Raw genomic sequence first — 70417 nt, forward strand, 5'->3', positions numbered from 1 at the left:
CTTTTGAGGTCGTTTTTAGTTCATTCGAAATCTCTTCTTTTATAGCACATTAGCAACATCATATATCGCACACTGGCAACATTGCGCAACATCAATGCTTTCATCAGCATAAAAAGGCGAATTTACCGAATTGTAGATGCCTGCTTATTGGTGTAAGAATTGGTCAAACACAATTTGTACATAAAAATACCTAATATAAATATTTTAAACGTAAATATTTGCCTCAAACACATCAGGGATCTTGCGCCCCCTTAACAACGTCTTGCGCCCTACAGTTTGAGAAACACTGCGTTTGTTGATACATGTACTTAATTTTTACATACTAGGTATATGAATTAATGTTTAAACAGCAACAGAAAACTCAATGGCTTCAATTGAGGACCTCGTATATTATTCAATTCAAGGAAGAATACCTGCCTTTCCTTGTTCAATACGGAAAAGTAGCCAACAGATACGCCTACAGTATTTCAATATGCACTTTGTAATTCATAGAATACAAATTAGTTGCATTACTAAAAAACGCCTATGAAATGAATTTTATATCAAGACGAGAGGTAGTGAAATTAAACCGTCTCCTTAATTAATTTATCTTACACCCACCTACTTCCTTGCACTTTCTATCACAATCTTTGTCTTTTGCTGAAAGGTTCATTTTCCAGTTTCCACCACACTGCACAATGAAAGTTGACAATAAACTTGCAACTCAAATGTAATTAAACTCCCTATTTAAACAGAGGGCGTGTGTCAAGTGTAAAAAAATACTTACTGTGTTAATACACCTTCTTAGCAAGCACGTTTGCATACCGCCTGTATTCAATTATGCATTGCAAACTAGATAGTATTAAAATGTATAGACTGAACTTTTCTGTAAATGCATCAAAATGAATCATCGGCCCCACACGAATGCAAATATCCCAGTGAGTAATGAGCGACTCAAAATTGTATACAAAACGAACATGCGTGAGAATTGTATTTAGGCACAGAAGTGTAGGTCAAGTGAGTGAAATATGCGATTTTGAAATACCCACAATGTTAGCTAACTTAAAGAGCCTAAATTTGCTGGGTTTACGAAACACGTTTGTCAATTTTTATACGACAAATTCGTCTTCAAGTACTAACTTCTCCTTTCGACTGAATGTGCCCGATTCCAAACGAAAGGGAAAAGGTGAAAGTCTATTACTTTCGTCAATTAACAACGAACAATGACCTTCGCTTATTTAGTGTAATTGCAAGAATACAAACTGTGTGTGTATGTCAGTATTCTGCTCAATGTCAGAGCTTCACCCCTAAATTTCTCGGTGGAGAGGTTTATGGTGTGTCACCGATTTTTTACGTCTTTCTTTGTTAGAAGTAGGTATAGAACCTCTCGACCCTGACACTTGAGCAGTCAACACCGCCATTAACGAGCCGATATCGGGATTGAGTAATTAAATTATTGCAAGAAGTTAATGGTTACGCACTGTTAAATCGTTAAGCTTCACCACATGAAGCAGTTTCTGAATGTGTAACAGTTAACATTTAATTAATGTCGATTTCAAAAAGATGACCTCTAGGTTACTGGTTTAGTTAAAAATTTAATAGGGAGAATTAACGCAAATTCCTGGCCGACTTTCGTCATTTTGTACTAATTGTTTTGTAACGATTTCGTTGTTAAGAGAAAATTGGCGAGAAACTTCACCAAAAACTGTCCGCAAAGATTTCCGTGCGTCGAACTTCCGGCATTAGCATTACTTTTGACTGCAACCTCTTTGCTGCAACTAAATAATGTGTGGTGAGATTTTTTGTTAACTTCTATCCGAATTTTTTGGTGGAACAAATTCTCAAGTTTTACTCTTACAGGGATTTTGTAATAAAAGTAAATAGATCGTTGAACTCGCAGGACAACATTAAAAGCCAAAAACCACAAGAATCTTTAATAATTAATCTGCCGAGACAACCCTGTTTAGAAGATGTCTTCGTTTCCATGAAAAATAACTACAATTTCGAAATTAATCACATCCCTAGCAACCGCTGTCAATTTTTGATTTTTCGAAATATGTTAACTGCAAGCGTCTGTTGCTATTTATAAGTTACATTTTTACGTTAAGTATTAAGTTTCTACGTCAATTTAGCCCCGCCGTTACTGTTTTTGTTTAAAACGAGTTTGTGGCAATCGTTTTATGATGCCTTTACAGAATTATTCATTAAGTCTTAAGGTGGGTTCATAGCTCTCCGTTCATCCGTTGCGTTGATCCGTCAAACGGATAGTACGTTTTGTTAAGGTTCATAGCAATCCGTCCACATTGTACATTTGCAAGTATAACCATAACCTAAATTTTATTTTGTACTGTACCCTTCGTGATTTTCAGTATGTGAAAATGGTACGAAAGTAAGAACACATTGCTATCTGATTATTACCGTGAAGAACGAATAGGCGAACGCTGTTAACATACCAAACATAACCTCACTCTTGTTAAAAACGGACCAACGGAAACGTAAATGTTCAACTTCAACCAACTTTTCCGTCGTAAACGGACGACGTACGATTTAAAAATTTGCTGTCTTCTGATTGGCTAACGGACAAACGGAAACGTATGAACGGAGAGCTATGAACTTACCTTTAGGTGTCAAATTACCCCCGTTACTTTCGAATTCGAATTTTGGGCTGCAACAAAAGTATCGGCAAGTACTCTTGCACTTTGTGATCAAATCCTACTACGGTCTTTCGTCACTGTTTGAATACTAGCTACTCTTGAACCAATAGGTTTGTTAAGATGAAATGGTAAACGTCCGGACGGAGCGACTTCTCACAGCTTTTTCGAAGGGGTAATCTCTCGTCTGGAAAGTTTCATTTAACAGAGAATAGGAATTCAACGAGGAAATATTTATATTGGCTGCATTCTGAGCACCTTCAGAAGATTTTGGGGAGGTTTTCTTTCCCGGGATCTGGATTCTGGATTACTAGTCCTAATAGACAGACATTCTCATTAAACAACGCAAATTAAGTGTTTCAGCAATAGATTTTGTGACTTAATTTAAATATTTTTATATTTGAGCGAATAAGAGCTTCCTTTCAACGAAGATGGTCTGTGTGTAAATGAAAGAAGAAGGACCCATATATAACATTTTCTCTAAGTATTTTACCTTATTTTAAGAAACAAAACTGTGCCTTTGTTTTTAATAATGTCATTTATTGAAGACAATACAAATTATCTACTCCATCTCTAAACACTCAATTTGTTTATTACGACTTTTTGGCTTCTTTTCAGTACTATAAGTGGATAAAATATCCAACCCTTTTTTGAAACATCCTGTATATGGAGACATTGACATTATCTAACATTTTCATATAATTTTTTTTTTTAATTTTGCCTTTATTTTTAAGTATTTTATTTTTGAAGAGGCGGGGTTTTAGCCAAGGCTGCTCTATCAACCCAACCCATTTGGTTATTTACAAATATCCATGCCCGAACCCGGATTCGAACCAGAGACCCTTAGTACCGCAGTGGAGCTTCTACTCAACTGCGCCACACGGGCCGGCATACAATGCCATTACAGTGTGCACCTTTTAAAACCTTTGAGGTTTTGTGTGTTAAGAGATGCCGTTTCAGGACATGGTGGTGATCTGTTGCAAAATCACACTGTGCACATTTTAAATATTTTGAAGACTTGTGTGTTAAGAGACGTCGTTTCAGAATATGTTGATGATTATTTTAACCTAAAAATTAGCCTGTGTGTCTTCTTTGATTCACTGTTTTGGTATGTCACTTCATTTATAAAGGTAATTTGAATATTATTTGCTTCTAGAATAAATATTTCTATACCTTCCCGTGATTTAGTATTTGAATCATTGCCAAAAATAAACAAATTCGCAGGATTACAGCGAAACTTTTTTTTGTTATCCATTACTGCTGCATATGTTTGATGTTAAGCTATACAAAATTTAGAGGTTATGTTGACGTTCCATCCCGTTCGTTATTATTTGCTCCAGTGATCACCTGACCTTTTCCACCGTACGCTTTGCTATACTTCTGAAACGGAAAATCGAACCCAACTGAAATCGCGTATATCCTATACCTATCACTTTTTAATTTGAGGGTCGGTAAGACTGAAAGCATTTGATTTGACGATAGTTGTCATTTACTTTTATAATATTTTTTTTTCGATATTTTAACGTCTATGCTGTGATTCATCAGTCCAGCCGTTTTTGAGTTATGTTATGTATTGGATTAAGGGGGGGGGGGCGTTTTTAAGAATCCAGTGGTGGGGAGGTTCTGTTGTTTATTTGACGACCAGCAGACTAAATCTGTTCTTCACTTCGTTTGTCTGCAACCAGTCGCCACTACGAGCAGAACTTCACAACAGTAGTGTATTACATTAGATCAACTTCCCCACTTCCTGCAAACAACACGTTTATTTTCGATTATTTACACTTTAAGGTAATTAAGATTTCTTTAATTTATTGTTTCAATCGATCGCTTGTTGCGTGGTACTCAGGCCCTGTGTGCCTATTTTTATTTCACCCTAATTCATTGATATTGTCTAATAAATTTGTTTCATCGGTAAATGTATGTTTTGTTTAATCGAGCTCAAATTACGACCTACATAGAGTTCACATGCTAAACTGTGGAGTAGTATGTTTTCGTAAGTTTATAGGCGCGGTCGGTGTGAGTACTCCCAAACAATATCTAATTTTCGAAATAGTTTAGGAATCTCCTTTTGAAGAATTTTTAATAACTCTGAAACTTCTGAAATGCACCAGAAGAATTAACAAACAATCATTGAAAATGCTCGTTCTCTGTAGAATTTTTCAAGAATCAATAAGAAATTTTATACAGTGATATTCCTGTAAAAGTAGGCTTAGGGATTTGCTATGTCTACTTTTACATGATAAAAAGTTTCCTGAAAGACGCCTAATTTTATGCAACCAAAGTAACTACATACAACAAATGAGGATCTGCCTGTCATATTAATTAATTTGAATATTATCGCTTTGACTTCCCTATTCTAATTTCGGTACGTGTGCGATGTATTCAACTAAAGAAAAAGTTGATATTTCCAATTGGTACAGTGTCGATGACAGTTAAAGGAGCTTAAGCGATTTATTTTCTGTGAAGCTAAAGCAACAATACAATATTCAAATTAATAATTAATATGACAGCCAGATCTTTATTTGTTTCAAGAAGTTATTTTGGTTGCTTAAAATTAGGCGTCTTTCAGGAGACTTTTTATCATGTAAAAGTAGACAGGAAATTCCTATAGGAAATCCCTATGTCTACTTCTACATGAATATACTGTATAAAATTGAGTCTCTAAAGCTACTTTAAAATGTAAAGGAAAAAATCTGAAGAATTTCTTAGAGATCACGGAAGGACCTCTGGATAAGCTCTGAACAATCCCTGAAACAAAATATTTGAACGATAGCTAAAAACTCAAAAAAAATTTTGTGAAGAATGTTTGAAGCGAGTCTCTACAGAATCTTTAGTGGTTGAGACAGAAGATTTCAGAGAAAACATTTAACCATTATTTTAAAGATTTCTGGAGAATCTTTAAAAATAATACTGGAAAAGCATTTAAGCACTTGAATTGTTTGTAAATGCCCATGGATTCATGGAGAATTTGTGTTGTTTTTGTATCCATGGTAACTAATCTGTCTTATTAATCTATGTTTCTTACTGAGTTCATAATTAATTCTTTGTAAAATTCTGAACTAAGCATATGACAACTGTATTGATTGGTAAGGTTTATTACTCATTCAAAATTACTTGTGGTAGTCGTACGTATCACAATAAAATCTTTATAATTATGCTTGTGGTGTCTGATTTTGATGGATGTAGTAAGTACGCATAGTAATTTTAATATCATTTACATTCCTAACAAACCAATAAAACGTACTATTGAATTTTGGTACAATAAAGTCCTAGTGTATGACACATGCCTACAGTGGTTAGATATGAATCATCATAACTGTTTCAGTCAACGTGCTTTTGTCATTGTTGTGTTAATAACTAATTATTTAGGGTAATCTACCAATAATGCAGAATAATTTATTGCACGTCCAAAAACCCAAATCCTACAAGAAGCAGCAACATCTATTTTACATGAAACCCGGTTTCGACGAAAGTAGGTACTTACACCTTTTAGTCGATTTTGGCTAAGTTCTATTAATTCTAATATTATTTAATAAAAAGTCTATGGATCCGTGTGAATGATGACACCGTACTTTCCTTCTTAAATTCATACTTCATACGAGTATACAATAAGGATCAGGATCTTTTCAAATTTAGTCTATTGCAGAAATGAAAGTAGCGAAATAACAGGAAGCATGAGATAATCCTCTCTAAAAGGGTGGCTTGGTGTTTCCTAGGAAAATGAGAGTTTTAGGACTGACATGGTCTTTCCCAGAAAGAAGGTACACCGCAAATTTCTGCGAAAATTAAAGAATGGTAGGTACCTACCTACATAGGATTAGCATATTGTCGAAGAGTCATTTACACGACGATCTGGGGTTTCACTTGTGTGGGACACTTCCCGTTTCTACGAAAACTTGATTTAGTTACCAATCGTATTATCCGACGCTTGAGGAACTTAGGGACGAATACAATACATTGTAAAATGCAAACGCACGCTTTATAAGAAGTACAGCTCCTTTTTATTTCATTATAAAATCATTAAAATCAAAGTTTTAAAACACAAACTCTTCAAATTACAGTATCTACTCTTCTAGTACTGAAAGATCGACAAATTATACACTGTGTTGTCCATGTTTCGATGTTCACTAATGGTATCTCGTTAAAAGAAAAGAACATCGATTACCTTAATAATGTTTGCATAATTTTGAGGTGATTTCAAATATTACTTTAAATTTAATCTCACTTTTTTGCAATATTGCCATCTATTAAAAAACAAAAACTTACATCAAATTTTTTTAATTACTTATAATTTTTTAGTGCATTTCTGTACTTTTTGTACTTTCTTGGATAAATGACTTAAATTTGAATTGATGCATTTTTTGCTGCGAATTTTTTTATACAAAGAAATAGACGACTTTGTACATTGTGCGGAAAAGTGTTTAGGATCGAAAATGCTTTTAGAACATTAAATTAGGGTCACAATCAAAACAATGTGGGAAAAGTAAGTATACGGGATTTAACATGGCAACATTAACTTACCAAGGTCCAAAATTTTTAAAACGGAGAGTTTCCACCCTCTATATACTATGCTAATGCACACATTTTTGTGTAGCTATATATTTTGATCTTTGTTTTTGAAATTGTCATGCAATCGATGCATCAGGCGTATGGAAAATACCGTTAACCTTTGTTGTTTTCAAATCTCAATTTATGTTATGTTTATGGTTACATGGTCTTAACCAAGTTAAAATTATAAATTTTGGTAATTCGTTTAAATATGTGGAAGTTATCGAATTGTTTGATGCATGTACTGACTTGTTGTTTGTAGACTAACATTTTCGCTGTGAATGAACAATGAGGTGGTTACGGGGGTGGCAAATAACTGTAACCACATTAGTTACGACATCTAATGCTGGGGCTGACCTCGACTCTCAACTGTAGGCTTGAATTCCCTGGACGAGAGGCAAGTTACCTGTCCCGGGGGCGAGATCCTGCCACCAAAAGCTCTTAGATTTAGAATCTATGTGCGATTCATGAATTATCATATCGTTGTTAATGTTGAATTTGTCCTCCAAGGCCATGTAATTTTCCATCAGAAGGCTTCTATTGCACCCAAGATGAACCACCTGTTGTACAGCTACCTTCTTTTGATACCTGCTTGTACTCTAACCCGTTCTTTGTCTTGCAACTTGCTTTTAACCTGCAATTTAAGCATTTTAAGTTATTTAAGTTTTTGGAAATGAAAGAATAAAATAATGGTAAATGAACTGAAATCCAAACGTAACCTAAGATCCCGAGAACGAAATACCGCAGAGTCTTAGGGTTTTCAACATTAGGTTCGTATTATTGAGTTATTCATGCATCGATGAATAATTAAAATGCCTTCATCCTTCATAGTACGCCCACAAAATGTGTTAAGAGACGGAATGGTTTTCCATTAAAAGGTCTAACAACAAGTTATTCTTGTGTCACTTAGCCTGAAAGCTACTGATATATCTCGCACAGACGCAATTCTTTTTTCAGTTCTGCAACCAATTTATTACAATTGAACTATAACTGTGGATTCTTCTCCTTTACATGCAATGAAACTTTTTCGGCAAAACCTTCGATTGTATTTTTTTTCCTTTTTCGATTTCTTGAATATAATATTTCTGTCTGCCTCTATCACATGGAGAGAGCGCATGCGCACTCTCTGTACGTGTGAAAGAGAAGGACGCAGATGACGTACGATTTTCTTGAGAGGAAATAAAATTATAAAATGCTCCATTTTCGTTTTTTCTCGTTCGAGTTCTTTCGCTTTCCTCCTTTTGCGTTTTCACTGTGTTCCTGTAGGTATATAAACTGTACCTACTCTGTATATATGTGTGTAAATGCGTGTTGCTAAGTGTTCGAGGTTCGTTAATTTTGTTTGCTCCGACGAGCTAAAATAATTTTGAGTAAAAGACGCGAAAGTGAAACATTTATATTAGGTTTAATATCAAACTTTCCAAGAAATTCGTGGAATGGTTTCAGTTTGCCATATAAAGCAGTAATAATTAAACATCAAATGGACAGGGCATTGGAGCGAATTTTCTAGAGCGATATCAAGGCGCCGTTAAACGATTCATCACCGGTGATAAGGAATGAAAGCGGATTTCTTTCTGTGAAATATGATGAACCGAGCTTTTCGTTTTCTATATAATCAAATTGAATTATGTTCAGTTTTAGTCTTACCATCGATGCCAAAGTGATTAATAGAAAATCCGGGCTCGTGTGTTATACATTTACGTGTTATAAATGTTGAGTACCAATAAGTGATAAATGATAATTGATTATAATTGATGCATCCGTATATCAAACGTATCTGAAACATGACCTATAATTATTACCGATTTGTAACTCCGTGAGGATTCCTCTGTATAGCTTGCAGATTTGCAATGCCCTCTGTTGGTCTCTACCCTTGACTAGTCTAGTCTCGATGCCTCATTGGGTGCGCACAAATCAAGTGGCTCGCTGCGCATATGCCTCTATCACAGGTTAGGTACTTACCTAAGTTGTGCCTCGGTGCTCATGGTCTGCAGCACGGCATACGAGGCACAACCCACAGCTTCGGCTTGTCTCGTTCGCGCTCGTGCTCAGATGTGTACTCGCTTTTAAGAACACAAATTGTAATGAAGGATTAAACTCACTCATCAACACACCGCTCCTTTCTATTCATATCTATTCGTACGTAGTGAGTACCTACTAATTACTCAGATTTTTCAAACAAAAGATGATATCTAAACAGTTTTATAACACAGACACAATTCACACCAGAAATCGATTAGGTCAAACTTTGAAATAACAGTGTTTATATGAGATGTAAGTGAGTCGAATTCGTTTCTCATAAAAATTATGAATTATTTGCAGTAGAAATCTGGTCTGTCATCTTTGTTGTTCAAGCAAACCCAAACAATAATATATGATATTCCATTTTATTTATATCCTTTCAATACATTTTGAAAAATATATTTATAATGGAATGATTTTTAATGTATTTATGGCGTAACAGAGATCCCATTTCAGGACATGGTGGCGTTGTGTTGCAAAATCACACTGTGCACATTTTAAATATTTGGAAGTTTTGTGAGTTAACATATGCCCACTTAACTTTTGCTTTGTAGTTCGTTGTATAATCACACTGTACACATTTTAAATCATTTGAAAATTTGTGGTAGAATAATATGTTGAAGATTTTTTGCAAAATTACAATTCACTTGAAATATTTTGAAGTATTGCATGTTTTTAAGCGGCAAGTGTTTATTGATCATTATTACACACTAAGCGATTTATAGTTAATCGAAATCGCGAATAACCTATACCTGTCACTTTTTAATTTTATAGTTTTTAATTTGACGGGTGGGTAAGATTGAAAACATTGGATTTGACGATTGTTATTTTTAGTTTTGTAATAATTTTTTGTTTATATTGTTTTCGTGCTTTTTTTTTTAATAGTTATTCTGCGATTCGGGTCGGAGACGAATCCAATCAAACATCATGCAAATCGGTCCAGCCGTTTTTGAGTTATAAGTGATGTAACATACACGACTTTGTTTTATATATATAGATTAGGTAATTGTATTTAGGTCATGAAAAAATTTTATTTCCTTTTGATACACCTTTACACTTGTTTTCAATTTCAACAATGGAAATCGTTTTTGGTTTTTTAATCTGAAGGTTATTCGAATACGGCTCGTATAATGTCCATAATATTTTGAATGACACTGCCAATAAATAAGATAGGAATTTCAAACATTACAGAAATTGCGCAGAAGACCGAAATAGAACATAAACACTAGTTTAGGTATCGAAGCGATTAACCTTTTAAAGTATAAATAATTAATTTGAAAAAATGGTAATCTGGTTTGAATTTATACGACACGTGTTAAGTTTGCTCACTGTATCGACAATTCCAAATCATTTCTGTATAAACGCGCAACTTTCTATGCATCGCATGTGAAAGTAAAAATAAATCCAACACATAAAAGGAAACCCTCTTTTTTAATGCTCAGAATGTCTTTAAAATTAAATAACATGGTGTAATCGTTGCTTGGAGAAAGTTGTAAGAAACCAAATCCCGGTGATCGTTAGCGAGTGCAAGGAACTTGAAAAGTCTTTTCATGGACTATCTTCTTATTAATTACGTTTATCTAGATCATTGCCAACAATGACAAACTAATCTGTTAGAACAAGCGACACCGCAAATTGGTGAAATTGAAGACATTGTTTATAAACGACATAACAATGTGATGCGTTTCTTATCAACAGGTAAATTGTACTGGCCCGTTAACTTTCACTGAATGCTTTGGTAGGAAACTAATCTCACGCATGTTACTCAACTAATTAAGAGATTTAACGCCGAACCGGTTCCTGGTATTGATTGAAGGGATAGGCCGAGACGATGCACAATTTTTTGATTTATAAATACCTACTCGTAACAGATATGGTGCTCAAAATCTCGATTAGTGTCGCTGTATATTTTTCTTGTATTTGGATCACTTTAACAAAAAAGCTTGAACAGTTTTTGACTTTTGACCCTTTTTTATCGATTGTAAAAATATAAATCGATGGCCACAAACTAAACTGAAATGATGCTTGGGTGATGAGCAACATTTCAATACAAACGCTAAATTTGTTGTGGTCTGCAAAATTTTGAATGTTGTTGAGGTACACACACTTTTATGGTTACAGACGTCTCAACCCCCTCACCTTCATTCAAAAGGAAATTCCATTACGGCCACAAACAGCAATAAACAAAAATTAACCGTAAATTTAAGGGCATAGGCTCGGGGATAGATAGGTAATAATCCACGCAAAACGTAAGAGCAATAATTAGTTAACAAAGTTGCTCATCTTGGGACCGAATCTAACGCTGAAACCTGAAGAGATTGTAGAAACAATAACAAAAAACCCAAAAACTACAAAGCATCGCAAAAACTCAATGCAAAAAATCGGGAGGTTTTGCAGGATTGAATTGCACACATTTTTGCAAAATGAAGAATTTCAATTTTCTGAAACATCCTATAAACTCAAATACAATTGAAGAAGTCAAAGATCGGAATTCCAAGAATCCGAAAGAATTCGAAGAAAATTTAAAATTCCATGAATCTAAAGAATCTTGAAGAACATGTAGATTTGAAGAAAGTAAGGAATTTGATGATTCCCGAGGCATTAAAGTATGCGAAGAATATTTAAAAATAAACTGTAAAATATAAGAATCCGATATATTTGAAGAGTTTGTAAAAACAAAAAAAAAGGCACCATTTTAGGCGTTGGAAGAACCCAAGGCAAAAAATATGAGGGTTTTTAAAGATTTCCTTTCACAGTATTTGAAATGTTTGAATATTTTAAAAGTGAAGTACAATAAATATTGAAGAATTCAAAAGTCGAAGAACTCGAAGAAAATATATGGAAAATTGGAAGGATTTGAAGAAATGGAATAAGGAACATCGCACCCTTCTGCAAAATTGGAATAATTTAAAGAAAATGAAGCATCCAAGTAGTTTTAAAGATCTGAAGAACCTCGTCGATATAAACGAATTAATGAATGTGAAAAAGTGCAATAATTCGAACAACGGGAGAATCTTTCAAAGAGTTTAAACGCCCCCAACCTCCGGTTAAAAAATCGTTTTAATAATCCCTAAGGTATTCTATAGATTTTAAAAATATTTACCAGAAAGGTAACGATTCTTTATCGGACGCAATTTGCGAGAGCATTCTGGACATTTTGAGATAAGGCTAGTTAATTTTTCGTCGTCCATGTTGGCTTCCCTTGAACATAAAGCCGTCGACTGAAGAATGCGCGCCGTTGCGGCCCCATTTTAAACGGAGAGGAACGGTAAGCCAACTTTTACCAAACTATTTCTGCCTAACACCATATCCGATCTCAAACCACATTCAACCTTTCAACCCCAAACACGTTTCCCCCCACCTTATATAAGATTGGTTTTCAATTTCTTACGCATATCTCCCTTCCCTTTTCTTGCCACCGCAACCTTAGTTTGGGCTTCGTCCATACAAAAAATGTGAGTTATACTATACCAGTATACAGTCTTGCTACAGTCAATTTCTGGCAATACATCTAACCTATATCGTTTTTTGGAAATAAGTGTACTGAAGATTATCATAGGAACCAAGAATTAACAAACTAGCGTCTAATTTTAACGATAATAAGTAGGTATGCCTGACACGAAGACATACAGATGTGTAAAAGCAAGCGACATTGTTTTTATTGTTGTCAGCTTTGTTGTTAGATCAACATTATTGTTGTTTTGGTTAAATTTAATATAGGTATATTGAGGAAATCTAAGCTTTAATTTTAGATTTAAGGTGTTTATTTTTTTGTCAAGTGTGTTTAGAACCCAGTTAATTTAGAGTCTTTTGTATATAATTTGGACAAACCGAGTGAAGTATAAATTTTGTAGATAAAGCGCACTTTTTTTAACCGAAATAGCTTTTGTTTTGACACCATCAATGGATATATTTCTTGCAGAGGTCTCAATCGCCCTTTGTGAGTACCCTCTTCCGCCAACCCGTTCGTGAGGTGTAAGGGAATATATCCGTTCACGATAAGAGGCCGAGGGGGAGGGCCTTCTCTGTCCGTCCGTCCGTCCGAGGCCTTAACTACTCCTACAGTGTTCAAGATATTTAGTTCATTTTTTTCATATAGTAGCTTTATAGCTCTGGCAGCTGAAACAAAAAAAATTTTGACGATCACTGTGGTGGGCATCAATGTCATCTTTCTTATTTATATATATAGTTTTTTTTTAATTTTAACCACAGATGCTTCTTTTTGAATTTTAAAATTTTAAACATAGATTCTTTTAGTAAAGGTCAACGTATTGCATATTTTAAACATGAGGTGTGCGCATGCGCAGACTGAGCAATGCTAAGTTGAGAATATTTATGCCTCAACCTATCTTCCTTTGCACACATAAATAAACCGTTATATGGCCTTTTGCGAAGTACGGATCAATTCATGGAAAATGCGTTTACTCGCCCTAAGGCGAAAATCATTTTTTTATATTTCTGATTTAATCTAATTTAAAATTATCTACAAGATAAAAAATATTCATTTTTATTATTTCGTTGATAAAAATAATTCACCTTTTTTTTATTACTGATACTCGCTTTTAACATGATTTTAATTATTTTAAAGATGGGAGCCTCGTAAAAAAAATTGTCGTTTGGCCGCCATATTGAATTTCATCCCGAAAAACAAAAAAATGGTTAAACTAACTTACCTATTTGAAAAATATTGTTATTTTAAACTTTTAGGTTTAAATTAAAGACCTGTAAATATTTAGAACATATATTGCAGAAATTGGATTATTATACAGGGTGATTAAAAAATATAACATTTAGCTACGCACTTAAAAGAAACAAAATATTAATATTTATTCATCACCCGTGTCGCTGTCTTCCACTGCTGAATCATTGACAATGAATGGTTCATCGGCTTCTCGTTCTTCTACCTCTTCGTTATTTTGGTGTTGAAGAATCATTTGGGCAACCCTGGGTAATGCAGGTTCTGTATACATAACAGGCCGCAATCTGGTCTCTTCTGACTTCCACCCAAAGCATATTCGAAACGGCCTGCAGGATTTTCACGAAAATTCGTAAAATCGTTGAGTACGTCGACGACATGAAGATAAGTAAAAACGAAGCAAATCGTTCGACCGGTTTTCCCCCCGCGCCACCCCCCTTTTCGTGTTTTTCCCCATAAAACCCCCTCCGGAGGACCAAAGGTAAGTGTCGCGCGGAAGCCGCCGCGGCCCGGGGGGTACCGAGGACGGCCGCGTCGAATCGCGTACGGTGAAATTTTTTATCGCCCTCCGGCGGGGGGGCTGCCGTAAGACGTGAAAAAAAACGCGAAAAAACACCTTTTCGGACCTGGAGGAGAAGTTATTCGACCTACGGGCTCGGTACTTTCGGAATCCGTAGCCGTTAGGGGTGCCCACTTTTACAATTTTTTTCGATCCGCCTCGACCACCGAGGGAGGTGGGAGCGGGACGCGAACTTTGCCCCGGAGGTCGTTTTTCGACCCGAGCGGACGAAGGAGAAGAGTTACGAAAAAACTTCACGTTGCGCGCCGCTGGCCGACCTCGTCGCGCGAAAGAATAGTGCTGCGGGCGAGGCGCGCGACGCGAAGCGGAGCGCCTGTGAATTTTTTTATAAAAAGTTCGCTTTTTGGGGGTAAAACAGTTTTTCCCCCGGGAAAAATAGGAAACCGAGTCGAGCGACGGCGGAGGTGTCGAAACGGGCGCGGGACGTCGAGACGCTTCCGACGCGCCGTCGCTCGAACTCGCACCCTGCCCCCGCCCTCCCCCGCTACGTGGAGGTAAAGTCCGTGGGTCGCAGCGGGGGAACGAGGGCCGGATCGAGTTGCGGTTTTCCGTCTCGGACTCGCGGTTCGAGGGCGCTTCCGAGGTGTCGGGTCGGGGTTCGATCGCGGACCGTCGAGGCACGTGGAGGGGACGAGGAGGAGGGAGTTACCTTTTTTGGGCACTTTTTCGCCAATCGTTCGCAAACGTGACCGTAAAATTTTTTTAAATTCTTAAATCTCGAGAGCGTCCGACGACACGCCCTCTCGTAATTTTTTCGTGAAGCCCTAATTTTTAGGAGGGGGGCGGCGGGGGGGTCGAATAAAGAAAAAATGCGTTTCGCGAAATTTAATATGACGAACTGGTCGCGGGACAGACCTGAAATAATTAGAATAATTACAATAAACTAAATTAGGTAAATAAAATCACAGGGAAGTACTTGCAAGCAAGTAGTCTAAAGGGTTTCGTAGGTCAATATGGTTAATTATACTTATTGGAACCGTTTAAAATCATTTGGATTGTATATCGGTTTATTATTGGAAGTAATTACTGATATTGACTCAACAACCTGACAAAACAAATTTCCAGTCTAAGTATTTCTGGTGTTCGTTGGTACAACTTAATATGGCGGCCGAACGACAATATTTTGGAAATGGCTCCCGTCGTAAATTTAATCTTTAATACCTAATGAACTAATTACAACAATAAAAAAAAGGTCCACTATCAAAAACGCACGGTATGTGATGTATCGACTGGACTATTGATAAAATAAAATAATTATTTTTATCATAATGATAATTTTAAATCATTTCATGTCAAAATTGTATATCTCGGGTTTTTGAACATGAGAATAAAGAATTAAAACTGCATTCTCAAGCCCAGAACAAAACTGAAACACAATACTCGTATATGCAGCCATGATAATGTTCATAACTTCCAAAAATTGGAAGCAAAGACTAGCTGGACCAATGTTAACTCTTTTAAAGGAACGTTGCACTATTACTTGGCTCGGTTTGTCCGACGTCGCCTTTTTCTTCACCTTCGCGTTAATCGTTATTCAAACTATTCTTTCCGTTTTTTCAGACATGAGGACGCAATGTTCTAGATTCTATTCTGTATTTTCAGAATTCCAAGAGGGAGTCGTTTTACATGCTTTTATATACGGGGGGTCAATTTTAAAACTTGTAGTCGGCCATATTTTCCAAACGAAAGAAGATATTCAAAGTCGCGAAAAACCGTTTCGGGGGTATCGAGGGGAACCAGAATGACGTTATGAGTGACAACCCCCCAGCCCCCCCCCCCAATCTTCAAAATGGCAACCCCATACTTGTGACACGTCGTTGGAAAGCTACTGAAAAATGCTTTCCAGTGGTACCAATAAAGTCAATATTCATTAAAGACATTAACAAAAAATTAATAATGAACAAAAAGAAAGCTAAATGTTGACATTGAGGGATTTATGGCAAATTGGCCAAGAACTTCAACCTGAGCTGCTTCATTAAGCAATCTTGGTTGCTTTCTTTTTTTAATGATAACAGATCCCGTTTCTTCGAATTTAGCGACCAAATCTTGAACATAGGCATGGCTTAATTTTTATTTTTTTTTTTGTTAATTATTAAATTTTTGTTAAATTGTCTTAATGAATATTGACTTTATTGGTACCACTGGAAAGCAGTAGCTTTCCAACGATGTGTCACAAGTATGGGGTTGCCATTTAGGATTTTTGAAGAGGGGGGCTGGGGGTTAAGGGAGTGGGGGGTTGTCACTTATAACGTCATTCTGGTTCTCCCTCGATACCCCCGAAACGGTTTTTCACGATTTTCAATATCTTTAGTTTGGAAAATATGGCCGACTGCAAGTTTTAAAATTGACACCCTGTATTTCTTCACAAATACTTGAATTGATGATCAATCAAATAATATGGTCATAAGTACCCAAATTATACAAAATCTGTTTAGATTTATTTCACATTTTGGAGCTAGGCCATTTGAAATGCCGCTTACGTTCACAATAAAAAAAAACTACATTCATTCAGAGATGAATGCTAAGAATTGGTGAAATACGTCATGACGTGAATTTAAAATTACTCGTTTTATAATTCGGAGATTCCCCGTGCCGTGCCGCGTATACGGTCCTTGACGTCACAATCGAACTCTTCGTCATAGCAAAACTCACGCAAATACATGGAAGCTGTCGTTACGTCACAGCGCAAAATGAGTGTAAATTGTAAAAAAATTAGTTCCTATAAGATTGTCTGGTTTTAACATTGGAGTGGTCATTGGCCTGTGGCATATCGAGGCCGCACGCATGTCGTTACATACTACTAAAGTGAAGTCACTTTATCGTAATATTTTTCAATTCACACAATCACACAGTATTTTAAAGCGCCACTGACTTGGGTGTTTATACGAGCGTGTTTCATCAATTGAATTTTGAAAGAGTTCATGTTTATAAACCTGGTGCATACGTTAAATCAAACAGTTCGAAAAGGTGCGAAATATGCATAATGAAATCAGAACGACATGCGACTTGCGACATTTTAGTACCGCTTTGCAAATATTTGTTTTCTAAACTTTCCAGTCTTTTCCAATTCAAAACATTCAATCTATTATTTATAGCCGTCACACGTGGACCTTTCTCGTGATTGCATACCACAAACTGCTAGTTTTCAGTAGACTTAATTAGAGAAAAATATTTTGAACAACATACTTAACTACCAAAACGGTACCATTAATTTGAAATACCTTACATCTAGATCTATCACACAATCGAAGGCATTTATTCAAATTAGTCTACCCATATGATGAATTACTTACTGCCTATATGGGACAGGGTTGGAATACGATTAAATGCATACGTCTTGATATACATTTTAACTGTATTACAATCCCAGTATTGTTTTGGGGAGTGTAGGTGGTTCGACCGAAATTTGGCACATATACATATTATGTATATATATATAATCAAAACCTGTTTACCTTTGGTGTCCAGGAATACATATTATGTACATTTGGGAAACACAGTCTATGTGTTGAAACACAAAACCGCCGATCAGATTTTGCGTACGATTTTAAAAGCGTTTTCCCATGTACACCACAAAAATGGTTTTTCAAAAAAATCCTATTACTGTGTCGTTGTCGTATTTATCTCGAAAACGGAGTGTAGGAAGAGGGTACTAACAAAGGGAAATTGATAAATATGATGAGTTCAAAGCTTTTAGTGTGAATATCTCGAAAACGGCGTGTCGGAAGAGTGTACTTATAAATGATACATGTTTGCTACTAAGGTGCTCAGGCCGTCTTGTAGATGAACCTTATTAATAGTGGGCACATCATCCAGAGATCCATGGGTGCGGAAAATTATGGTGAGAGATAGCAGAACATTTCGTATGTCCTCGAGTGGCCAACTGTGCACTTGTTATACTCGTATGACGGCTTTAAAAGGAATAGGGATTTTGGAATTGGAGACGCCGCATGTTCTGGTCCTCCGTAGAAGTAAAACATACTAATCCAAGTTTCAGAACTGCGTAAAAAAAAGCGGGAGAGCGGTGTGAGCATTGGATTTGACCCAGTCTCAATAGGTACATATAGCAAACATGTGGAATATAACTGTGCAAAGTTTGAACCGAATCGGAATCGGTCCAAGCGTTTTCCAGTTATCCTGGTCACAGACAGACACACACCATCGACTCTTCCTTATCATCAGCGATCAACAATTTTTTAAAGAGAACATAATATATATTTTAAGATTTTTCGTGAGATACCATTCAAGAATGAACCTTTTTTTTACATCTGATAATGATTAAACTAGTTAAATTATAAAATTAATTAACACAACCAGTTTCCCTAATTTACGTTTTTCTCTTAAATTTGATTATGTAATATAATTAGTTTTTAATGCTGCTTTATCCAAAAAGTGTGCTCTTTAATAAAATGTATAGTAGTTGCCATTAAAAAAAATATGTAAATTGGTAGTGCACTGTTTCATAATTTAGGATACCACAAAAACCTTGACCTCCAGACAAAATGTTCACCCTGTATACTAAATATTAATAATACAAAATTAAATAACTGTTCATGCAGCTAAATGCAATAAAAACAGTCTATGAACTAAAGGACGTCAATATGTGGTGTTCCATGAAAAAAACTGAGATATACCCATATGTTTATTTTAATATTTTCCACTGGCTCTTGTATAGTTCATTATGCAAAAAATGTTCAATTAAATCATGGGTTAGTCAGGTAGTGTATAGAGATAGAAATATGCAAGCATACCACAAACTGAGTGCGGAATGGAAGATTTGTCCGATAGTTATTCTCGCACCGCACGATTTGGGCGTTGTACGCGGGCGTACCCTCCTGTTGAAACCAACAGTTTTCAACTTTGGTTTTTTGTTTTTTTTTGTGTGTGGTACATCGTTGTATTCGTAATAAAAAATTCTATTAAATACAGTATGTACTATTTTTACGGGCCGTATAAAAAAATAAGGTAAGTAAGGAAGTAAAGTTTTCTGATTTTCTTTACAAAATGATAATAACTCTCTAACCCTCTTCGTATCTTCTATGGTTTCAGAGATCCCCACAAATGACAAATTGACAAATGTTAAGCAATGACAAATAAAACTTAATGATCTTCAATTATTATTTCAATATTGAAAACTCGTTTTAAAATTGAAGAAGAAATTGACACGTGAAATTTAAGCTTTAATTAAGATTTAATTATGAGTTGCGGTTGACAAGAAAAATGATGTAAAACCGTAATTTTGGGACTTTTAGGGAACATTTGGTTTATTGGAAAGGTTTGTTTTGAATCCCTCTACCGCTTTTTCGCACATCATAATTACTTTTGAGGTTAATTATTTCAGGCATAAATAAGGAACAAGCAAATAAAGTAGGAAAGGTCGTGCAGTTTAAGGAAAATATCAACGTGATAGCCGATTGCGTCGCCTGACCTCATTCCAAAAGGGCATTGCTGGACTAGCGAATTTGGAACTTTCATTCCGGCTATTTAGATAAGTATAATTAACTTGAATGGGTTACAGATAACTGCCGATTAAGTGGAGATTACATACGTTAGGTGCGCTCTTAAAAAATTCCAATTCTAACATCGGTCCCATATTTTTCCGATGTCGGGGAAAGGCATAATTAATTAGTTTGTTTGAACGTATCGAAGGTATAAGCGTGCGAGATGGGAATTTCAGTTTGTCCCTACTCAAATGGACTATGAATTTGGATCTTTTTACTTTTGCATCTTCGGAAACTAGGTTTTGTAAGTACCGAAATTTTAAGCTTTGCGGTAAATTTACTTTTGCAACCATACCGTATTTAAATCATCAGCTTTTGATTTTGGTGTTTTAACCGCCAGCCACATTTTTTTGCATCCGTACCGTTTCAATTTCGCTTTTGCATTAAGTTACCGCACCATGGAATTGGATTTTAGCGATTTCTATCTATCTACCTATTGTAGGTAGGTAATGGTGCCAGTATATTTATAGGTTTGTATATATCACTTTCAAGGAACGTAATTATGGACCGAATTCGCCCAAACTTTAAGGGTTGGTGTAACTCATAAATATCTCGGTCAAGTTCGTGAATCAGTCAATTCTGCCATATTGGAACAACATGGTGGAAAAAAGTGTACCTACACCTGATCGGCCGAGCCGAAAGGGATTTTTTCTACGGCTCCGTTAATTGCGAGGTATGCTTTTTTGGTTCTAGTGTCTAGTTCGTCGCACTAAATATAATTGAACTTTCAGTAAATAAACTATTACCTGCATTATATTCGTAAAGCATTTTGTTCATATCCGAATATCCCATCGAAAAGTCCATTTCCCTTTAGCTGGGAATTTTGTTCTGAGGCTTGACCACTAGGCTAGGGCATCAAGCTAAATCGGCTGTATAATAATCTCACGCGTTCCAGTATTTTAAAATGGCGATTTCCTACATACTAAAATAAATGTAGACGCCCCCCACCTTTCCCCCACCGGTGGAAGGATGTACATCACATAACGTTTTGTTTTTCTACCATTTAATCTTTAAATTCAATAGGCCTCTACGACGCTCTAGTGAATCCCCATTTAGCATTGGGCCCCACTGTTAATAGAAAAAACAAGTATACATTGTGCACAAATCTTGTGCAGATAAAGCGCATTATTAGAATCATTGATCTCGAAAAAGAGTCGCAAGGGAAAGTTATAGTTTGTACAAACCAATTCATTTCGATGAGACCTTTCATTAGAATACCATGAAGGGTAGAACATGTGTTTACCCCCCCTCCTCCTCCCACACATTTCCTAGTTTAACTTATGGGGCCCCTTCACGTGCATTCCCGGAACGACGCGCCATCGGTTTTGGAACGAAGCGTGGACCGCCAACTTCTGGCGCGTTGTGCAGTGAATAAACTACACGTTCGCGCCATTTCATTCATTCTAGAGTGGTACTGTCGACAAGATGAACAAGGTAAAAAAAAAATTGCAGCTGTAATTCTTCACAAATATGATGGATAACGTAAATGAAGAGCCCAAGAAGAGGAGGAAGAGGTCCAAGCCATGGTATTTGAAGAGACAGAAATTTGGCGATTTGATTTTATTACAAGAAATTAATAATACCAATCCAGAGGATTACCACAATTAATGTTACACCGCACAGCACACACAAACAAACCTACAGGACTTTTGCTAATGTAGTCTATCCTTTTTCCTCTCCAATGTTTAACAGCGCATCCTCTTCAGTAGTTCAAAACGGTAGAAGTAGGCCCGGACGCACGGACGGACAAAACGCAATCAATAGCACATTTTTTTTAATTCTTAAAAAATGCGCTAAAAATCTGATGGATTGTCTTCTGGATCGTTCCATCTTAATTTCACCACTTTACTGACTATTATTATATTAGTTTGGGTATGTTGAGTAATAATCCTTCCAAATTAACTGATGAAGAATTTATATCTTCGCCGTATAAAACACACACAAATGCGGTGAAGTAAGTGTAGGTTTGAAAGTTGACCTGGCGACTGTCGAGTGGTCCTTCTATGCTTCCGCAAGAAACAGTAAGACCACAGGAAAAGGAAATGCTATTTGTACAAGGAAACATAAGTCGACATTTTCATAATTGCATTATTGAGATTCTCGTGTCATATTTTGACTTTTGGAAGGTGTCATGGCTATACGGTTTCGGAGTTACAGCAATGTCGTTGCTGAAAGGAGAAATGATAATTGTCTTTATGACCAAGACATGAACGAGTTGTTGTTCTTGAATTTTTGGGTTGTCAAAATGATTATTAATGAACCAATGTCGTTAGAAAAACGACCTTGATACCTCAAAAGGTAGTATGATTCTATTTCCGCATTAATTTATTTGAGACACAATCGTATAATATAGCATATTTCTGTTTCGCACCACAGTCCTAAAAAAACTGCACTTCGTCTTCGTCTGCACGAGTCATGTGTGCAATTTTTATTTGTCATGACGGATATCAAATGCAGATGGTGTAGTGTGTCTATTTATAGTACTCAATACTGAGTGTTGTAAGTTGAATGAAATAATTATTGTCTCTTTTTAATAAATTGCTTTCCAACCTAACTGAACTGTTATAATGAGCTTCAAATGGACTACATTGCAATGAAATTTTCCAAATTAGGTCTTAGCACAAGATGATTTTTTCTGGTAACGTTCTTCAATAACACATCGAAAGTCACCTTGATCACTTTTTATTTACTAAATTGATTTCAATTGCTTTTTAAGTCTACAAACTCGAATGGAAAATATTACTCCAAAAATGCACAACGCAAATTTACATCTGCCGACTTTGGCGAGAAAGAATTAATTAAACTAGTTTGAAAATGTAATGCATTCGCAGGGAAACAAGGAGAACTGGTCAGTCAGTAGTTTTGAAAAATACTACCCGCGTATGACGCAAACATTCGAAAACACTCGACGTCATTTCCTATACATAATATTGTATCTTTCAAAAAATGTTCCCTGCTTACAGTTGGTTAGGCTCGATGTAGAAATTATCAACTTTTTGTAATTCTATAGAAAGTGTGTATTCATGCGACACCCTTGCAAAAAACTACTAAAATGTGAAACTAATTTTGCAAAATCAAGTGAAAACCAAATCGAAAATTTCTCTTTTTTGGAAACCGTCGGAGAATTAGAATGTGAGACTCTAACCAAATTGAATGTAAAGAAACCGAAATCGTTTATGGTTAAAAGCTTTTGAAAAGAAAATTGGTAACGGCATTAAATGGTAATAATATACGAGTGGCGCCAATCGCAGCGAAGCGGCTCACTTTTGTATGTAATCTGCTACTAAATATTGCACATTACGAATGTTCCACTTTCAAACTGAAGAAAGTTGGCTGAATAGGGAAAGTGAACTTGTATCATAATTTGTTTGCAGTGTGTTGGTTAACGTAAACTATTTGACGTTCAACTTCGCTACCGTGAAGGCAAATTGAAAAGTGAAAACATTTTTTGTTGTTTATGTTTACATTGATTATTATAACAATTATTTAAAAAAAAAACTTGCTTTAATTACACGATGTGATTTATGGGTGTTTGTTGTAATTGAAATTACGTATTGAAATCGTACTGTACTGTTTTGTTTTATAAAGTAATTTCATTGAATTAATGACAACTTCTATAGACTTAAGAAACAAGCAATTACGCTTGTTATTTAAATTGAATATACCTGTGTAGTAGTTATATTTAAATTAATACGTAGTATGCCACCCTTTCTTCTATAATTGCTTACAGAATATTAACTAATGCGCTTATGTAAGTTATATTTGGCCTCGATATTGGCAAACTTGACACCTGCTATTGCTTCTAAATGTTTGGTAATGGAACGATCCGCATTAATGGATGTGTTGTACGCGTTTTTTATGCATTTTCAAACATAAAAATTACCCTTATACTTCAGGCTCAGGGCGTGGCGTGGGGAGATCACCTCGAAGAAAACCTAGTTCCAAGGATTCAGGTATATATTATTTTTGCCCGGAATATCATTTTATTTGTTGACAATCGTTTCGGAGAGATTCAGTAAATTTTATTCCATCGTTGACTAAATGGGCAGTTTTAATTAGACGTTTGATTTGCTGAGTTTTGAATCAATTTTAATCAATTACTTTGGATATCAAGTAATATTTTTATTTGTTACTCAGTTGTAAACGTTGATTAACAAGACAAAACGCAAACGGGTAAACGTCATGTTTAAACGCTACTGACTTGTAAAACTGACAGCAGACTTGTAAAACTGACAGCAGACCTGTAAAAATTTTACAAGTTAGTAATCTAGTAATTTCATTGGCCAGAATTAATGCGAAGTCTCTGTTACATGGATAACATGATATTTTAGACATTTCTTCAAGATCAATTTAAGAACTAATTATTTACGTTTACAAATGAGTAACAAATAAAATATTGTACATTATACGCCAGGTAATAGTTTTTACTGGCTCTAGGAGATGACAGGCTCGCCTAATGGCTCGCCAGTCAACTTCTCCTATCGCCAGTAAAAACTCACTTATCTGGCTAATAATGTAAAATACTATTGTATTAGTGCAAAACGTTATTCAATTTTAAAGTCATTTTACTTGTCGTTAAAGGGAAATATACTCGTATTGCTCAGTTTGATTGTTACTTTCCTTGCATTTTCCTAGTTTTTATACAGGGAAAGTTAAGTTTAATAAACTGGTGGCGCTCACCAAATGGTAAGTTGTAAAGAAGTACCGAAGATTGCATGCCTAAAACGACTCAACCGCTGCGGAAGTTCTCAAGCCCTTAAATTATACAACCCTAAACTAGCTGACCGTTTATGCGGCGGGTTTGAACCAAAACAGCGCCAGCCTAACCAACTGTTATATGTGCTCTGGGACCGAGAGAAATGGAGAGCAACAATTTTTCAGTTTTATCTGAAGCTCAACACCAGCTGTTCAAAAAACAACAACCAGGTGAAAAAATCGATATCAATCTGCCACCTACAAAAAATTAGATCTAAGACCGGGACGCTTAAGCGCTACCAATCGGCTACACAAGCCAGATGCTTTTTTTGCATTAGAACCCGAAGGTTGTAGTGTAGACAGGACGCATTCTCGGCACAAGGGAGACACCTTGCTCCGATTACACTGCGCCTTACAGCGAAAAGCATCTTGCGAAGGGGCACACTTTCGGTTCCTCGAAAACCTTCCCAAATCTGAAAGGGCAATTGTATGGATTCCCGGACCCATAGAGGAACCGGAAGAGATAGTTAAACGCGTAGGTAAGCACAACCCGTGCGTTACCACCAGGGAGTGGAAAGTAGCGAACGGAAGAAGGCCTTTAAATGACAACAGTTAGTTGCCCTGATGGACCACACTTCCTGTGAAAAGTTGGGGGAGGTCTGTGGGCATCACCCATATTTGTGTTTCTCAGGGTCATCTTCAAAGCCATTCGGAAACCGAAGGGCTGTGAGAATTACAAGGAATCTGCCAAGGAGAGGCAATGGAAGTGGAGTAAACAAAGTCTCCATAACGTGGAATAACCGGTCTTGCCACGTATGAAGAAATTCACATAGTGAACAAGTGGCAGAACCTCATCGGATTTTATGCAAATGCTGAGGGAGCAGTGAGCAACAAAAGAGGTAAATCCAATTTACAAACAGCCAATAAGAGTAATGTTCCAACCTTCACTGGCTTTAGAAGGAAGGAATTGATCATAATTAAGCATGAGACCTTTTTATCTGAATCGTTCAAGGGTTCGAATAAACACACGATTTACATGAACTAACAGACAAAATTAATGAAATCTTAAACTACTGAATACCCCACCAGAATAATTAAATAATTTGAGAAGAAAACTTGACTAACATTAATATCCCGGGATTAATTCAGACGTCTGGATCAAACGTCAACGTCCACATTTGATTATATTGCAGTATGTACGTATGTGCGTTGGCAATTTTCTGAGGTAACGACTGGAGGGATTTTATTAACATTTTTGATATGTATATGTATACGGAAACGAAAAATAACGAGCCAGATTTTTTTCTGTGTACAACTTACAAAAATGTTGCTAGGTTTTATTACACAAAACTGAGAAAAAAGGGTCAAATTTAAAAAACAAAAATATTTTTTCGGCAAAACGGTTATTACATTAGGTATAACCATTGAATAAATTTTATTCAATGGTATAACGGATGTTAAATTGTCACATTTTTTTAATATATGAGTTTTTAGAGCCGTGACGCCATACAACTGTTTTTTCAAATAGTAATCCATACTTTTTAATCTTTTTATTAACAAGCGATCTTGAAGAAAACTGAAACGAGCTTAAAGAATCGGGAGAATACTAAAAACCAAAAAAAAAACAAAAAATCGGTTACGCCTTATACCTAAAGGATTTGAAGAACCCAAGGCGAGGAATTGGAGGATTTTGTTGTATGTTTACTTTATAAATAATTTGAAGTATTCCAAACAATCAAAAAATAGTCTGAACTTGAACAATTAAGTTTTTTATTCTAATGAATGCTTGCAAATTGCGTCGTTTTTCCCCAGGTAAGTATTTGAATACAATTTGTATAAAAAAACAATCAACAAAACTGTTTAATGGAATCTTTAAAATACCCTGGCCACGAGGAAAAAATTGACAATCGAAGAAAACAAAGCTAAAGAAAATCAAAACTAAACAGGATACTCGTCTCGAAAAATAATTATAATAACGTTGGGTTATATCCATATCAAGTATAAATAGAACTTGAAAATAGATAGACAAATAAAGTACGCAACATTAATTTAAAAACCCGTTTCGTGAAGGACGTCTTTCTTCTACTCATCCATTTTCTTTCGTTGCGGTTGTCAAAAGCAAATACTTTTTCTCCCCTGTTGGTGGTTATAATTTTTTGGGTCACGTTTGAATATGAGAAGGATCGTTAAATCGTGATTGAAAATCATTTGATCAGATAATAATTAATTATTCTAGCCGGTTTCTCGGCGTTAAAAAATTGGATCTTAATTGTTCTAAAAGGTTGCGATAATTGTATGGTCCTTCCTGGTCTGCTTCTGTCATTTTGTTAAAATGAAGTGACGAGATGAATACTTTTGATGTTACACTTTCCTTTCCAGGAAATTCTGGACTGACACCTAACAAACCACAAATATTCGATGTTACAATGAAAACCACAATTAGTAATGGGTAATGTAGAGAATGACAATGACTGTATACCGCTACTTTTAATTCGTGGTGTTTTTTTAGAAGTAGGAGAAACAATTCATTCACAACAGTAGCATTACCCACTAATTATTACAAAGATAAATTATTTCGATGTACACAACCAGGAAGATCGCCTTCGAAGGCTTTCTCTTTCAAATTATTTCCATGCGTCCCGAAATTAATTGCAATCTGTAACTATTAATTATCATAGCGTTAATTTATATTGATTTTACTTGCGGAAGTTTCCGCATTTACATTGTTAGCGGATTTTTCAATGCCGTATATGCTCAAGGATATTTGGATCATCACGCTATTAATTTATGGTCTCGTAAACTTCCTTCTGTATTTATTAATTTTTGCTATAGAACTCCTTATAAATCAAGCGGTCACCGAGGACACTTCCGGTCCCGGAAGTAGCACAAACTCAAGGATCCCAGTGACGATACGTCCGTAAGGAATAACGAGTCAATCTAAAATTGCAGAGCTGATGAGCCTAATGAAATACGCATTGAAGATCCTTGTCATACATCCAATTAATATTATTAATGGGTTACGGCTCTTTTAGTTTCAAACTAGAAGGTTAAATTATATGAAATTTGGACTGCCCGATTAATCTTTTTATTTCATTTCGATCATCGTTCCACCAAATCCATAGTCGTGTTTTTCAAGGTTTTGGATGTTATTCGAGTGTTTCATTTCAAACGATCTTTGCCCATGAAGTGAATTCATTTATTATTTAATTTATCAATGCCTTTCGTGGGAGAAGAAAGTACATAGTCCGAAACTTGGATCAAAATTTCATAGTCAATTCTTTTAATCTGTCAAGTTCTAAAATTAGAGCTCGACTGATTAGGCTCAAGAGTGATTGCGAACTGCATATATTCGTCCACTTTAAGAGGTGACCACGAGGGCACTTGGAGTATATCTTCTCAAATATTTAAGACGAATACTATACTGCGAATTGGAGTGGTGAGTATGTGAATTTTAATGTTAAAACAGAAAAAAACAATATACGTGCGCGGCATGAGATATTAATTCTAATAATCATCGGATCAATATGGTGGATGGAGGGGGGAAAACCAATAGAAGTAGAAGTTTGCTACCCTGTAGAATAAATAACAGCAACAATCGAATAACAAGAGCCACCTTCACACGCGAGAAAGTTGCAGAATGAAAAATTAGAGCTAGCATGACAGAAGAACCAATGAAAAATCCCTTAGCCTTGGGAAATCCCAAGACCATGCGACGATACATGACCGAGGAGAGGGAGAGGAGGTAACACGCCCTGAGGGAAAGGAGGCGCAAAGTGAGTTACTTCTACTACAAACTATAGAAATTTTCCTAACAAAACAAACGTCTATTCAAAACAATACAATCCAAAATGTTTCATTTGGCATTTGGCGCCACTAAACGTGTTTTTTTTGTTTCATTTTGTTCTGTTCTGTCTGCAATAGGCCAAGAATTGCAGTAGAATTGTTTCGTTCAAATTATCAAAAACGATCCCCATGGAATAAAATTTCATCGAAATCGCAACCCCGATTTTTCAGGAAATGTCCGTTTTTTGTTATTTTTATAAGAGTAATTTTTTCTGCCGGGCCAATAGTTTACGGAAAAACGGAAAAACGAAAACCATCAAACTCTTAAGACCTGTGTGCCACAGGCGCTTGGCTTGCTCTCCAGGATAGTAGCATACTAACGATTACAAAACCACCCCATAACAATTCTGCATCCGTCCATTATGTAGTCATTATTTTTTCACTAGCGTAACATACACAAAGGCTAATTTTTCTGTAACCCTGAGTAGCAATTACAGGAGTAAAAATGAAATAGATTACTAGCGTTACAACATTGCCATTCCCCATTCACCATTATTGTAAACTGTAAATGTTTACAAAACGGCACAAAGAACATCTGAAAAAATCAATTACACGACGGAATGCCAAATGGGTACTGTACAATGAAAAAACTAAAACTTCACAGGCAATTTTATAGTTTGTTATCCACGCGATAGTCAATTAAGTTTAATGAGATGCAATCAAAGGGCAGTGTGTTATAAAAACAAACTAATTACTATAAATAAAAGATAGGTAATTATTCTATCTATCTATTAAAGTCGTCAATATTTATTTGAATATAAAGTAACATTGCCATCGTCATTTTCTCACACTGATTGTTATTTCATAATTAACGATTAAGTACAGTTAATTATTTTTTAGCGTCTTAGTTTATTTTTTCTTATCGTTAAAGCAAATAATTAGGTTGAAAGTAGGAAATCCTGATTTATGTGCGAGCGAAAGTGATTTATTGACATATGAAAATCCGTGGGACTCTTCATGTCGCCTGATTACGTACCTATTGGGTGCGTTTCAATTACAATAACTAATAATTGGTGTTATATCATAATTCTCTATGATTGTTGTATGTTTCTATATAAACGCAATGAGTTTTCAACAGATTACCTGAACTGAAGGGGGGGGGGATAATGAATTCTATACATTAAATACGGTCTGTACATACCTCATAGGTGTAATACTGGTACAGACATTTTTTTAAAATCTCGTCCATTACTGGATAGGGTACTTGCATATTTGAGTAAACTTGATACTTTCAGTAAAAATAATATAAGGTTATCATAAAGTAAGGTATACATATATTTCAGATGCCTTGTATAATAAATAACTATTTTTAAAATAAAAAAAATAGACCTTTCAAATGACACGTAGGTATAGTAATGTACTAGAATGAACGATTTTGTAAAATTGAGGTTTTGAAGTTGTACCTACTCCTGATATGATTGCAAATAAACATTAGTGAACTTATTAAATAGTTAAAAGTAAAACCTTTACAAAGAAGAAGAACAGGCAAAGTGTTCAAGCAAAACAAAAATATTCTGTACTTTCATCTAATGTTTTATTATTTGAAAATCCTTATTTTTCCAACTTTACAAAGAGTATTCACACGCGAAAGGGATGTACAGTTAGTAGTCACTATAATCGCGTAAACTGAAGGAGAGAGTTGATTAGATGATGATAAAATTAGAATTGATACGGCGGTAATGTTAACGCACGCGTTTGTGGCCGATTGATTGAAGACTAATAGAAAATAGAAAGTATTTCTCTGAGTGACCTTGATGTGGGATTTCCCTGGCAAAAAATCGCGACCTTAGTGAATGGGATTTTCCGGTTATGTAACTCAGGAGTCACCTTGTTTTGTAGTGCAAGGTCATGGCTTGGGATATATACGGCAAAACGGAACCGGTCGCGTGATCGACGCAAAAGAAAAAGTTCCACCTTATCGTGAAATGCTTGATAGACAGAAAGATTTTTTTTATTAACTACAAACTAGATATAGTCTTTTTGCGTACGATTTTTCGCAGTGAGTGAATACCTGAATTCTTGAAAACAGATGCCCGAACTATTGCTTCATCATTTAGTTCGTCATCGATGCCGCTTTTTTAGAAAAAGTTCTTATTCTGCATTTTGAAATATTTAAATTCACGCTATTTATGCAATTCGTCAGTTAGAGTTATAAGAATTTTCAATCTTGGTGATTTGGTAAGTTCTCAAATAGTACGAAAAAAAGACCATCATCCAATTTCTAATTAATTAAGAAATCTTTCTGCCTATCAAGCATTTTACGAGTATGTCAAACTGATTTTTTTATCATTGATCACTTGATCGAGTTTTCTTGGCGGAGAAATCCCAATACATGACCTTACAGAACCCCAGGCTACCACTCTGGTCCAGGTCCTGTTACAAACAGGTAAACAGGCGTTATCAATGTACCCTTAACAGTGTTATTCAATTAATTTTTTTATGAAATGAAAGGTTATTTTATTCTCCGTGCAACAGTATTAGGTTGCCTTAGTGGCATCAATCAACTTCGGGAAATTCCAAAGAATTTATTACACACATTTTGATCAACACTTGAAATAAACCTTGGATATAAAAAAAACAATCTGACGTGAGCACTCTATCCGAGTCGCACACGATTAATTTATTTACAATCACAAATATTTATTCCGACATTAACCTGAGAATTAAAACAAAATTCCTGAAAGAAAGAAAAGCTTAACGTTTGTTTTAACAAATTACCTCGCACGCAGTCGTTGGACAAATAAAATAAGAAAACGTTAAAATTGATTAAAGTTTCACTTTTTAAATAATCTAAATCAGCGGTCGGCAACCCGGGGCTCGCGAGGCGTCTTGTTGCGTTCCGCGAGATTCTCGCTCCAACATAATTTTCATAAACATTTAGTTTTAATTGATTTACATTACATTATATACGATAAGTTAGGAGTGGTACTTTTAGCGCATGTTTGCAAATTTATTTGAAAAAGGATAGTTCACTTTGGTCGGCTGGTTGACTGGCTGTCAGCAAATGCGGAGCTGTAGAAAAACGACGAGAGTACATGTACCTACCGGGGCCGTGTATTTAACTTTAGGGAGGAGGGTACAAGCCTCGGGAGTTTTTTCTCATCTTCTTCTACAGTGTCGTCAGAAAGATCCTTGTAAACGCGCACAGTTAAACCGTCAAACGCAAATTGCGGGTGAACGGCACGTCGGGAGTGGATACCAAAAAAGGGAAGGTGTTAGCCTTCGACAAGATCTTATTGACGGTGGAGTCAAAACAAAAAAAAATGCGCTGAAGTCCCTTCGATCTCACTCGAGGACTTTGATAATTTTTTAAATTTTAAATTAAAATACTCAAGTGCGCCCCGCACTAATCTCCGCGTAAAATATTTGGCCCTTCTACAACAAATGGTTGCCGACCCCTGATTTAAATAATTTGGTCGTGAGTGGTTTGCGATATTCAGGCGCACTTAGCTCCACACACAAACACACGCCCACAGCTTCAGGAAACTTCACTTGTTCTTTAATAAACTGGACCCAATGACTCGAACAAGCCGCTTTCTGAATACGGAAAAACCGTTATGAAAAAAAACTTCCCACAAACTTTTACAATTTCACTGGACGACAACTTAATTCTTTTATAAGACTGCTTAACTTCTTCTACACACTTTACTTCGATACCGACACACTGCGTCTTCCACAAAATTAATAGGACTAACCGCCCTTAACTTAGCGTAAAAAACGCTCTTTTTACCGTCGCGAAAGTAACAACCGCAGCAGCCACATACAACAAATATAAATAAACAATTTATTATACAAGCAATATCTACAGTTTAAATAAAAAATATACAATTTACAAACAAATCTAAAAGGGACAACAAATACGGAAATACCAATTCAAATGAAACACAACAATTCTGTTTTTTACATATTGATGAAATTATCGCACTTTTTTAAATGAAAAATCGTATGGAAAGTAGTACTTTTTTTCACGATTTTTACTATGCGTTTCCATGTACTTTAGTCCTGTCTATGAACAATAGCATCCACTTTTGAGTGACAGTAAACCGCGAATGTCAATCAAATTATCAATTGTGGGTTATTATGGATCACTATGCAAAAAAATTTCGTGTACAGCACGTGTTGAAAGTGTTTTTTTTGCATGAATTTGCTTGATTAACTCGGGCTTCGCCCTCATTGTATACTTATAAGGCTCGTATACACGGAATCTTGCTACAACAAAGTTTTTTTAACATAACCACCACTACTAAAGCATTGGAAGATTTTCTTGTTTAGTGTCTCTCCGTCAAAACTCGTCCATCATTTCCGGAGGCACAGTTACCTACATAGGTACTAACGTTTGTCGAATTTTTCGACCACTATGTGATAGCTTCTTGAAGTACTCATCGTGTCATTAAACAATTAATCATTATTTTTCCTCCTCGATCGAAAACAAATTAAGTCATTTCCTTGGTTGAGGTGAATCGTGGTTTACCGCAGATACTTCAGTATGATAAGACGAATGAACCTTCTGGGGTGATTCACACCACTTACTATGGATGCCATTGCCATTATTTTGATTTGTTATAAATATTGAAATAAATTTAAATTGTATCGTTATAGAAAATGGATGTAATGCTTTACATGCATTCAACACAACCATTGACTTCGGCACTGACCTCTGTATTCCTTATTCACAGCATATGACACCAATCAATAAAAATGCGTTGGTAATATCTCAATACGGGATTAGTAGATATGTAACAGTCATGTGATAAATTCTCACGTAGACGCCCCAGATTATATAAAAATAAATATTATTTTCCGGTACAAATTTTCTATTTATCTGGAGCTACGATAATATATGCACTATTATCCGTTTCCTCCTTGAAATATATCAACACAAAGGGAAACAACGCAAAACTCTGTGAGCTGTGATGTCGGAGGTTAGCGAACCAATTTACAAATTAGGTTAGCACTTTCCAATATCTTTTTGCGTACCATCCGCAAAGTAAACTATTTTATGCAAAAAGAGTCGGTATTTTCCAATGAATTATTTAGATATTCTGCTGTAAAGGAAAAAACTGTTTAAATATTTATAATGCGGTAAAGTTGCCGGGTGACCTCTAACAAGCAAGAAACTACGAATACAATAATTACAATGTCGCCATAAATAGTACATTTTTGCTCGTCTAAGTGACGAAAACTCCCCTCAACAATACTGATCATTTAAAACACGCAGAATGCCGGAAAAATTATTTCCCTATTTTCTAAATGAACCTTGAACGTCAATTTAATTAAAACCTCTAAGCTGCGTATTTAAATCGGTAAAAAGAGTATTTTTAGTCCAATTACAATCGTGTTTACGTGTACGGGTCAACGTTGATTTTAATTCAACATATTACGTTGTGATGCAGATAAATAACAACCGATACACTAATTGTCGTGGCCGAAGATTTTTTTGTAAATACTTGTATGCTAATTCGAATTATTTTAATTTTATAAATTTTTCCTTTGAAGTTGAAGGACTAACGACAAAGTTTTAAATAATGCATGGATGGGGCCGGATTTGTATAAGAATGCAAAAAATGTCAACAATTCAGGAGCAAGTGCGGCCGTATTGTAGGTACCCATCATTTTTTGGAGTACATATAACGATTTTTTTTATTGTTATTGTGCGACCTTTCCAACATTAGTTATTTATATTTAAATTTTGATTGTCGAAATTTTCCGTGACTACCGCGCAGCATTTTGCTCATTATTCAATTTACGTAAAATTGGAACTGTGCCGATTAAAGATGTGTCAGTGACCCCAATCGAATATCACGGCTTGCAGTTCAGGTCGCCCGAAAAATACTTTCAATAATCGCGTAAACATAATTTTTTACAGTCGTTTCTCAATTAAAGTTATCGGCCAAGTCAAATAAGCTATAAAACCAACACAGGAGCGATTGTGAACTGTACCCAGCGAAGTTTATCTAACGATAAGCCATGTACAAAAAATATATTTAAAACGGTACTAGATTTAGCGCAAAATAACGATAATTGTAAAAAATATTTATACTTTGGCGGTTGCGGACAATAAACAATTTGTACATCTTTTAGTATTTGTTACGTTACGTAAGAAATCGTCAAAACAAAAATTACAGTTATTTTCTTGTTTGTCATTATTTTCATACCCGTAATTACGTACCTACATTTTTAATTTATTTATGTACAATCGAAACGAAAGTACTGCTCCATCCAAAGTAAAAACGTATATGTATACTTCCTCTTCCTCAACATGTGTTGTTATTACGTCAAAACTATTTTCCAAAATGTTTCGAAAATTCAGCTACTTATATGTTGGATTTTAGAAACAATCGTGGTTTCGGATAAAAACTATTCCATGCAACAACAACAATTGATTAGAAATTAGATGAATTAAATTCCCAACAAACTCGAAAATACTACCAAAAATGGTGCTAAACTGGTGGCACTCGGAACGTCTAAACATCTTTGAAATGTTTATAAATCATAGTTAAAATTTTCACCAAAAAGGTTTTGGAGGACAGTTTTTTTACAGCGCCGCCTAGCTAAAATATTATGGTTTTAGTGTAGATGTGGCAAAAAAAACCTAATGAAACTGTAAATTACTAATCTTTCGCAAATTTTTCTACCTATCAATAAGCAAATGTTTTTAAACTGAAAAGCTTCCATATAGCTGTTTGCCTTCCTATCCAGAACTGTTAGTACGATAACTTGAGATATAAAAGACATTTTGTAATTAATTTTCTTTTCAGCAATCGATAGCTTAGCCTTTATTAAAGTTGGCCATTATTAACGAGCTCCTAGCGAGTTTATAATTTTGCGGTGTCTGTTCGTCTGTCCGTCCGTTAGCACGATATCTCGATAACGAATTACGATAAAATTTACTAGATGGATTCTTTGTCAAATTTGTAGATCAGAGTTCGTGAATGGGCAATGTAGCCCAAAAAATAAGGAAGGCCCTTTTCACATCTCCGCTCCGTAAGTTATGAACCGAATTGCATTCAATATGCATAGGTATAGCTTTAGCCATATACAACGCAATTCCAAAAATTGAGCCTAATCGATCAGCACAGCACAGTGCCCTTTTCGCATCTCGACCATTTATGAACCGAATTGCAAACTTTTTTTATTTATGAAGGTATTTAAATGAAATTTGATACATAGCCACTTGGAATAAAAGCAAATTTGACGCCAGTTTCAAAATTTGGTTTTGCTCGTGCGCAGTGCCAACTTTCTTATTTATGCAGGGATATAAATGAAATTTGATGCATAGCCACTTGGAATAAAACCAAATTTAACGCCAGTTTCAAAATTTCGTTTTGCGCATACGCAGTACCAACTTTCTTATTTATGGAAGCAATTAAATGAATTTCATACTTTACACTTTAAATAAAAGCAAAACTAACATCAGGTTTAAAATTTGGTCTTGCACATGCTATAGCCATACCCAGGAGCTCGTTTTCTTTATTTGTTTAGTTTACTAATGCACCACTTTCAGTTGAAATACATTGCCCAAAAGACCTTTTTGTGAGAACATTCTTTCATAAGATTCTTCCATAAGAGAGTAGTACTAGTGGTTCTAAATTGATTTTAGAGTTACACTGTAAATTTCTTACACAATCTCCTCTCACAAATTGAAGTCGTTTTCGATTTTATTTGCCAATTTAAATGGAACTCAAACGCGATTCCGAAGAGCTAAATTTGCATTTTTAAATTATCCAAATCTCAGATTTTAAAATTTTCAAAAGTAGAATCTTACAAATGTTTAGCACTTCTTCGCACCCGTCAAGCTTTTGCTGTTTCTTCCCACATCCTTGACAACCTTTTTGCATTTGATGCTCTATCTTTTGATCTCGTTCCTACTCGGGATGTTCCTTTCGCGCCTGATTTCGCAGTGTCTTCACGTTTTCATTCTTTTTCTTTATTGCTGCCTTCCTTTACGCCTCTCATCGCCTTTTTAAAACTCCTTCCTTTCTGCCTTTTTCTTCACATATGTATCCGTCACCCCTTCATCTAATCTCTTACGCGGTGTTTATTATTGTTCCCAAGTCCCCTCCAATTTTTCCAAGCTTCTTTCCCCCAAATGATTTCTTTTCAGCTCGTTAACACTTATCCTTTTACCGCCTATTTAATCGAAGCTCTTTTCCTTCACTCCTCCTTCTTTCCATCATCGATATGTCCTTGTCACACTTTCTCCACACATGATTGACTCCCCTTATTGTCTTCCACACGACTACTTTACGCCTTCTTTATGCTTTTTCTTCGTGTATTTTTCTCCCTCCTCCTTAACTCTTTTTTTCATGTCTCCTTCCTTTACGCTTGCCTTCTTAAGGAATATTCTCTCTTTACTTCTCCACGACCCTTTCACTCCCCATTCACCCTCTTTCGTAACGTCCGGCTTTCGTAAAGATTTTTCACCTCTTTTTAGCGCATTTTTAAGAAGTAAAAAATCTGAAATTGTTTGAGTTTTGTCCGTCCGTCGATCTGTCCGTCTATGCGTCGGTTCGCCCGTTCAGACCTGGACCTACTTCTGCGGTTTTGAACTACTCCGGGAATGGTCCTAGAATCTTGGATTTTTTTACAATATGTAGCCTATATCTTAAAGGTGTGCCAGACGGTCATCAAATTTCGGAGGGGGGGGGGGCTTAAATTATTTCCTTTTAATGTAAAACGTGCATAACTTTTACAGGCCACATTAGAATTTGCATGCAATGAATTGGTTTGTAGAAACTATAACTTTCCTGAGCGGGTCCTTTCTGAGATCAGTAGGTGGTCGTGGGGAGAGAGGAGGGAGTAGAAATAATTTTATCTTTCATGGTATTGTGGGAGATTGAGGGGAGAGGGGGAATCCTTTATAGGACTCTAATGAAAGGTCTCAATGAAACGAATTAATTTCTACCAATCATAGCATCCTCTTCGACTCCTTAGCGATCGGATATAAATAATTCGTTATATCTCAAGAAGAGATTGTGGGAGGATGGAACTCACAAAGGGCGATAGAGACATTTGGAAGAAATTATATTGATGATGTCAAAACTTTATGACCGAATATCTCGAAAACGCTTTGTCGAAGGAAAGTATACCCACAAAGGCAAAATGAATTGTTTGTACGAGACATATCTATTGGTGAAGCCAAGCATGCTACTCCCTTATAACGCAACCATTTACTAAGCTATTTCGGTTTAAAAAAATGCGCTTTATCTGCACAAGAGTTGTGCACATTTTATACTTGTTAATTGTTATTCGATATTCTTTTTCTCCTTAACCTACCAGGTTACTCCATCGCCATGTCGCACCTCTTCGCTTTTACACGTCGTTTCATCACTTCTCATTTTTCGTTCGTTTATCTTTCACGTCTCTTTCAAGCTTCCTCCTCACCCCTACACCTCCAGACATTTTCTTTATTTTTCCTTATTCCACACCTTATTTTGTTCCCCTTCAAATCCGCTACAATCTCTCTTCACACCTTCTGCTTAATGCTTTTCGAATATCTTGATAACGATGTGTCGGAAGAGGGTACTCGTTAGGGCAATATGGGAAGTTGGAAAGCGCGTACTCAAACACATAAGAGAATCCATTAGTTGCATCCATATGTTTTGTGGTTACTGAGAAGAAAATTCAACACAAAACGGACATTAATTTTCGCGCTTTTGTACACGTAACTCTCAAGAGAAAATACTTACCCACTTTTCTTTGATTCTTCAATTATACTTTTGTTTCTTCAGAGCATCCGAGTTCTTCAATTTTTTTATTTTTTCAAACTCTTCCAAATCTTTCAGTTCTTTGCCTTGGGTCCTTTAAACGCTTGGAATTCTTAAGACTAATCAGATCCATCATAGATTCTTTCTTCGCTTTTTTTGAATTCTTACTATTCTTTAAATTCTTGGGATTAGATTTGAACACTTAGAATTCATCCGATTCGTTACTTTCTCCAAATTGTTCCGACTCTTCGAACAGTTTGAGATCCATCGTATTGTTAGGACTTCTATTTCATTGAATTATTCGGACTCTTCAAACTTTTTAAATCTATGTGAGGTTTAATGATTTGTGCACAATTTCTTTGCAGGATGAAGAAAATCGTCGACCCTCCCATGATATTTTGATCTGTAGTACCCATCAGTAACCAAATATGAAAATCATATGTCAAATCACTGCAGTGTTGCCAATGGGTTTGCGCTTTGCGCCGTTCTCCCCACTCTGACAAGTCAAATTTCTCAAAATTCCCCACAAAATGTAATTTCCCACACATGTCTTCAATTCCCCACATTTTGGGGAATTCCCCTCAATTTGGCAACCCTAGCAAATCATTCTCAATAGGCCGTTTGCCCTTTAACATTTACGTGAGTGTCAAAAGGAAGAAGCTTCTTATTTTCAGCTCTAGGCGAGGTTCTAGATTTTCTTCTATCGTTTCTGTTAGTTTGCGGAATTGATGGATTTGTTCGAAATATTTTCGTTCCTCAGATGTTTTCTGAAACGTTTGATCCGAAGATGGCTACAGAATTTTAGTACATTGGAGTACCAATAGTATCAGACCATTTTTTGAGCCCCGATTTTTTTAATCGCAAATTGAACATGGCAAAGACTGTTTACCATGGTTTATTGATCATACGTTTATTCCAAGGAATGATTTTAATTAGGCATTACCCCCGACATTACCCATTCCATAAATAAAAAAAACTTCCGGAAGCAAACATGCACGGCTTTTAGCGCATTTTCCCCAGGAGAACAGACATAATTTGGCAATTTAGGAAAATGCGTGTGACATTTGACCATCGCATCATTTGGCACTTGGTTTTCCTTTCGATTTTGAATGAGATGTTTCATGTTAATATATAATACTGTTCGATCTGTAACTAGAGGTGTCTATAGATTAATTACAATTCTAATTATTGCGTCAAGAACATAAATTCTTTTAGTGGCATAGATAATTAATACTAAATCAGGCGATCAGTCTAAAGTATTCAAAAATAATCGTAATCGAGGAAACGTATTTACGTTCGATAAAGATTATTAATTATTATTAAGCAAATCTGCGACCACTTCGAGTAAACATCAGCGATTAAATGCAAAATAATTTCGAAAGGAGACCATTTCGTTGTAATCTAATCATGTAATTACGTTTCCCAAGTAAAAATTCCGATCGTCATAATAATATTCAAAACAAGTCACGCCGGTTTGACCCTCGATATTACGTCCATTCGTACCCTGCAAAAGTGGTGCAAGAAGGATGTATCTTTCTCGATATCCTTGAAATGGCAAATCTTCCAATTTATATCCCGCGCTATTATTTCGCCCATTCTCATAAATTAAACATTTTCGGTTCTAGGAAAAAGTTTGACGTTACCAAAACCTGTTCATTTACAGTTTTCGGAATATTGTTGCAGTTTAGCACTGATCACATGTAATTATTGTACGGATTTTTTTAGATTATTTAACATGTCACACTTCGCCGATACGAATGCATTGAATAATGTGTTTAAGACGCCGACGTTTTTCTCAATATTGAATGATGTAAACAAGGTTATCAGAAACTAAAGGTGATTTGCAATTATTCTGTTTATGACTGAGCAGATTGTATTTCAATATTCATATTATTGATCGATGATTTTTTGTGCCTATTGGTGGTTCATTGATATTTAGTGAACACTCCTTTAACCTTTAATATTTAATTTACGCTCATATGTTTTATTTATTACATAATTTAAGGGAATTTTTGATATTTTTTAGAAAAATATTTATTTTGCAGAATATTCCTTTCCAGAGGTCAGTATATAGTTTTGGCAAAATACAAGAAAAATCAATACAAAATTGTATCAGTACGAGTAAAAACTAGTTGAACTTCAAATAGTTTTCGGTAATTCCGAAAAACGGACAGCGCAAGCTTTAATTGCAAGCGGGTAGTTTCAACATAAACAAAATGTTAGTACATATTTTAATTTGTCGTTTCAATTATTGTTGGCATAAGTTTAACTTTGAAGTGTGCTTTTCGCTCATGTGAAGTTCCTGATAAGTAGCGAAAAATCAATGCAAAAGATTTCGTCTAGGGTTCTGCTTCTGAAAAAACCCCCAACATTTACTAATGAACAGTTGCATAACTTGTGTAGGGTTATCAGGAACTGTGGCCAGAACCACAAAATTCTTCCAAAAAACGGTATTTTTTATGGAAATGTTTAAGAAAACGTGTAAAATACAAAATATCACAACTCTTTATTATATTATACGTAGATTGTATTCCTTCAACCTGAAACCTGAACTTTTATTTTCACTTTGTGAGTGCGCTGTTTCAATACTCTGTTCACCAAAATGCATTATATTTCCGTTACTAGTGTTACAATGAAGTGGAATGTAGTACAGTTAGATGGTCCCCAGTGAGATCTATTACTTTCCCTTTATGAGTTCCGACTGCCAGCACTCTGTTCTTGAGATATTTAAATTTGAAGTTTTGACTCCTTCAACAGATGCGTTTTGTCAAGATCTTCCCTTCTTTTTGTCAGTACCCACTTCCAGCACCCTCTTCTAGAGATATTGGCATTTGAAGCCCGACTCTATCGGTACATGCAGTGCTTTATAATGTCCATTTCATTTGATTTGCAGGACATAATATCAAAAATTTAAAAAAAATAAAAATAAAAATTAAAATGAAAAGAGAGGTTACAATGAAGAGTCATGAAACTAAAGAAGAATGCATGACGAATGCGGTAATCAAAGTGGTGGAGAAGGAGATGAGGTAGGTATAGGAGAGGGAAAAAAACAAAGGAACACTTGAAATGTATGAAAAGATAGAAGAAAGGAGGAAGTATTAGCGGTCAAATACGTCACAGAAAGGAAAGAAAGACCGACGACTGTATAATGAATTAAGAGGAGAAACTAAAAGGGAGCAAATGAATGCAAGGAGGTGGAATGAGGCCGCCTTTATTCCTGATCACCCTATACATGTTATTCATTACCAGATTTTGGTATAAATGTATATAGGAAATATTGGGAGTTTTTGAGAACCTTTGAAGAGGTCTTTTGCATTGTTTTTCGCTTGTTTATCAGAAACTTTAGAACTATTGATAATCTTTTCAGATTTGGGCCATCTTAAAAAACGTCAATGGCAAGCTTTTACTTGCAAGTTGATAGTTTCAATAATTGACACAGGTTTAAGCCCGTTCATTCGTTACTTCATCCAGTGTAAAAGGCATAACGGCCACAATGGAAGAAAATCAAATATTTTTCCAACACATCAGTTGATATGGTTTGTTCGTGCTTTTCTAAAAAGCTTATACCGAATACCATCGTTACTCAGAATAAGTTTCTAAAAATAGGTATAAATTTTGTAATTGTCTGATAAGCAAATAGGTTAATGCCACATAATCTATTGAAACTTTTTAAACTTGATTAAGATAAACCCAATCGCCAGTCTTCTATGACAGATAAGTTGTTATGTAAAACCTGAAGAAACAATCATAAAATCAGGTGTAATTGGGGTTGTGCAATAATGTGCATCAATTTTAAGTTCCAAAAATATTGTGTTATCACCACCTCGAATTTGTACATAAATCATGTAGGTATTCTGCGACGATCACAGGAATTGTTTTTTAAAAGACCTCAATGAAGAAGAAGCGATAAACGCTATCAATTATTATTTGTACCACTTCGGATAAACATGGTCGATTAAATGAAGCAAAAAAATTATTTTGAAAGAAGATCTATTCGTAGTAATCTAATCATTTTGCGTTGCTCAAGTAAAAATTTGCTCGTCATAACATGCAAAACAAGTTATGTTATTTGACCTGCGACATCGCGTTAATATTTTAGGTGCATGTGTATGTAATGAACCTTTTGGTGGTGCCTAGAGCATCGATAATACACGTTGCAAGTACTTTTCCTAAGTTATTCAGATAACTAAAGCGGTCACTTACGAATGATTTTTACTTTTTGAGCTTTTCTCTGTCAAGTTGATGTTAAGAGCACTTTTTGTTTAGATTTTTTGTCATCCATCCGAACTTCTCCTCCAGTGTTACCTTTACAATAAAAAGATTATTATGAATGTTTTTTGTAGTGCTTTAAATTTGTTATTTCTATACGAAATAAGTTACAGTAGGTGCATTTACCTTGGATTTTTCCTACATTTTCTCTCCAGAATGTCTTATTTCCTCAGAATGTTCTCTTACCCCCTCAAAATTACCGTATATGTCTTTAATTTCCTTATCAACCCATCACCATTCCCAAAAGTACAAAAAATGAACTTATTTCAACTGCCACTTATTCAAGTCCGGCGATCCATTAATCTAAAAAGGTGGATGTGTGGGTGCGGTCTAGTTTTTGAAAAACGGAAAGTAACGTTGCCTTTATCGAAGAGGTGGTCGCAAGGGTCAACTTAGGTAACCTATGTTTTTTGTATGGAATAAATCTTGCATGCCATTTTAAAGCACGGTCCTTCTGAGCCTTCGTTTTCAAAATGTGGATGTTCATCTTACGCTCTCGCTGATTTTTACATTTGTCTATTTAGTACAAAGTAGTTCATGGTATGCGAGGACGAACTGAGTCGAATATTACATTGGAGGCGCATTGATTTATGAAAACATTTTCAGTTTTATATGACTTGTCTGTATACATAAAAATGGCTCACACTTTATTATTTCAAGTCGGATACATTGATTTCTTAAATCAGCCCAAAATTCGATACAACATACCATAAGCCTAAATATAACGGTTTTTGAATTATTTAGGTTTTTAAAATTTTTTGTAAAATATGGTTCTTCATAGAATAAATTGCTTTTTAAAAATAAAGCAAATAGACATTAAATAATATTTCTCAAAAAATCTGTACGAGGTGCTTTTTCCCAAATTGACGTCATTTCAAATTATGTCATGTTGAGCATATTTTTAAATTGAACACCCGGTATTTTTTTAGTTTTTTATGATTCTCTAGACGAGGTGCTTCAAAATGATATAGGGTTTTAACACTCTGAAGTTCTCAAATTTCAAGATATTTTAGTTTTAATGTGATTCAATCAAAACATTGAGAAATGCGTATGTAAAAAATAACATAACTTGAAATGACGTCATTCGTTTAAATTTAAACGATCCTTTCCGCCCTTTGTGAGTACCTCCGATAAACCGTTTTCGAGACATTAGACAGCGCTAATGGATCTAATTCTTCTACACGTCCCAATCGCCTTTGTGTATACCCTCCTCAGACAATCCGCTTATGAGAGGAGAGGAATTATTGGATCGAAAGGAGATATACAGACAATACAAAATTAGTAAGGAATTATATCCGATCACGATAAGGAGTCGAGGAGACGTTGAGACTTTTAATTAGAGTACCTGCCATGAAAGGTGTAAAACCAATTTCTGTCGGTCGGTCTTAAACGGATTTGCTTAAATTTTGATCTCGATTTTGATACAATGGAGTCACTTTTGATTTATTGAAAATAATCTTATACCTACCTGAAAAATAAGGGACACAATATCATAATTTCCCAAAATACACCGTAACAAAAATTCGCCACAGTATAATTGGCCTTCGAAAAATTGCTTTTCTGATTTGCCACCGGATCATCTCCAGAAAATTCTCCCTCGGAAAATTTCAACCAGAACAATTTGACGCGCTAAATTCGCTCGCTGAAAATTTGTCCAATGTAAAGTCGTATTGTAGCATACTTCGTCGTATTCTTCTGAAAGTGATATTTATGCAAATTTCCCAGAAAGAAGACTCAATTTGCTTCAATGTAAAATGTATATAGTAAAATAAGAGAGAATTACAATATATCTTTCAATCCAAAAATTGCAGACTATACTCTAACCAACAATCATTTTTTTTTTAATTCTAGTGCACATGAACTCCAGTTTGAACCATTTCCACTAGTGTAACAAAGTGGTAGCTACACATTGTAAATTTTGCGCATTTTTAACTGAACCCACTGGAAAATACCCATAATCTCCAAATTGTTTGCTTGTTACCCGGAACACGAAATCACTGACCGAACATTTCTATCAATACTTGCTCAATGGGAAAATAATTACTGAAAAATGAATTAACTATGCAAAAAGAGAAAACCTAAGGGTAACTTCAAATCGACATGAGAGGGACCAGAAAATTTTAGGGAAGCTTAATGGGAACGGGAAGATGAATAAGAACTTGATTAGAACAATTTGAGAGCGGCTTATGAGGACAGTGAAACAAGGTTAGCGGGAATATGAAGGAGAACTTGAGAATCATTGAAGAGGAACTTGAGGGGGCCTATGAGAAGTATTGAAGGAAATATTAAGGAAAATTCCGGAAAAGCTTAAAAAATCATCATCAAAATCGTATTTTTTCTGAAAAAATCAAAAGAACTACTTATGTTTTGTCATTTAAATCGGATTTATTGAATTAAATTCGAATTTCTTTCTCAGATCGACAAATAATTGTTTTAAATAATTTATGGAACAGGAAAACAATGACGTAAATAAAAATACACATTTCAAATAAAAGGTAATAAAAAATAACACCAAAAGAGGTCCGTTAGTTAACGTTGAAAAACTTAAACACAAAAATGCTAGAAACGTGAAATTTGTATGAAATCAGATTTTTCAGACCTTTCTTTAGGTTCCTCTGATACATTCTTTCCGATTCTAAAAATCCTCAGATCTTTTCGAATTAATTCGAATGTTCAAATTCTTTATATTTTTTATGATTCTTCGGATTCTTCCACTTTTTCGAATATTATTCCAATTTTTCATATTTTCATTATTGGATTGTTAACTTTCTTTAAATTCTTGGAATGCTTGGTTTTCAAATTATTCAATTTCCTTGGATTCATCCGATTCTGTTCCTTCAAATTCGTTCGTTTAATTTTCAAGTACGCTGCCGATCAAATTTTTAAATTTCTTCAAGATGAAAGTTTTTTCTGGATGCGCGGAATTCAACCAAGATTTTTTAGATTCATCCGCTCCTTCGAATTCTTCCTATTCTTTAAATTGAAATTCTTCAGCGCCTTTAAAGAAAGGCAAGTCACTTTAGTTAACTATAATCATGTTGACAATTTTTATTTGGCGAGAAGGTGCGATTATTCGATTATTGTAATAACTTCTTGAGAACAACTGGTAATACTTAGTGATATTTCTCGAACTCCTCAAAAAAGTTCACTTTTGCTCCCCCCCCCCGGTATTTTGGAAATTTTCCCTGAATGAAATGCCGAACTCTAAAAAATTAATATCCCTATTGAATATAGACGGTATTGCCTTTATAATGCATTGCAATTCTTAAATTTTTATTGTGGGATTTATTATTGTACTTCAATCATATCAATTTGATGAATGATGATGCACAAATTTCGATGGGGTGATCGCTGGAGAAATCTTGGAAATACCAGGGAAAATGTTTCGCTACAAAATCCGACACTTTGTTCTTGAAATCAAGGTGATTCACGTAAGTTTACTGTTTTCATTAATTAATAGGTGTCATTATTTGTGGTACTTCGTACTCGTAGATGAAAGTTGGAGGTTACGTAAATAATATAAAATTATGTACATGGAAAAGGTAGTAGTACTCTTTGAAGGTTACTACCTAATCATAATGGGTAAATTCTCTATGAATAACGCATTTCATTTGCACTTTTCAATAACAATAGAGTTCATTGAAGGCCCTTCGATTTACAAATAACTTTATCAGTCATTGTTAACCTGGTAAGAAGTCTTATCGAAGATTATACAATCATCGATTTTACTATTTACCGTTTCACTATGTAATGATTACTACGCGTAGACTGTAGAGTACCTCTATATTTAGTGCACACACAACACTTTTATTAAGAGAGGCACATTGTTAAACCAACGACAAATATGACTCCTTAATCTTGAGAGGTGATGATATCGGAATATTCCACTGTGTATGCAACAGTTGGTCCTTTTGATAACTTATCTCAAAGTTATCACCGTTTCAGGCGCTACCACGTCTCGAAACTCCGTTCACTTTAAATTCCCGGAATTTTGTTAATTTGCTTATCTCATAACTGTAGCGCGAAATCAGCACCCGTTCAATTGAAGGGACGCCATTATGTCGGCGCCGCGACGGTTGCCCTCCATTGGTCGACACCGCCGTCCAATTGCTATCTAAACTGGGAAGTGCCCGTCGGCCAATGCTCTTTAGATATTAAAACTCATTATAATGTTTACCCTCCGAGTTATCGCGAAGTTAATTAAAAAAAAATAGTATCGTCACTGTATACTTTTGACTGATAGGCGCATTTTTAATACTGACCCTAATTTTGTTACACGGAAATTTCTCAAACTATTTTGATCGTAAACGTGAACTTTGCATTCAACCCAAAAAACCAAATCGGGAAGTTACGAAAAAGCATCCAGTATCAAAACATTTCTATTTCTGTAACTTATTAAGCAATTAAAATTTAATATTGACTTAGGTAGTCCTTTATACACAACACGATAGTATTTGAATCAGTTTTGTTTACACAATTTTACTATTTACGCAACGTTAGGATTTTCTTGTGCCATAATATTTAATATTTTATCCAAGAAGATATGCTTGTTTTATGCAGAGCTAAGCAACCGATAAGTATTTACGCATAGAATTTTTATGTTGCGCTCTTATCTCCAGGTCATCGTCTAAGTTTGCTACCTTCAGTATTTTCCAACTTGGACAATGTGAGAAGTAGCTAGATCGTAAAACAAACATTTTTTACAGAGACAATTGCGGGTAAGAGATTCAGATTACTTGATCCTTTAATATGTTAATAATTTCACATACAGAGTGATCATACATGACTGAACAGATTTGGCATCAAAACTAAACCTAATCCTACCGTTTGGTCCTTTTATTTACACCTTCACCTGCCAGTTTGTAACGAATATTTACAACGTAGGTAAACTATTTTTTTTTTGTTAGATTGGGATGTTACATCTTTTTAGATATTCTGTAACTTCGACATTATCTGCATATTTTGCAGTTTCCTTGAAAAGTGCGTAAAACAAAAAGAGGAAAAACCTAATCAATCTCATTGGTTCTTTGAAATGGCTCAAACGAACGAGAGCGAGTGAATTTTTCCGCGGGCGAAGTCCCGAGGGTTGAAAGGAGTGGAATAAAAAATGAACCACTTTTGTGTCTACACTTTTTTCACATAACCTTAAGCAAACATGTGTCATGACAAAAAAAAGAATAGAAGGAAAATGAAAAATTTATTTTTTTTTATCGTATCGAGCTGCGCAAAATTTTCGTAAAGACTTATCTAATATTTTAATAAAAAATATACTATTCCGCTAGAAAAATTTTGAGAAAAACGCAAAAAAAATGAAAAACAGTTTCTCGATATATGTACACGTTTTTTGACTTGATAAATAGCTTTTTTTTATAACTAAATCAACGTGTTGAATTCGCGCTAGTAAAGATTTTTCGAAATCTGTCTTCTCTCTTCTGTTTATTGTTATTAAAATATTTTCTTTTGATTTCTTATGCTCAACTACTTTAATTAAAACATCTTTATTATTTCTTTTTTTTGCATTTTTACCGCAATAAAAGCAATTAGCAAGTTTTCCTTCACTAACTCTTCTTCCTGCTTGTTATACAGCTCATCCGATTGCGGTGGGCCTGTTGAACGATGAGTTACAGGAAAATTGAATTATCCAGGTGTTATATCCCAATTAATTTCTTGATTCGGCCGATACAACTATCGGTTATTTATCATATCAAAAACGTGTATATTGAAAAACCGTTTTGTTTAGTTGTTGGCGATTTTCTAGAAATTTGTCTATGGAAATGATATTATTTTATTTTTGATTATTAAAATATGTCTTCACCTTTAAAATTTTGCTACGCAGCGCAGCTCTGTACGATGAAAAAAAAAAGATTTTTCATTCCCCTGAAGAAAATCGTGAATATTTCGGAAACGGCTCTTTGCGGGTCCAACAAATTGTCTTTCAGAACCCTCTAGTACTTTTGCCTTTAATTGTTATGCTTATCTATCCAGAATTTCCTCATATTTCGCACATTTCCTCCCACGGGAGCTTTTCCCAGATACCTCCTTATTAATTATTATAAAGGAGAAAAAACCGCAACCGAAAGAAATGTTGTGAACGTGAATTTTGACAAAAACAACCAAAGTCGTTATTTATGTAGGTACTAAATTTAGTTGAGAAAGCGTTCAAACGTATATGAATGTTAACTAAATACTGCTAAAGAAGATTAGGAGAAGAGGTAAATTTACAATCATTAATTATTTTAAATAAATCGACCGTTTTATTCCCGCACCCATGGTCCATGGATCTCTAGAATTTAAATGTTGTACCCACAATTAATAGGGCTCATCTTCGACACAACCTAAACTGAACACCTTATATATGTAAGTACCCTCTTCGGACACTACGTTTTCCAGATATCCACACCGACGGATGCGTTTCGTTGACCTGCATCACTTTCTCTTTGTGAGATGTTCATATTCTGCCCCTCCCCTCCTCCCCAACATGTTTGACATAAGAAATTTTGTTGAAAAGAAGTGACATTAAAATTTCAGAAAGATCCTACCGCCAAAAGTAAGTTATGCGCATGCGACAACTCACCCGACTTTTGACATGGAGCTTTCCCCTAAAAGTTGATGTTTTTAAGAAGGAATATGAGCTCAAAATCAATAGGGTACATCTATGAGACGCTGTAAACAATATCCAGTAATAAACCGTAAGTTACCAACGTTTAAGTGTCCAACGTGCTGAGCCGATTATTACTGTAGCCAATATTTTAGAAATCCCGATAGAAATTGAGGCACCATAAAAATTCGTAATAGCCGATAAGAAACAAAAGCAGATGTGACGCATTCTCCTCGGGAAATATGACGTGTTTGATCGATAATATTCTAGAATATTCGGGAGCGTTCGAGAAATATGGGCGTTTGCTATACAGGGTGGTGACTTGAACAGTTTTTCATTTTTAAATGTTTACCGTTTCTGAATTTATAAAATAGGAAACAATAGTATGTTCGTCAAGTCACCACTCCGTATAAGCAAATCGATTTGTGCTTCAGTCAATTCTAACATCGTTGGTAAGTGAAGTATTAAGCTCCCTCTCGTGTTATGTTATAAATTGTAAGTGATAAACAATAATTACAGTTATAAATTAATCAATTTCAAGACTGTTATAGTTTTCTTGTTAATTAGTTGTAAATAATCACGTAATTAAATTTACGTTACATGACATAGGAGTAGATAGCTTTGCAAAGAATGTAGGAACTTCTGAAAGAGACCTAAAAAGCTCCAGAAAAGACCCAGAAAACTCTAGAAAATCAATTAGAGTCTCTGAAAGGCCCTATAGGGCTCTAAAAATCGTCTGTAAATCCTCGTCTGAGTGGCTTCCTGTGTTTTTCAGAGGAACAAGTTGGCGGGAAGCACCAAACAATGTTCTGAGTAGGAAGTATCTTAACCGCCCTAGAAAACGCCTAAAGAAATTGGCCTACACACTTCTGAAAAGACGCCTTTCTTTTTTGTATAAAAGAGTAGAAGAGCGATACAAGTTACAGATCTTTCTGAGAATTTACAGAACTATCTAGAAATTTGTGTTCATGGTGTCCATCGACGAGTGTGGTCGATTATTATAATATAAGATGTTAATGCGAATAGATTTCTGAAAAGTTGTACACGTGAACTTTTATTTGAGTTCTTTTTAGCTATGGTGTCAAATGTAGAGAGGTGTTAGTTAATTTGCTAAAGCAATATCAAGGTCGATGCAATGTGAGAAAGAGGCGGCAAATTTCGTCACAGTCTATCACACTTCCACTACTATAGTGGAGTCTTATGGTGTTTCCTTACCCAAAATCACGAACGCTCGCCTTAAACTCAAAACGTAGGGAAAACCGAAAGAGGTACCAAGAAATTTATAGAAAATAAATTGTAGAAGACTAAATTTCCTATAAAAAACTTTCTCACAACTGAAATCATGCATTAAAAAGATTCACCGATTTAAATGCTTATTATTTATAAACGGTTTAAGATAAACATTTACATATACTCTCCAAGGTTTGGAATTTAGTCCCCTACGATTTATTTTTTATCTCTTTCGATTTTTCCACGGTTTTGAATCAAAGGAGCACTAGTGTAGGTAATAGACCGCGCCCAAGCTTACACAAGCAAACTGGATTCACTTTGTGCTTAATAGGTATACTATAAATTTCGTGGTTGTTTCTTGAATGTTCTGTTATATCGCAACCAACTGGTAATTAAAAATAATTAAAATTGTTAGAATAACTACCTGAATTTTTCGTTTTTTTCCGTTCCAACCAAGATCGTGTATACGGGCTGTTCGTGAATAAGTGCGACAAACTTCAGGGGGTGATTCTGTATGAACAGAAAAACAAAATAATTACAGTTTGCTATATAGCTTTTGTCCCCAAATGCTACGTTTTCCTAGATACGAGGTGTTAAAGTTTTCCTCCTATGCAAAATGATGAACATAATATTCTTAATTGCCTGTCAACAATTGCACAACCAACCAAGTTTTATGTGCATTTCGATCTGTTTCGGAGCAATCCAAGCAATAAATACATGGTCAGTTTTTAAGAAAAACTATTTTTTCATGCAGTTTGTCGCATTTATTCACACCCTGTATAAATAACTGTATAATATACTATTGGCAAGTAATTTGGCCGGGATCTTTAAAGTGACAATACATTATGTCGAACACATGCCGCGCACAGTTTTTTGGTGTAGTAAATTACAATTAAACATAACTACTTAAGATAATCCTGCAGAATTTTTTTGCATGGAAGTGGTTAGTAGTAAAATTACACTCTCTGGTGTATATTATTAAACATTTAAAGGTCGTATTATCGCCATTATTCCTTTTTTGCCATTATTATTAAACATTAAACGACTGTACGCACAAGAAACAGTAGGTAACCGTAATGAAAGAGAACGGACACATGTCAGTTTACAGCATACGCTTCATAATGAAAAATTGGTAGGTTTTTTGTCTTTTACTAAGCCGTTTTATATTGACGTAATTGCAAAATATATAATTGCTCAGACTAAACCCCATTAAATCCAATTAATTTAGGTAAACAATTTAAATATAAAAGGAGTTTCATTTTAACATTTTGGTGGTAATTAAAGAAAATGTCTCGCTTATTAAGGATTATAAGGATATGAAACTTCCCATGGTAATAATAATTAAGATCTATGTACGATATAGGTTACGAGTATCGTACGAAACCATGAATTTCAAAAACCCCAAATCTTGTGCGAGCACCAGAACCGAAACACCCAACTACTTACGTTAAAACCACTTTCAGTCTTGTAAATGGTACAAATTCGAGCACATTACGCCAAGGTCTTTTTTCTCCAGTACTACAGGTTAATGAAGTCCGGCTTAAAATCGAGTTTGATCTTCTATGACTGCGTGCGATTTTTTTTACAATTCCATTAACCTTTACGAAATTATTTTAAATACAATACAATGTTACCTACTTAAAAATTAAAATTTTTAATTCCGCTTGGCATATTTTTTTGTTTATGGATGGGTGCATTTAAATGGGAATGAAAATTGAATAAAAAAATATGCAGCACCTTAGAGATCGTATTAAAACAGAACAGACAATGATGAAATCGTGTTAATTAGACAAATTTGAACAGGTGGTGCACCACGGCCGAGGTAGCTCAATTCTCTGCATACGAAGTAAATTACACATCCCTAACAGTTTGTCGCAGTTCAACTACTCTATACGCTAAAGTTCTTTTTAAATCACTATGGACCTACAAAGCAAATTTTCCATAATTTTAGTTGAACAAGTTAACAAAAACGCTACAATCACATGGCTGTTTCGGAAGTCGCCCCAAAACCAAATATTTTGAGTTTTATTAGTACTTATACAGGGCGAACTTGTCTGGAACACTGGATATATGTTCAAAAAGATTTTTTTAAAGAAAAACTTTTGTTGGTATCCAAAATTATAAAAAGTTTTTTACCAATTTACGTACTTTAAATTTTCGGTCAGTGGCGTACTACTGCATAGTGAAGGGGGACGTATTTTTTTAAAGGCAACTAGTATTTTTCGTTATTAGAGTGCACTTTTGGGATATAGCTACATTTTTTAAGTATTTTTGATGCAATAATTTGCTTTGACATAAATAACAAAAGAATAACGCTTTTTTTCAACGCAAACTAGTAAAATTATAAAATTAATTAACACAACTATTTTTCTTAATTTGAGTTTTAACTTGATTTGATTATTAAAGTTTTTTATGCTGCTATATCCAAAAAAGTGTACCTTTAATAATATGTAATAAAAAACAGTGGTTAACATTTAAAAAATCTGCCCTCCTTGACCATGCATAAGAACGCCACTGATCACAAACAATTACGTAGATTGGTAGCAAATTCTTATAATTTTGGATACAAAAAAGTTTCTTTAAAAATTGGTCATCAACAGGAGACGTAAGAATCATGTTTACGATTTTTCAGATTTTTGGAATATTCCGGAGCCATTGCTTCTGATGTTTGATTGTTTAAATTCTTTACTGAGATATTGTTTCTTTGAATTCTTCAGATCCTTCATTTTCTTGAAGTCTTTGGATTACTACCATAAAGGATTTTCTTGAAGTACTCTCTGGATATCTTTCTTTAAATCACTGAATTTCCCATAGGAATAAATCAAAAGACCGTAGATTTTCTAAAAAAAACGTTCTTTATCGATCAGAAACCTTTTTGAAAATATTTTTAGGTAGCGCCTTAGATTCCAAAAATCTTAGAGGTAAATATCTTCCTAGAAATTATATTACAAACTTTTCCGCAAATTGATTCTAGTAAATTTTCTTAGAAATCTTTTATGTATGGATTGCTTCGAAGTCCAGACTTCCAGGTTTAAAATTCAAAATACAAGATATAGTAACATACCTTCCACAATTCATGTCCAGTATTCAGTATAGGTACAGGAACCACAATCAAACATTCATGGCTTGAGTCCTCGTCTTCAGCAGAGGATCCAGAATTTGTAAGAGCTAAGAAGTACTGGAGAAGATCGGTTAGGCTCTCGTAATAGCGAAAAGAACCTCAAGAATATATGAAATATTACGGAATGCGGACGTTTTCTTTCGTTTCAGCACCTATACCGATGGTTACCCTGTGTTGCGTGTACAAATGAAGCTTCTGAGGACTTCTATGGAATGCTGGTTTGTTTTTGTATAAGGGGATGTTGAAAGAATATCGGCACTAATGATTAATGTGTTTATTGATTAAAAATGCAAATAAAGTAAATTGATTCTAAATCTTGCTTTGGTAATCGATACGGTACATGTACTAGACATTGGAATAATTACGAAAGAAATATGATTGGAAGGACTTACTTGATGTTTCGAAGTAAGTGTAATCAAACAAAGGCGATAGACGATGGCAGCTGGCGTTGCCTTTTTCGGTAGCGAAAACGAAGATTCATGGCTGATTAAACAACAAATGCGATAATTCTGCTTTGGCGAAGGCGATGCCATCAACGAAAGCTTTCAGAATGTTGTATAAATAAGTTCGACGAAAATGGCATGCTGCTGCTTAACAGACACGCTCATTATTGTTGATGTTGTACGACGACATCTTGTATTCTGCTTCGATTGTTGTTCGACGAATGCACATATGCTGGCTTAATTCTAACTTCTACGGCTCATGCGCCGCACAAGTGAGAATATATACAGGGACAGGTGAAATAGTTATATACAGGACGTGCTAAGGATAATTTCTTTAAATAATTAAAAGAACGAATTCTAGTTTGGGTACACAACACCCTGACCACTATATGTTAAATTTGATTTATCTGCAATGGGGTTTTCATGAACTTACAGTGAGGCGGTGCGTATCGAAAGCTCAGCCATGGTACAAGCAGAATCCACTCCACCCATTCAAAAAGGATCCTCCATGCAGTTCACATTTGAGAATGCCGTCGTTAATGTCATCCCCCAGGTTGCCTGATAAGGCTAGGTATCCCATAGTAGTGGGGCGGTGCGTCTTGGTGGCTTTCACCTGTTAACGTTATAGGTACCGAGTGCTGTCCACCATATACGTCGAAAATAGTGTTGATAAGATCCTGAATGGTTACACCTATTCTAGGGCTGCTCACCTAATTTTGACTGCTAATAAAGGTTCAGTTCAGGCACAAAGGACAATCTGTAATGACCATGACCATGGACATTTTCCAAATTTATAGTGCGAAATTTAAAACTGCTCTGGATAAAATAGAATCAAATGGGCCAACCTCAAACTCTAGGTGAAGTATTTTCGAATGATTACGGTAATGTAGCAATTCATCCAAGTGGAAAGGATGGGGGATTGCTCGGGGGATTGGGAGCTCCACCTCACCACAGTTGGAAAATGTTATACTTTTTCCATTCAGACTTGACTTTTCGCGTGAAATGAGTATTTTCCTCGATATTGGGGTCGAAAATTGGCCAAACCTTAAAATTTCAATTTTTTAGAAAAAATTGTCAATATTTGGAGAGCTGTACAAGTTCTGGTATGAAATTGTAACACTTTTAGTCTATTTTAAAAACATGTTCGAATGCGATATGTCTGGCATATGAATGCTTTTCCTGTAGCGTCACTTACTATGGTTAAAATAATACTAATTAAATTGAAAAAAAATTATTGGATATTGATTGGTGCGAATCAACAAAGCCTTGAAGATAGTTCCAGTGTAAAAAGCACTGTTTTTAAGAATCGATGCATTATCGTACTGGTTAAAAAAAGTAGGTATTGCAAGTGCAACTTTTGGGAGCGTTCAACTTACGTAAATCTGATTGTGGTCAGTGGAAAAAATTGGGTAACCATCTGATGATGCAAAACGTCGGTAACAAAAGAAAGCCGCATGGAGACGTTTGACCCTCTTACACTATAAAAACAACTTTGTGGTCATCTAACGGGACGGAAAATAATTCAAATTTGGGCAAGACTTCCACTTACAAGAGAAACGCGAGCAACCTTAAAATGCCGCTTTAAATTCACGCGGAGAATCCCATAATTTAATAGAACAATTGCATTAAAATTCAAACCGCTTTTTTTATGTAAGAAAGTAACACCTGACGTTACATATTATATGTCGCGAAGACATTACCATCAAAATAATAATATTCATTCTTGCTAGGAGTGAATTGAAATTAAAAATTCAAATCTGGAAACGCTACAGAGGTTTATTTCGGAGTGTATTTGGAATTAGTTCTCACCATAAACCTTATCCGTGACATGTTTATATTTTTGACTGTGACAAGAGTATATTTTTTTCAGCCATATTTTGACACGCTTTTTTAGCTGCGGTAAGTGGATCGGTATGTTCATAAGTAAGTAAAATGCCGACGAAAATTATTTCGAGTTCGTTCTCTTCATAATTTAATTATATTATAATCACATTTTGAAGCGGGTTTACGCCATAGTTTGTCAACAGTTTTACAAATTCAGAAGCTAATAAAAACGTAACTGAAATTTTGATGCGAAAATTTGAACAAAAGGTTGTAACTATGAAAAACTTATCGCAGAGTTATCCCACTGTAATTAATTATGCGCCATTTATATGCTTGTCTACGATTTTACAATTTTCAAGATTAACTTTGGTTTCGTTAGACCTCTCCAAACCAAAATTTGCCAGGAAAAAACTTTTCCCACCCTCATCTAAAGCGTTGCCATTTTGGGACAGGACTTTTTTGATTTAGTTTCTCTTTTGGGAGTGTGTCTGTGTTAATCGTGGTAACCAGACCAATTATTTCTTCCCAAATAAAACAAAGGTCCAAAATTAAGTATTGCTTGCTTTCAACTCCAAGTAGTGCTTTGGCATCCAACACCCTCCACAGGTCTCCTCGGCCTTTAGAAATGGGGAAATTTATATTTCGAAAATCAGATGAATAACCAGGATACATATCCAATGTATCGACCCATGGAGACATACCATCGAAATGTCTTGTTTCCATAGTGTCGGTAGAATGGAACAGCACCATAAACTATGCTTTTAGTGGTATTCCTGGTGTGAAATAAGACGCACTAAAGATTAGAAACACTGTAAGACAAGTACTAAGGATCTGGTAAAGCTCATCCTTCATAGGGCTCTTGAGGAGGAAATTAGCCTAAAAAAATATTAAATCATGCGGCTAGAAACATAAGTGAAAATTGGGTGGGATACAAGGATTCTTCGTCATACTCTTGAAGCGAATCTATGTAACTGTAACTCGAGCGTGACAATTTTAGATCGCGCAACAATTGTTTGTCTACAGGGAGCTTCAAGACGATTCGTATAATCGAGGTATGCACGAAAAAAATTGTCTGGTGCGTCGTGGTACGTGGTATTGCGATCCTTGCTTGGGGACACAGCCCACACTGGCTGTGTATTTTTAAGCTACAACGTAGAGCAGTTCGACTGATAAGCAGAATGGGTTATAGAGGACTGCCAAAAGGAGTTTCCAAATCTTAAAAGTCTAACTTTTTCAAGCATCTATATTCTCGAGGCTGTTTACTATGCAAAACGTAACATTTCAAAAAATCTACGTCAATGTGAAATATATGCACATGACACCCGAAATAAAACAAGTATTCGAAATGAATTTTACAGATTATGCAAATCCCAAGATGGTATCCAGTACCGATCGAATTTCTTTTTCAACTGTTTGCCATCAAACATACAACTACCATTCTGTGCTTTTAAGTCTTATGTAAAAAACCTGCTAGTCATGAACGCTTTTTATACATTTGAAAATTATGTTATTTATTGTGAAAGTAATCTGTGATATTTTTGTATTTGTATAGTTTGTATTTTTTATGTGCTGGTCTATACCTATTCAAGTATCTATGACAAGTGTAAGTGAAGCATCACATGAGCACAATAAAATATTATTATTATTATTATTACGAAAGTTGAAGTTTTTCACCAGGTTTCAAGTGAAAACTGTGCCGCAAGTTCAACAAAATTTATCGCTGGGTGCATTTTATATATGTTAGTCACCATTACGAGTTAACTAATATGAAGTGGCGTACTTAAGAAAAGAAGGGAATTTCTTCGTGTAAGTAGCCGGAAATATTGCGAAGCGTTACCGTATTAAAATACGTGGGCGAACGTTCGTCTCGGTGCATTATTGTGCTAACGCTTAAATAAATTATTACCACGAAAGCGTTTGGGTCCAAGGTGCAAAACATTTCATGGTGGAAGGATACGATTTCGGTCCAAGCTATGGAAGTCAAAGCGATGGTGTGCGGAGGGCCAGTGTTCGACCTCGAATTTTGAAGGGGCCTCTGGAGCTTTCGGGACGGCAGTTGAGATGGAGGAACTTGTTGGGGCTGTAAATATTTTTTTCAAATATTTTTGTTCTCATTTGTATTTTGAGTTAGGTAGATTTATATTTTGTATTTTCTAAAAACAAAAAACCATTCACGATTGTTTCTAGAGGTGCAAGACCACGTTCTTAGGTGGGACAGAACCAACCTCGCCCGGCCGCCTTCTCGCTGCGGGCGTGCAGAAGATAGCAAATTGTCGAAACTATTCGTTTTTCGCAACGCTTTTTCTTTATCAAACAAGCAGCATGGGGGACGGCTAAGGTTTTCTAATACCAGTGACCAGAAACACTTCATTTGATGCTTAAAACATTATCAAAGTTCTTGTGTGAGATTGAAGAGTCTTCAGCGCATTTTTGTGTGGCAGATCACTATTCTATAACCCAGTTTTGACTCCGCCATTAGATGTGCGTTTACAAGATCTTCCCGATGACACCAATTTAAAAACACTCGAACCAAAGTTGTAGAAGATGATATGAAAAAACTGAAAAATCTCCAGGTTAGTACACCACGCTCGGGGATGGCGCCCAGACGTCGCCAATGTAGCTCCATTCCTAAAGTTGTTTATTACACGGCCCCGGTGGATACATGTACACTCCTCGTCTTTTTACAAGCGTTCTTCTACGGGACCGCATTTGCTGCCAGCCGGCCAACCAACCAAAGTCAGATTAAAAGCTACCTTTTTACAAATAAATTTGCAAAAATGCGTTAAAAAATCACATCCGACAAGGTTTAGTATTTCAACAAGTGAAGAAAAGGGAGAAATGACATTGGAAATATATCTGACAGGTCAGTTATTAGGGGTATTCACCAAATCACCAGCTTGTGCAGTTTTACGTAACTTCCTATTAATTTATACGTTGCAAAAATACGGTCATCGATCGATAACTAATGAAAATCATACATTTTTCAAATTTGTATTTTTATAAGGGCTCGTGAGCACCATTATTAGTTAAGAGAGTAATAAATAGAACCTATTTTCAATAGCGCCATTCAGATAAGATATGTATTACAATGTAAATACATGTACTAAATAGGCAAGAAAATATGCCCCAAATAAGCATAAAAAAGTGCCCCTCTTATCCTTTGTTTTCGTCTATATCATATCACTACTAAGGTTATCGTATGTTACGCGCTGACGTAAACACAAACTGAAATCGAAACCGCAGCCTACGTGATCTGCTGGATTTAAAGAGTATAATATCACTTTACGCAACGTTGCCACTTTCACTAAAATGCGCTCGCTAGACTAGACCAAGACTAGAAATGCGCCGTCTGTTTAAAAAGTGACAACATGAAACTTCTTCTACGCTCGAACGCTCAACTTTTTATAATAAGCGTTACTTTCTCTCTCTCTGGCTGAATTCAGTTTTTACTTTCCGATTGGATTCAGTTGCATTGTTAAAAGTGAAATTAAATACTTACTGCCCGACTATGACAAATTTGATTATATTTGTACGCGGCCAATCTCGTTTCGCAAATACTGAAACGAGAAGTTAAACCATACTGCTGAAGTTGTAGCTGAAGCAGATTAATTCCACTTATAAATCTGTTTATAATTACTTTCTCTCTGTCTTACTCGTATTTACGGAAGAACCTCCATCTCTCCCACCAACACCACCACGACTTCACGGTGTTGCCAACCTGTTGCATTGGCCATTCCTTAATCACGGCGCGTAGTTGTCATTTACTTGGGAAAAGTCGGTTTTACACTGCAAAACTCGTTTTGATTACAGATAACGTTTATCATAAATCGGCAAAAAAGTTCGTTGCTTATCTTGTTTGCTAAAATGATTCCTTGGAAAAAATTCGGGTAGTAAATACGGTTCAAGGCGGCGGTTATCAAGAACGAAATTCATCTCGTGAAGATCATGAATTATAAGCGTCAATGATAAAAAGGAAACAAAACAAACCTTTGATCGCTTAAATAATCCCATATTAGTTAAGCTGTACGATTTCCAGCGTAAATCTGTCTTTGCTTTGCCTCTCGGTTGTTTTCCTACAATTTATGGCTGGTAAAGTCAAGGAATTACTGTTCGGTATTGAATAAGATTGAACCAAATCTCGGTTTGGTCGACTGTAAACACTTGTAGATGCGTTGAGTTAAAGGAAATAAGTTTTAGGCGTCTTCGCGGTTGAAATGAATGCGTTCGCATGTGACTTGGGATTATATTTTTTTGTTTACATTACTATACTTACTATCGCACACTTGTGGCCATACCGTAATTTTAAGTTGTCTTTTTGGGTTTGCGAGATGAAAAATTTATCGTGGGGTGATCAAAAGCATTTTTATAGGGGTTGTTGGATTGATTGTGTCGCAGGTAGCGGTCACTTGCGGGATATCCATCCACGGCCGGTCCGATCCGGTTTGTAGGTTACTGGGAGAGATGCATGCAAGCAAAGAAAATTGCTTCGTGTTTTAGATAGATTTACATTTTACAAATACTTCGCTCCAGTAACCTTGCACATAAATTTCCCCACCCTTACTTAAATTAATGACGACATCGCACTACTCATATCTACAGACGGGCATGAATGTGATACTGAGCGAATCCGAAACGTGTACGTGAGAGACCCAATTAAATGACTGATAATGATAACTGTGTTAACAAGCACGCTATTGTACGGGTACGCAAACGAATGTGAATTCGTCTACAAAACGTTACATAATAGTTATTCTGTTGTAATAAAAAGTTGGGGGAATGATTGTGGGTTTAGGTAGCTGGACCCAAATTACAAAATGGGCAAGTCGAGTCAGCCCGCAAACGTCCGACCCTTTTCAAACGTATACGCCTGACCTAGAAATATTTTCCAACAAAAAAAACATGCCACTTTTTTACAACAAACGTAAAATGGGTTTCTTTTTCTGACAAGTTTATAGTAATTTAAATTTAGTGTGTAAGCCGTTTTTGTTTTCGACCTTTTTACGCCGAGGCGTGGTTTGTTTTGTTATGGTCATTTTTTAAATCGTCAGTTTCAACACTGAGAAACAAAGTTTATGATCCATAAACGAGTTTTTGGTAATGCATGGTAATATTAATTAGTTTTAATTGCCTCCTCATTTCATGTCGTTGACACATCAAATAGTAAAATAGATTTTTGGATTTGTAAATACCTAACAAGGGGAAGTCTCAGGCCGGTTTTCTGCAAACATTTCATTTGGTCCAAGGTGAGGTAAAAAGCGCGATATTCATTGCCAGATGTAATAAAATTAAATTAGCAGATCTTAGCAGTGACGTCACTTCATTTTAGGGGCGCGTCTTCAAAAATATTGGGGCACCTTTTCCAATGACAACCATCTACAAAAATATAAATGAAAGTTCACTAGATATACACCCCAGAAGATTGGGATTCTTTAACAAAGATAGCACCCTCATATCGATCTTCTGACGTTAGTCGACTGACCTTTTACAAAAACTTAATGGTTAGGTTAGGGCTAGCTACAGAAATTGCTTGTGAAGGCTTCAAGAATTGATTAATTTTAACCAATTCATTAACGATCCTCGAGATCGATAATTTTGTATTGCTGTCTGTCCGTCTTTGAAAATTGATACACATGTTCTTCAGGATATAAGAAAGGTCGCTATCGGGCTATGGGCCAAAAAGTTACAGCCCAAAAACTGCCCAAACCTCCAAAAAAGGAGTTCTTTTATAATTCTTGTTACAAAAAACATATGAATGTACCGTTTTCTGTCTTAGTAAATATCCCTTAAACCTCAGGTAACTATGCAGATTAAAAAAATTGCGTATGCGCAACCCAACTTTTTTATTTGCGCAATCCAGATTTTTTTATCTGTTAAGATATTTAAATGAAATTTTGTACATTGGCACCTCAAATAAAAGTAAAACTGATGTCGGTAAAAAAAATTGTTTTGCGCATGCGCATTTTCAAATTTTTTATTTGTTTAGATATTTAAATGAAATTTTGTATATACGGACCTCGAATAAAAGTAAAACTAATGCCGATTCAAAAATTTGGTTTAGCTGATCTGGTGGGACAGAACCAATCCCTTAAGTTGTGTTGTAAAAATGGTGTATGTGCGAAGATCTGGAGGATCGTTCGGTATTCAAATTCAGTTGTATCGGATTTTTTCTTCGCTGTTCAGCGTTTTCTCTTAGATGTCCCACTTTGGTATATTCGTCCACTCCGAGATGTTTGATTTCAATATTTCAAATACCGGTGGCGTAGGTATATAAAAACAAACACCGCTGAAGATGCATTAAAAGGTTATTGTAAATACAATGCATCTTACAACAGTGCCACAATTCTTACCTATATCAATAATTTTTAAACAATGTTAGTCTGTATATGTAAAAAATAGTGTCTTCATTTAACTTTGCTATTTTTGCACTTTTTGAAGTTCATACAGGCCCATTGTAAAATTTAGTCTCACTTTGTTTTCTGCGTTTAGTCCAATTTATTTTGTTCGAACTTTAATTGTCAAGTTGTGTGTAATATTTGTGCCATAACAAAAGGTAATGCACTTAATTTTAATTGTAATTCTTCGTTTTATTGTGAACTGTATTACCTTCACGTACTTGTAACTAGCGGCAGGTAACCCATGAATTTGTTTGTTATTTGCTTGTTTCACTTTAAATGTTATTCTTATTTTCATTTGTTTAAGTCAGTGGTCAGTTGTTAATGTTATTTCGATGTTTAAAATCGTTTAGTTTGATTAGTAATTCTTTGTGTAGGAATCTGCGTTTTTTGCCGTGCAGAGGTACGTGCTGCAATGTTACCGTATCCGGGACCTTCAGATACTTTCTGGAGAAGGTCCCGCTAATTAACAAAGTATTTTATGTACTTTATGTAAGAGACTTTGGAATGTTATTTTTCACAAATGGGAAAGGAGTGGAGTAGCTTTTAAATCTATTTGAGCTGGATACTTTTGAGCATATCAAATTTTCTATTAGATTAGTCAAATTTAAAGTATTCAAATTCATGAGTTACTTCCTCGGATTGTTAATTTTTCTATATTGTAGATATTCCCCCTTTTATAAATCCGCCGCCTGAGACTTTAACTACTGGTTATCGCCGGCTTGAAGTTCGGCATCACTGTCCATGTGCTGTGTTGCGAGCGAGGTCTTCATCGGTGGGAAGATGTGGAAGTCGCTTGGCGCTAGGTCCGAGCTGTATGGAGAGTGATCCTTTCTCCCATCCAAAATCATCCAACAGCTGTCCAGTACGGTTGACTGTGTACAGGCGGGCATTTTTGTCGTCGAACAACAAAGCTCCCACCTCTTCCCAGCGATGAAGACCTGGCTCGCAACGCAGCGGTTCGATAGGGACGCTGAACTTCATTTCAGCGTTACCCAGTGCAGGCGGCGGATTTATAAAAGTTGCAATCAAAACACTATTGTGCCACGCTATGATAAGTGGCTCAATTTGAAAGGCGCTTGTGTTGATAAATAGCCCAAGAGTGTAGCCCCCAAATGTATACAATAATAGATTTTCTTTACAAGTTTAAAATTGTTTATTTCAAAACGTCTGCTATTTTCTGGACAATCCTCGTATTTAGAAATAAACACAAATAAATTTGTTTATTTTACTTGAATTTGTATTTCCGTACGGGCTTTTACTTTTAGAAATGTTGTGAGTTGCATAGTTTTCGTTTTAATTTTATCTCTTTGTTCAATTGTTCATATTGTAGATACGTGTTAGAATTGAAACACATATGGTCAAGTCTGTGTACTTTAATAAAATGATTTTATTTTATCGTTTGTAATGAAAGGTGAGTTTCCAGTAGAATTGTCGCATTTTAATAATGAGTTCTGCGCACCAACTAGCCCCTTCATTACACATGTGATGAAAAAGAATGATTCAGGATTTTAGGGAAACTTATGTTGAGGGATACTGAGGGGAACAATTTGAGGACGGTTTATGAGGAGAGAAGCTTAGTGCGCAATGCGCCTATCAAGGGAACTTGAGAATCATTATAGAGGAATTTGAGGGTAATTGAAGGAAAAGTTGAAAACAATATGAAGGCAAACTCGGCGAAAGCTTGAAAAGAATTTGAGAAGAACAATGAATTTGATGGAAACGTGATGTTTTCAAAATCGTGATTTCCAAAAAAATCAAAAGAATCAGATTTTGTTACTGAAATCCATTTTGAAAAAATTAAATCGAATTTTTTTTCTCATATCAGTGTGTTCATTTCAAAAGTATCCATGCTTAACACCCGATGTGATTATTGCTTTAATTGGAAACACATCGATTTACATATCGAAGGGGTTCTCAAAAATGGTGCCTAGAGAATTTTAGGTTTTATCCCTTCGCCTCCCACCCCCTATTTTGTGGTACATCATTTAAAAGGGTATAAAATTCTTCTTTATTCTTTATTTGTCGTTATTTTTGAGTGGGCGGGGTTTCAGCCAACGCTGCTCTACCAACCCAACACACTATACATTTACAAATATCCATTCCCACATCCGGATTCGAACCAGGGACCCTTAGCACTACAGTCCAGTTTCAACTGAACTGTGTCACACGGGCCGGCTGGGGAGGGAGGGGGGGGCGAAGCGATGCAATCTAAAATTCTCTAAGTATACCACTTTTGAACTTCCCCCTCGATATCCAAATCGACGTGTTTCCACTCAAAGCAATAATCCAGTTAGGTCAAGAGTTATTGGTGGATACTTTTAAATGAACACACTGTATAGTCTCAGTTAATTGTATTTATTTTTAAGATGGCGAATGGAATAGGAAAACAATGACAAATAAAAAACGCACATTTGAAATAGATGTAATACCAAAGGTTCTCGTAATAATTATAACTGCAGCTGCAGATGTCGTCTGTATAGATTAATGTAGGCAGTAGCGGATTTAAATTTTTTGCGCCCCTAGGCACACCGAAAGATATGCGCCCCAAAATAATCTTTAAATTGCAATAAATTTTAAAATAAAAATCAAATTATAACCTGAAATTTTGAAAACTAATATGAAAAGAAACTATCTACCAATTCCAATTTACTTCATAAATTTTAATTAAACATTTTTTTCATTTGTAAGTTGTTAGAGGACTAAAACTTAAAATATTACCTAAAATAAATATAGTTCAAAAAAATGCCGGCCTCTAAAGCTGCCGCCCCTAGGCACGTGCCTATTGTGCCTATATGTAAATCCGCCACTGAATGTGGGGAAATAATAAGAAAATATCTCTGCAAGACAAGGTGTCTCAAATAAAATATGCATCCTCTACTGAAAAAATGTGACGAAAAAGATAGCTCTAACGTGAAATTTGTATTAAAAGGAGCCTTCAAAGTTTTGTTAAAACTGTTGAGTGTTTTCTTCTAGAAGCAGCTTAGGTAGGTACTAAGATTTTTGCTGAAAAACTGGAAGTAATACTAGAACAATTTGATTTTGGTCAAATAGCAAACTTCTTGTTATTTTGGAATGCCACTTTACTGTAACATAATACGGTAATTCTATGCTTTTGCATAATATCACTACCTAGCTTGCATTAAAATCAACACTAGGGTGTAAGTTTAGACAAGATAAAAAAAGTTTTAAAATTTCCCATGCACGATTTTGATAAGTTCTGCCGATTCAGTTATAAGTGAGACGTCAGATTGTATAATCAATAGTTAACCAAGATTATTAAAGGTCAATTACCTGGTATAGAAAGTATATTAATTATGTTTCATTTGTATGTATTAATAACAATTGCATAGTTAAGGAAATTTCAGTCATTCAAAGGAAAGGAGTTAATTGCTGTAAACGCATTCGAGTGGGGGGAGTTTAGAAAAGAGTACGTAGGCGCTTTTATTTGTCGATTTTCTTAGCTAATAAGTGCCGCGTTGCAAAATTTTCCACCTTATTGTTTAAATTTCCTCCGTATTCATGTATCGCCTAATTGTCGAAGTTAAATAATGATCTTGTGACGCGGCTAATTACAAACGGCGCTTATCACAAGCTACATAAGTGCTAACCTCCGTAAACAAAGATGGCCTTCAATTTTCAACAGTGTAATAATAAAGTATATTATTATAGTTGAAGACAACCGCAATAAAACAACTGTTCCTCTTCATCAATAATCTACTAACTCAGTCACCTAACAACCTCTTTTTTTTTTGTTTGGGTAAGTTCCAGAAGACTGCTTCACAACGTACAACAACAACACGTCACAGAAGAAAAAAAATCGCACAAAACCCGTTGTGTAGTGTTTTCGCTTATAGCAAATCTCCCATCGCGGAGCGTTTTATTTCTGAATAACAATCGTGACTACACGTGATTAAAATTGGCCTTGGCCTTTAAAATTATAGTGAGCTAAGAATTCACAACAAGGTGATCAATGGAATAAATAAATTACATTTTTAATATTAATAGTTTTTTATCAATCCACAGCGTTTGACTTTCAACATTACTTCATCTAAAACAATAAATTTTAATTTAATACAGCGTTTATGAATAAATCAAACATCGTAATCGTTAAAGGATCGGCCTTTCTTGTTGTGGCTACTTGGAAATAATTAACTTGGTATTGTTCTTACCATTCAGGCTATTTATATACAGCAATCCCACTTTTGACTGCATTAATTATACTGCTTAATTAATCGCTATAGTTTATTGGCACCGATGTAATTCCCTTATCGATAAATGATTTTAGAACAGCTTCAGCAACTTTTAATTATTATAACCGGAAAACGCGTACCGGCTAAGGCATGCGTGGCTTGCAATTGAATTAATGAGGGAGACACATTGAAAGCATTTTTATTGTGCCCATTTTCGAAACCATCGGCAATCGAGGCAATAAAAACAGCTGGCCATTCCAGTGTCGATTATAAAAAGAAGCTTGAATTAAGACACTAATAAGTCGAGGTTCACTTTCAAAACAGGCAGAAATTGTAGAAAATTCGAACGGATTACAGGAACTCTCTTGAAATTCCCATAATGATGGGAAAACGTCACGGTAAGGAAAAAACGAAGGCCAAACCTATTCTCTGTAAAAGCAAGCGTCGTTCCCATGAAGCGTTTTTTATTTCCGAAATAACGTAGAACGTCTAATTAGTAATCCAGTTTTTTGTTTACTTTCGAAATAATTCACAAGCATTAATTATACAAAAAATTAAGTTTTTTTACAGTAAAATAACAATAACAATCTCTCCTTTTCTCCTTTTTTTTATTTACATTTATTCGTGAATACTGATTGGATGTCACAGCACAGAATATATAACGGGCGATCAAAAATGAGTTGCTGTCGAGTCGCCTATGGAAGTTCAAGTTAAATACAATGCGATCAAAAATGATTGGCTGTCTAGTTGCCTTTGGAATTTTTGTTTACATGTGAAATCATATTTAACTTGAACTTCCAAAGGCGACTCGACAGCCAATCATTTTCGATCGCCCGATACGATTTCCCATGTAAACAAATGTGACTCGACAGCAACTCATTTTTGATCGCACAGTAGTATAGGCGTATAGCCTAGCGTACCTACTCTATATTCTGTGGTCACAGGGTTGACGTGGTTTGTTGGTGCAGTACATGCATTCTAGGCTTCCTCCATAACGATTATGAGCGGTTAGAAGCAGAGTGGCAGTGAGTGAGACCTGCATGTGCGAGGGAAGAAGAGCAACGGCAACGTGTGTAGGCACCTGAGCTGAGGACCTCATTCTGCGGCACTCATTTGAAGGTTGCGTCGCATTGTTTCAGGAGATGAATCGTGGTGCCTTCATTTTGATCCGGAGGGACGACAAGCGAGCATGGAATGGAAACAATCGTCGTCCGCATGTGAAAGCCGCAGTGGGTGGCGGAAGAAAAATCCCGTTGATCTTTTTTATTCGATTGCCGTGGACTGCTGCTGCCTGACTTCTTACCGCAAGGGTGAGAGGTAGTCTAGACACTCTGAAGCTGAAAATCAAGAACAAATGGCCGGACCTTTTTACATCCTTGTGCATGACAATGCTCGTACGACTGGGGCGCAACTGAGGACCTTCAAGTGGGATATTCTCCAGCATCCGCAATACAGCCCGCACATGTCGCAGTGCCATTTCCACGTTTATAGACCTATAAACAGACGCAGAGGTGGAGGATCTCTGATTGGATAGCCCGAGGAGATTCTGGAAGCGTGGCACTTTTGGTCTTGTTCAGCAGTGGGATGAATGTTCTAGAAATGGAAGTGTACCTACCAGTAAAGGGGAATTTGCCGCGGGTCGTGTTTCATTTGACTGCGCCTAGATAGTGATAATTATAATGTGTGGCAACGCCACCACGTGCATAATACCTTCGATGAAAAAATCATAAGACAACCTTTACAACGATCGAGGCACCGTTGTCGCTAATTGCGATGTAAAAATTCGATCAGCTGACAGTGACACACCCTACCTCTACCTAAATCTGTGGAATTAAAATTTCAGAAAGATTGCACCACCAATAAGAACATAAGAAGGTTACTTCTGCACATACGTGCACGCACCCAGGAGTAGACGTTTGTCGTAAGAAATCGACCTTTTACTCTTCTTCTTCATTGTTTTAGGGCCTGTTACTTCATCCGTCTGCATCGGTTTCAAGGCTGTCACTCAATCTCTTTCTGGGGCGGGCTACGCTTCTGTACACGTGATTTGTCACGGGCAATTTGTACAATTCTTCTATCCTCCATCCTGTTGACATATGTTCCTTCCATTCTTTCTCTTCTGCATCCAACTGTAAATGTCTTCTACGGTCATTTATTTGTGTATTATATTTTCGCTTCTCTCTCTGTTCAGCAGCATTTTCCCAGCTATACTGCGAAGCACCTTCATTTCTGTGGTCTTTAGGAGTCTTTTGGTTTTGGATGTTTCGCGCCTAGATTCTGCCGTATGCGTCATGATATAGGTCTCATAACATATCTCATTTCTTGTTTTTGCTTCAATTCCTATGCTTTTGTTGCGGAATATTGTGTTGTTGAGGCATCTCGCTACTTTTGTTGCTCTTGTGACTTGCTTTTAATAAATGGAGTAAATGTCGAGATGTATCCTGAGTGTCAACGAATCTATTTGACAAGCCATAATTTCTAGAGTATTAGGAATATCAAGATATTGATTGGGTACAGGTAAATAGTACGTGAAGAGGAGAGTTTTCGCATATTTTTCTCTTTACGCTCACTTCTTCTGTTTCACTAGAAATTGTTCAGGTTTTGAATTTTTAAATGGAACCCCTGTATATTTTTACATTTTTGGATAAACATAATAAATTAGTATCGTTAGATTAGTCAAAAAATCCTTTTTTCGGAAAGTGTTTGTCAAAAAAGGGTTGCAGTTTGAAAATGCATACTAGACACGAAAATGTAATTTTGATTTCTGTCTCTCATATTGGCCACCAAAATTTTGTGATTGTAATTTTCTGAGATCACCTAACTTCTTCAGATTAGTTTGGGTCCGATCATGGCCACTTACATACAATAAAAAATCAAGTAGGCTTTTGAAAAGGTCACATCCTGATTGAGAATTGTCTCAGAAATCCCAAAATATAAAAATATACAGGGTGTTCCATTATAAACGATTAATAAGCGAGTTCCCACACCACATGGCGATACTTAGGTTAAAAGGGTAAAACGCACATGTATAACCTGAGAGCACAGACGAATCCTGTCCAAACTAATCATCTCGGAATTTTCAAATTATGAATTCAATCGCCACAGAGATGGATATATTCGGAAGAATGCATCAATTAGAATCCCATGCCATACCCTACGCTTTCAGCTATTTTTGTTTTAAATCGATGTGAACTTCGATCTGCCTTACGAAAAATAGTGTATTAACATACAGCTTACCATTTCACGTCTAGTTATCGAGAGGATTTACAAAACTACTGGGTAGAGTTCAGGACGAACTGGAAAGGTTTCGTCAATAAGATCACCCCCGGATTCGTAGCGGTAATATCGTGGAGATTTGCAAAGAACCGTTTGGCGGATCCCACTTTCTTGTTTCGCGCAAATCTACGAAATCGAGAGAGCTGCCAATATTGCAATGTGGATAAAGCAGGTGCCTGGCATATTATGGTGGAGTGTCCACAGGTCAAGGATATTTGGTTTTTAGCTTTAGCAATGAGCAGTGAAATTGTGTCTACTCACGCCCTTCCCACCATCGAAATTTTAGCAGCCTGCGGAATACAAGGTACCTACAACGGACACTATCAACTTAGCTAACTTTATCTTGAACTACACAAGATTTTTTATATATCGAAATTCGGTAAACCAGATGAGAAATAACAGCGTAACACCAAATCTCAGCAGCTCATACAAAAAGTCACTGAAAGGCCATGTTTTACTGTCTTACTAATGGCACACGGGGAAAAAGTCACTCCAAAAATTTGAAGAACAGTGGTGTATTAACAAGGTGATATGCTATATAGACGAACATGAAACGTTAAGGTGGGGCAATAACCTGTAAAAAAAAGGGCCTTGATTTGTAGAGGGATGTAAACTATCAGTTATGAGTAACGAAGTGTAAATATTGTACAGATTTAATAAATATAATAATAATAATAACAAGTGTATAAAAAAGTTTTTAAAGCACGCACAACGAGTTTAATGGCACGACGCGAAGCGGAGTGTCTTTAACGTTGCAGTGCTTTAAAGGCCAATTATACACGTGTATCTTATAGTATTTTTATTATACCTGCAGTATAATCAGTGGCGGACTGGCCCGGGGGGGGGGGG

The 70417-nt window shown here is 35.7% G+C and overlaps 1 long non-coding RNA gene across 1 annotated transcript; it reads right to left on the reverse strand.

The window, feature by feature from the left end:
* Positions 1-7009: 7009 nt before the first annotated feature.
* Positions 7010-59428, reverse strand: LOC116168492. Its single transcript, XR_004144772.1, has 3 exons — positions 59361-59428; positions 59207-59302; positions 7010-7812 (listed from the first exon to the last, which is right to left on the reverse strand). It is a non-coding gene; the product is annotated as an uncharacterized LOC116168492 (long non-coding RNA).
* Between the last annotated feature and the right edge of the window lie 10989 nt (positions 59429-70417).

Source organism: Photinus pyralis, unplaced genomic scaffold (genome assembly GCF_008802855.1).
Source record: "Photinus pyralis isolate 1611_PpyrPB1 unplaced genomic scaffold, Ppyr1.3 Ppyr1.4_LG4, whole genome shotgun sequence".
Lineage (NCBI taxonomy): Eukaryota > Metazoa > Arthropoda > Insecta > Coleoptera > Lampyridae > Photinus > Photinus pyralis.